Here is a 72,089-nt window from a genome sequence, read left to right as displayed (position 1 = left end):
TTTTCCCTATCAGAATGTGTTTTGGTCCCCTGGTTCTTCTTTTTGTAAAGATATCACTTTTGCCTCCTCCCATTAGAAAATAAGCTTTTAGTTTCCCGTCCATTATCTTCTCTTCCTAAGATGTGCATCTTTTCATGAAGTATTATATAAATGTGATCAGTATCCCATTCTAATCTTTAGAATCCATTTGGTAATTTATCCTGTCCAGTAAAGGTCAGTCAAATACAGCTCTTCCTCCTGGGCATGTGTTCATTCAAAGCACCTGTCAATATTGATGGAGGGAAAGGGTCTTTCAGAAGAATGAAACCGATTTTGAGAATCATTGAGGGTAATCAGTGGGACAGTGCGGTGGTTAGAAATGGCTTTTTATGCCTGAAGGAGATGAGAAAATCTTTCTGAGAGCTGTCAGATGATGGATAATTTGAAACCCCTTGAAATTATTTATTGGAAACAGCCACTAAAAACTCAGCCACAGTTTTCAGCGTGACAAGATGGGGTTGTTTCATATTTTAAACATTCAAAGGAAACCGCAGGAAAGCTGTCATTAAGAGATCAGTGAATCAAGCCAATGAGTGAGATAATTGTTCACTAAAGAAGAGGCAGTTGAATTTTTAATGCCTCTTCAGTGATAGAGGGATGAGAAGGGGATGTATTGTTGGTTTGTTCTTGAGTGAGCTGCCTGGTGAAAGCAAGGCTTGGATGATATAAACCAGAAGAAAAATAACTTTGGGTATTGGAAAATTTAAAACAAAACAAGCCTGGATTACTTTGGCATATGTTTGTGCCAAATACAGCTGTGATAATCTGTTGCTGTTTGTTTTTCTGTACCAATCAAAACGAAGAGCTATTTGGGGTGAGATTCCATTTAAGTAGCTGCCTTGGAGAAACAACCAGCATTGAGCACCCCTAATTGAAGGAGCTGTGGTAGTTTGAGTGGAACCAGGGCAACTCAGAATGGAAAAATAATAAAACAAAGCATCAGCAGCAAAACTACCAAGGAGAAGTAATAACAGGAGCAGACTCAGGGGCTGTCAATCCAATGCCACAAAATCTACTGTAAAAAAAATCTCCCATCCTTGTATCTGCTGAGGCATTTATGCAGCTGAGTTGAGGGGGCTTTGAGGGAGTTTTCAGGGTAGCAGTCCTATTTAGTTCAGAACCAATTGACAAATAGAGCAGGAATCAGATGGAGACAAAAAAATTAATTAATTTTATTTCAGGTAAGTCTCTTTGGAGAACATGCTTTTGATGATAGAAGGCTTGCTTATACTGTATCCCAGAAGGAAATTTACCCTCAGTTAGAGCTGGAGAATTGTAGGCCTGACTTCTAGGGGATGAACCATTACTGCAAAACTTACTGCAGGCAGCACAAGACCACAGCCCAAAAAGAGATGGGGAGGACTAGCCGAGCTCTGCTCATTTCTATAAAACTGTCAGCTAAGTTGCTGAATGAAGGACCTTAGAGTCCAGGAGTGTTCCTGTAATGGCAGAAATTTGAGGAGAGGAGGCACATATTCCTTAAAAGTAGTTCAGTCCACAGGTCAGGCTACATGATATGTCATTAAGTAAAATTATATGTTCTCCATTTTTATTCCATGAATTTTAGCACAGCCATCACACTGTATCTAGAAAATTGTGGATTGATTTCATATGTACTGGTTAGTTGGACAGAGAAATCCTTGAGGGTAAAAACAATTATCATGCAACATTGGTTCACATCATAGCACATTGCAGCTTGGGGTGTATGGTGGGTTCTCTGTAAGCTCTTAGCTGGGCAAGGGAAAAGGGGTTCAGACTCTGCTGGGGACAGCTTCAGATTAGGGGCATTGTTGGTTATGTAGAATTTGCACATAGTTGGCCAGGTAAACAAAGGGGCTGTGGAAATGCCCCTAACTGCATTTCTATTTGTAGCCAGAAATTTACCTAAGGGTCTCAGAGGAGATGTCTTGGAGAAAAAGACTGGGTCTGCAGGCATTTCATTTTGAGGTTCAAAAATAATAAAAATGTTTGATTGGGGCAGTCAACCTATTGGGAATGGTAGTCTTTGAGGGAAACTTAAGGAAACGGAAGTTTAGCCTGGTGCCCCAGGTTCAAGAGCAGGATTTTAGTCATGGGCAGGGAACACTGATGATGGGTTCAGCATGTAGTTAAGCCTCAAAGTCCAGTTTTGGGTGTGTCTTGTGAAAGAGGTCTGTGTGGGAAGTGATGCAAACTCATTTGGTCCCTCACTGAGCATAGTACTGAGCGAGAGCCTCTCCCATGTTTTGAAGAACCACTGGCTCTAGCTTATTCAGCAGAGACTTTCATGGCCTGGGGACAGTGAGTGGGAGAGTAGGGGCACTTCTCTGGACTTTCAGGGCATCAGCCCATGACCAAATGAGAGGAAACAGAATTCCTCTCCTCTTTTGGAGACAGCAAAATGCAGTAGTTACGAATACAGAGTCTGGAGCCAGGTTGCTGTGTTTGATTCCCACCTTCTCCATTTATTCTCAGTGGCAGGGTATGTGATCTTTCTTTGCAGTTTCTGCATATGTGAAAGGGAGATAATAAGAGCACCTCCTTTGTGGGATTTGTTGGGGAAACCAAATGAGTTAGTTGCGAAGCACCTAGAGCCTGGTGGCCACCTAGCACCAGAGTAGTGTTAGCTGTTACCACCATTCTATCCATATTGGCACTTTTGAGATATGTGTTTCCTGTCAGTGGAGCTTCCACTAAAGTCTGAGAAGCATTTATTTGGAGGGACTCTTGCAACAGATGAGGATTTGTGTTGGGAGGTCTTGCCTGCGCAGTCTTAGTGCCTGGAGCACGTGTCATGATTATTGCAGCAGGGTATAAAAGTCTGGTCTTCACCAAGGACAACCGTTTATCCCATTAACTACTGATTGGTATCATGGTCACTCAAAGGACTGGAACTCCTGGTCAAATCTTTACTTATCTCCTTTATAGACTAGAGTGATAAGAAAAGGAGTGTGCACCCAGAGGAGGAACAAATTTCCTTTGCATCTTCTCAGATTGATGTCAGTGTAAGCATAGGCTGGAAGCAGCATAACCCTGGTGTCAGGTTAAAGGGAGCAGATTAGGGGGATACAAAAGGGATCAGAGTGTGCAGAGAGTCTGGGAAGGCTGGTGGCAGTGGTCCACCTGTTTCCTAGATGGGGAGGGGATGAAGCATCTGACAGGTGAGTGGTGAAGGATAAGGACCTACTCTAAGGGCTCAGGGTTGCCAGACTGCTGAAAACTTCCTAGGATTTCCTCATAGCCTGCTGTTTATGTCCCACTTAATTCTGAAATGTTCCCAGGGATTATTTGGTAACCACTCACAAATTACCCCATTTTAACAGCCATAGAAAATGTTAATAGTGGTTCTCCTCTCTTTATAAGAAATCTGTAGTAAAAAGATGTCTATAATGTATGTACAGAAAAGTGCTCAATGCATAAGTGTACAGTGTGATGCATTCTTATATAGTGAAACCTCATGAAACTACAACACAGATTAAGAAACAGAGCACAACAGGCACCCCAGGAGGCTCCTCCATAGCTCTTCCCACTTACTCCCCCACCTACCAAAAGAAACCACTATTTTAATTCTACCCCCATAGATTAGTGCTGTTGTTTTTGCGCTTCATAAAAGTGGAATCACAAAATTTGTCTTCTCTGGTGTCCAGTTTCTTTGGTTCAGTCTCCCATTTACCTATGTGGTTGCATGTAGCAGTAGTTTGCTTATTTTCATTGCTGCCTTGTATTCCATTATGTGAAAAACCTACAGTTTATCGATTCTGCTGATGGTTACCAGTATGGGGATACTATGAAAAGGACTGCTCTATCCATCTTTGTGCATGTCTTTTGATGCAGATGTATTTGCTGAATCATAGGTCAGGCATAATTTCAGCCTTGGTTAGAAGCTACCAGTTTTCCAAAGTGCGTGTAATAATATATAGTCTCCCTCAGCTATACATTAGGGTTCCAGTTCTTTAACCTCCTGGCCATCATTGTCCTGCCAGTCTTTTTTGTTTTGTTAAAAATTTTAGCTAGTGTAACACTGGTGGCTCAGGTCCCAGTCTCCAGGTGACTTGTTATTAAGATGCAGGGAGTTAATGAGATACTATGGTTGCAGTTGTTGTTTTTATTGGAGAAATTTAGACACATTGGTCAAGTATGTAAAATGAAGTTGCCTAAGCACAACTAAAGATACATTCTCATGTAGCAGAGCTCTTAACCCAATTTGTTTCTTAGAGCACAAGTTACTTTATTAGTATAAATTAGGGTCCTTATCTAGGTGCTATGATGGATCAGAAAGATTTGGAGAGCTTTTGTGAAAAGAATTATGCTCTGATAATACCCTAGATCCACTGACCCAGAATCTCTGGTTATATATTTTTTTAACTTTAGTTGTTGTTACTGCTACTTACTGCGGCTAGTACTACATCTGCTAGTACTACTACTATGATCGATTGTTATTGTCTATGGTGGATTCCTAAGTAAATAATAGCACAGCTACCCTCCCTGTGAAATAGGGTCTTTCATTAGAAAATTTGGGGGCATAAACCTCTATTAAAAAAGAGGAGTAATGCCAAAATTTGGGAGAGTCTAAGCTGAAAATGGGGAGGAGGGGTGATGTGAGGTTGCGCTCTTAGAGATGGGAAAGCAGGTCACTTAAGGGTAAGATAAAGTAATGGCAGTCTGCAGCTGTTGTGATTTGGGTCTCTGGCCAGAGAACCATCCTATGAGGGGAAGGAGAAAGCTCCATATCTTCCTCTATCAGCGAGTGGTGCAGCCAGTAGTCAAAGAAAGGGAAACATCCTCTTGGAAATGTGTCCTGGAGAGGAAATTTGTTTTTTTGCAAAACATCTCAGTGCCTTCTCTACCGTACAGGCCTTTGGTTATGAAGCTTCTGCCAAGGCCTTGTGCCTTGGAAAGGCAACTTCACCTTTAAAAGGCGGCTTTGCTCTATGAAGGTCATACCTAGGTTGGGTTCAGCTACTCCAAGTTCTCTGCAATCCATTGATATTTTGACTTCTTCAGAGATCTGAAAACTAAAATAAACATTTTAGATTCACTAAGGGGTAAAGCAAATGGCCATGTTTGGGGAGATGTACATTGTTTTAAATTTGTATTTTCCTGTCCAGAAGATACAGTTTAGGAGTATGCTGTTCATACATTTCCTCTCTCCTGAGTAACTGAATCTTAGAACTCTGAAAGTGGTTCCACATGGAGGAAGAATTTTCCCTCTTTACTTTCTAATTACTTGATTATCATTACATGTTTTTGGCCAAAGAATAACTCTCTCCCATTTAGGGACCCATCTGCTTCTGCTAGAGTCCACTGCTCACAGTCCTCTAGTTAGAAAATGTGTTACAAATTGTAGAATATTAGGGTAGAACCTCCTCAATTTCTGATGCAGTCTGGGATGTGCCCAGAGACTATATTCAATCCATTTCAGTCAAACTAATCACTTATTATGTCAGAAGTTCTTTTCTACTGGATGGATTATGGCAAAGTCTGTATTTTCAAGGAATTTTACAATTTGTCCCAGGATAGAAGGTGAAAACCAATATGAGATTAATAAATTCAAGCCAGTTTGGGGATTAAAATGAAGAGAAGAGAGATTATATCAGGTTAGAAGGTCTACCTTCAGGGACATTGAATTTGATTTCTTGAAGGAGTAGGAATTAAGATTATTTTATGCTGAAGTCATTCAAAAAATCATAGAATATGAATGCCAGAAATAACCTTAGAAGGCATCCAACCCAGTGGTTTTCAAAATGTGTTTTGTAGCTATAACTCAAGTTTGCCTTGAAGGGTATGTGGAAGGTTGGAGGCTCCCCAAACCTGATAGCCTAACAATACAATTTGTGTGGGGACATTAAGTCAGGTGGTATCAGCTCAACCATCAGAAAGGCTAGCAACTGAGGTCACACTGGGTAGCCAACCATGTCTATCCAATTAAATCTGTGGACACCAAGTTTTAGGTGAGCTTTCCTGAACGATAATATGCAGTGAGTATTGTCACGTATCATAGCCAGCAGGAGTTGATGCTGTTCCATGTCTCCTGAGAGAAGACAACTGGAAGCTTCACATTTGGAACCCTCCTGAACTTTAATCCATGCGTCTCTTCCCTTGGCTTATTTTAATCTGTATCTCTCCACTGTCTAACAGCTTTCAGTGAAGCTGTCAAATCTGAGGGTGGTTTTGGGCATCCCTGAACTTGCAATTGGTGTCAAAAGTAAGAGTGGTGGTGCTGTGGGCTGTTTCCCACTGTTAAAAAGACATATATCTAGACATGTAGATCTAGCAACCCATTCATCTTGCAGACTTTGTGAGTAATGTGGAACCGGTGATTAATTTTAAAAGGGATGTGACATTTTCAAGGCTGTGCCTTGGAGAGAAGATCTGTCACTGATGCACATAACCAGTTATAAGGGAGTGTGTGGGGCATATCTGATGATTACCTAACGCTGAGTGAGGGCAGTGAATGGAGAGGAGGGTATTAATGTGACTGACATCTCGGATATAAGGTAAACTGGTTGGGTGTAGGCAGCTAGAGAAAGGAAGGGAGAGTGGAAAGTTACTCTGAGGTGATTGGAAAGCCTAGTCATAGACATGGAGGGCAAGAAACTCCTCTTCATGAGGGATAACAAGGTTAGTATTATTCAGTCTGAAGATAAGATGCCAAGAATACCAGTCAGCAGCTGGAAATAGAGACTCAAAGAGTCCATGCCAGAATCCATTAGGGAGACCAATCTCATTAAAAAATGACAAAAATCCACCCCAGTAGACAGACACTTTAAATTACTACAATATTTGCTTGAAAGATGTGTTTTAAATGCATTGATTTGTGCTATACCATGAAAGATGACTCACTGACTCAGAAATATTTAAAAGTCTCAAGTTGCTTTGTAAGAATGTTAGCATGGTTGGCTTTTTCTTATCTAGGTAAGATTAATCTTTATAAAGTGTATTGATCATGCCAATCCTCTGATCAATATCTTTAGTGGCTTCCTGTTTTCAGGTCTGCTAGAATCAGGGAATTTTCTTCTCTTTAGATCAGATTCTATTTCAGTTATTTTAATTGCAATGAGTGTAAATCTCAGGAAACCTAGCAACCAGACCCAGGTCCCATATTTCCATTCTTAATATCAAATGCAATGTGAATCAATATCAAGATTCCATGCACACCACACCTGGCTTTCCTTCTGAGGGCATGAACCTTCACTCATTGGAATGGTCCTAGGACTCCCCCCAACCCCCACCCCTCCACTCTTCCCAGCCAGGGATGCCCAATAAGGATATTGGGGTGAGAGGCTGTGCTGATGACAAAGGAGGTTTCCTTGTAGCCTGTGTGAGAATATCAAACACCACCAGAAAGGGTTGTTAGTTTCCTTGAGGCAAAAGAGAAAATTTACTGCAACTTCTGCCCAGGTGTCATTATAAACTTTGTTTTGGAAGTATACAATATGTGAAAACTCATTATAAACTTTGTTTTGGAAGTATACAATATGTGGAAAAAAAAAAAAAAAACAACATATATCAAAAAGAGGCCTTTTCAGAATCATTTATCCTCTCCCGCTGAAGATATGCCAATGTCTTACAGGAAAAGGCACAGACCTTGTATTTCCTGTGTGTTCTCACAAAATTCTCTGTTTACTTTAAGATAAAGCCCAGATTCTTTAGCCTGTTGTGAGAACCAAATAATATATTTTAAAATATATTTTTAAATGTTAACCAATGTGCCCCCACCACAACTCCCTTTCCGATCATTTGACTATCTGGGGCCTTTCCATGGCTTTAGGGCAAGGGTGTCTGAGGAAGGAATGAAGGCATCAGTGCTCAGCTTTGGTATGTCAAAACAGTTTCCTTAAGTAGTTATGAGAGTCAAGGTTTTTGATTTGTAAGAGCCAGACCTCTAAGTATCAAAAATGAGAGAGTGAAGGTCTCAGAGCATATGGTTTTATCATTAATAAAGATTTGAGAAGTTTTGATGAAATGCCACTCCGCCTTAATCCAGTTCTAGGAAACATGTTAAGATTAAGAGGCATTCATTTTGAGAAAAAGACAATTCTCTACTTATTTTGGGGCGTAGACACTAGTTTACTGTGCTGTTTCTTTCCATCAATGTATTTTTTCCAAAGTGTTATGCCCCTAATTAAGTAGGAGGGTATTCGCAATAAATGTCTTTATAATTAAATTAATTTAAATAATAAAATAATTATAATAATGTAATTGAATTAATTATAACTACATTGTTTTAAATTACACCAATAAATGAATGCATTTGATAAATCATATCATTGAAGTAGCTTACCTTTACCTAAAATATACTTAGCAGAGATTTCAACTTACGGATAACTTCTTAAAAAATGTTTTGTACATGTATTTTGAATTTAAGTCTTCTAGACAGGTTTTAGTAGGAACATTTATTTATAGTTAATTTACTTCTTTACCATTTATAAATTGTGCAGTTTATGTATCCTTTATCTGTTCTTTGTTAAAAAATAATGTTTATTATTGTCAAAGAGAAAATTTGGAAAATAAGAAAAATATGAAGAAGAAAAAAAGTTTTTAATTCTGCTACCCAGTGTCACTGATAGCAGTTCAGTATAGTTCCTTCCAGTTTGTTTTCAATTTGTGTGCATTTTAAAAAATTAGTCATATTTATGTGATTTTTTCATTTTTCTACTTTTTTTTACCTAAGCATAAATAGCGATCTTAAGTTAACCTTAAATAACCTTAAACTCTTTTCTGATATTCTTATAATACAGGAAGACATTTGAGAACATGATATCTGTGGCTGCATTATATTTCTGTATAGAAGAACATATTTTATATGCCACTTTCTGTTTGCCTGGACAGTGTATCCAACATATAGCTGTAATGTTAAATGGTAAACCAGGCTGTGATGAACATCTTTATATGTACATCATCCTTTTGCACATCCCTGATTATGAATATGAGGTAAATTACCTATGTTTGTGAATTAGTGTTAATGGATTGCTGACCAACTGCCCTCCAGAAAGTTTGTATCTGGTTACTTCACACAACACACTTATACACACACACACACACACACACACACCCCACCTGGATACTTCATACATATTTTACTCATTGCCAGTTGTTTGACAAAGATGGTATTTTTTTGGAAATATAGTTTTAAAATCCTAAAAAAAAAAGATTAAGAGGCATTAGAAAGAAATCCAGGAATCAGAGTCACAAAAGGGCCAGGCCTCATGAAGACTTTTCTTGATGTTGATTCTGAATTGTGGCAGAAATTCATGGACTCTATTCTCTCGTCTTCTGGTTGTGTGGTTGTGCTGCAGTTGTTATTAGGATAGAAGATGCACAAAACAATTAAAGAGACAAGATAAGGAAGTCACATTTATTGGTTAACAAATGGTCATCAAGAACTGTTGGGGATTGAATCATCTCCCACACAAAAGGCATGTTCAGGTCCCAACCCTTTGTCCTGTTGGTGTGAACCCATTTGTAGATAGGATCTTTGAACATATCCTAACTGAATGAGGGGGGCCTAAATCCAATATGGCTGAAGTCCTTATAAGCAAAGAAAATTGGACACAGAGAGGAAGCTAAAGGGAGCAGCCAGAAGTTAGAAGTTAACAGAACGTAGAAGAGAAAGGGGAAGATGCTACCGTGTGCATTGCTTTGTGATGGAAAAGCCAAGGACCAAGGGTTGCCAGATGCCAGCCTCAAAATGCAAAAGTTTTTGGCAAGAAAGCATTGCCTTGCTGATGCCTCAATTTTGGACTTCTAGCTTCAAAACCATGAGTCAATAAATTCCCATTAAGTCAACTCATTGTATGATATTTGTTTTAGCACCTGGGAAACTAAAACAAGAATTTTCCTGTAATGTCACATTTAACTAGAAGGAAAAACTAAAACATATGGAACTTTCTGTTATAGTAGGCATATGATCCCTCAGAATATAACCTAAATTTCCAAGCTTCCCTTGAAGCTGGCTGGGGCTATGTACCTAAGTTCTGGTCAATGAAAGTAATTGAAAGTGGAGAGTTCAACTCTTGGAAGAGTCCTTAAGGGAAAGGGGGCATGCTTTGTCTTAAGTTGACTGATTTTATCACCCCTTTTCCTCCTTGGACACCAAGATTCCCAATAAGGAGTAGAGTCCAATCAGAGATCTTGGGTCTGTTAGGGGTCAAGATAGGCACCTACCATTTCATTTTCGGGATTGCTGTACTTAAAAAAAAAAAAAAAAAAAAATCAAATACTAAAGAGGATTATAAAATAAAACTGTAGTAAATTTAAAATATTAACATTCACAACATTGTAACTTTTATCACTTAAAAATACAGGACAATAAGTTTGTTCCACTTAAAAGACTAGATTTTTATTTCATAATGCATTCTAGGAGGTGTGATAGAATACGAATTTAAAAGTGTAAAACAAGTATCTTCTTTTTCAACCTTGAAAGCATGTATCTTTGTTGAGATTGGTAACCTCATTTGGAAACAGTTTTAAAGTTTAAATTGGAGTCACTTATGAATTGGAGGTAAGCACTATATGCCTTTTTATTTCTTACCATTTATGGGCTCTGTTAATGTAACTTTAGACCTCATGGGGAACACTACCTTCCTTCATTGTCAACCTCCACAGTGTTGTACCTCTATCAGTTAGGAATGCTTTTGATCATAAATGACAGAGCAGCTACTAAAAGTGCTTAAGCAATAGGTTTTCTTCCCCAGGAACTCCCGCTAGAGTTGCATAGATTCCAACATTGGATCTGGGGTTTGGGGGGTCAGAACTCTGGATTAGGTCACTGTTGATAGAGACCCTTATGAGAAAGTTGAAACATTTCTAAATACTGTATTCAAAATCAGGGATTGCAGAGTAGCACAAGGAAGACTCTACTCTTTTTCATATGTTCATTTCCTTTTATTGGGGAGTGAAATCTTTAAGACCTTCTTAAAGAACGTCTTGTGATATTTGCCATAACTTAGTTTTGTATCCAATAATATTCTTGTGGTGAGAAGGGCCTTCTTTCCAAGACACATTGTCAAGGAATGGGTCTTCTGGAATGGCAGGTAAGGATCTCTGAAAAAAGCTTCTCTTCCATACAAGCAATGAGAAATTTGGTAAAAACTATTAAAATCAACTTTTTCTGAACTCTGAAAATTAACCATAAGCTTGATACTATCAAGGAGCATTTACTTAAGAAAAGTGGCTGAATCTTAGTAAGAACAGCAAGCTTAGTGGCATTTTAATTTGCCCTATGCCTATCCTCTTCCCAGATTTGTGGTGGCTTTGAAAATAGCAGACTTGCAATCATGGTTGTTGTAAAAACCAGCAGTCTAACAGTCACTGGAGGGGCAGACTGAGTTTGAAGCTTGTCAAAAGTCCCATTCCCAATTGTGACTATTTGACCTTTCTGTCAGCAACCTGGAAAAACCCCATTCAAAAGGCTTGTTTTTTGTTTGTTTGTTTTAATCCAGTTTAGCGCTTTCTCAGTGGGTAAAGTCCTATCATCCCAAGGGTGTTTACCAAAAACAATCTGGGGCAATTTCTTAACATCTCAACTGCTTGAGGTAGAGATGCCAGTTGGGGCAAGCAAAAGGCTAGCCAAAAAACTTTAAAGGAAAATCTAGGGAATTAGATTTCCATGGAAAGTTTTGGAAAGTTCCAACACGTCCCTGAGAATTGAGCTGGCCACATGCATGTGTAGGGCTGTGTGTGTTCCCATAAAAGATATAAGAAGGCCCTAATTGCTGACCACTGGCTGATCTTGAGACCCTGCTCAAGCAGGAAGTAAAGGCTAAAGCAATTGTAAACTGCCGTAGTGCTGAAGGTGTGCTCCAATACACACGCTGACCCTTTGGCAAAGGATGCAAGACTTATTTGTTCAAGACATTTAAGAAATCTCTGTCCAATCATTAACTTAACACTAAGTTAACTGAACAAAGATGTCTCATAATTAGTCCAAGAAAGTCATTATAAAAATTAACAGCATCAGAAGCCAGAATAAAAAATAGCAACAATAACAAATTCTAGGAAGGGAGACAATCTATTTTCAAGAATTTCTACATTATATTATTTAAGTTGTCCAGTTTTCAATAAAAACTATAATGCATGCAAAGGAAGATGAAGTTATAGCCCTTATATAGGCAATAAAAAAGCAATCACTAGAAACTGTCTCTGAGAAAGCCCAGGTGTTGAACTTATTATCCAAAGAGTTTAAATCAACTATTAAAAATATATTCAAAGAACTAATGAAACCAAGTCTTCAGGATTAAAGGAAAGCATGAGAATGTAATCTCACCAACTAGATAATATATCAATTGAGGTAAAAATTATTTAAAAATTAGAAATTATGATGTTGAAAAGTATAACTGAAATTAAAATTTCACCAGGGGCGCTCCTCAGGAGATTTGAGGTGGTAGAAGAAAGAATCCACATACCTGAAGATAGGTCAATTGAGATTATCTAGTCTGAGAAACAGAAAGAAAAAAAGATGATGACAATGAACTAAGAAGCCCATGGGTCACCGTCAAGTTTACTGACATATTCATAATAGGATTTCAAGGAGGAGAAAAGAAAAAGAAGGGACATACAGAATATTTGAAGAAATAATGGCCAAAAACTTCCCAAATTTAATGAAAAACAATATATATACACACTCCCTAAAACCCCAACAAACTCCAAGTAGAATAAACTCAAGACACATTATAATCAAAATGCCAAAAGGCTGAGGAAAAGAAAATCTTGAATGCAGCAAGAGAGAAGCAGTTTATCACAATCAAGGGAACCTCAGTAGCAGTCAGCAGTTGATTTCTCATCAGAAACCATGGAGACCAGACGGCAATCTTATGACATATTCAAAGTGCTGAAATAAAAGACTGTCCACTATGAATTTTGTATCTGGCAAAACTATCCTTTAAAACTGGAGGAGAAATTAGGACATTCACAGATAAAAACTCAGAGTTTGTCTCTAGCAGATAATGCCCTTCTGTAACTACTGAAGGGAATCCTTCAGGCTGAGAGGAAAGGACACTAGACAGAAGCCTGAATCCACTTGAAGAAATAAAGAGCACTGATAAAGGTATCTACTTTGGTAAATATTCAGGTAATATAAATGTATTTTTGGTTGTTAGTCTTTTATTCCACCAGATTTAAAAGACAACTGCATAAAGCAATATGTAGAGAACCGCATTGATAGGCTTATAATGTATACAGATTTAATTTGTATGACAATAAAAACACTAAGGAAGGGGCAGGTAAATACTATATTGAAGCAAAGTTTTTGTGCAATATTGAAATTAAGTTAGTGTTAATCAAACTAGATTGTTTTAAGTTATGCTGTTGATTGTAATTCCCAGGGTAACCATTAAAAAACAAATGTAAACAACAAGTACACACATGGTTGCCCTGGGGTTTACAATCAACTACATAACTTAAAATAATCTAGTTTAATTAATGCCAACTTTATTTCAATAATATTCAAAAGCTAGCTTGCTGCCAGTTCTGCTTCTGTCTCATTTTAGAATTGAGATGCCAATTCACATGACATCAAATTAACTGTTTTAAAGTGTACAGTTCAGTGTCATTCAGTACATTCACAACCTCTATCTAGTTCCCAAGCATTTTCATCACCTGAAAGAAACCCCCATACCCATTAAGCAGTCACTCCCTCATCTCCCCTCCCCCACCCTACCTAAAGTGAGGAGGGGGAAAAACTCACCAAAAACCCTGGTAACTTAATTAAATGACAAATTTAACCAAGTATTCTTCCCAACCTTCCCAATCCCCTGATTGCTTTTAATAGCATTTTGATTAGCTATGTGAATGAAATGTATTTGCACTGAAAGGATACTTTGCTGGTTCTATATAACCTTACATAAAAAATTTAAATTACGCCTTATCGCCATTGACGTGTAGCAGTGGCACCAGCTAGCTTCTCCATCTTGGAAATCACAGGCTGAGACCCCTGTAATCCTCTGAGGCACAGCACTGTGTATGTATATGTATATGTATATGTGTATATATATATATACATATATGTATATATATACACACACTCCCTAGAAAGAGGGGCTACAGGGAATTTTGCAGTTCATTTGGCCAGCTACCTATTTGCATTAGATTGCCTGACTGAATTCTAAATTCAGGGTAGTTCCTTCAAGGAGCTGGGTCTGTAGGTCACTGCTTATATTCACAGTTGGGCTCTGACCCTACGTATATAATTTCTTTTGTCATAGGTCTAAATATCAAATAAGTAAGCAGTTCAGCCACCATTCCTTGGGGTCTCTCTTGGGATTTCTCTGAATCAGGACAGGGTGTTTATCTTTCTGCTTTGGACAGTCTGGCCTTTGTGTGTCAGCAATTATTCAGAGGGTAGACTGTGGTGATGGAGTGGGGCTGCAGCAGGAGGCATCATTCAGAGATGCCAATAAATTGGCCTTATTTAATGGGAAGAGGGGTCGATGGAGATGTGATATTTCCCTTCCTGCAAATGCTGCCCAGGGTTCCCTTAAGAGAGAGGAAAAAATAACTCTCAAAGGGGCCTTCCCTTGTTTAGACTGAGATGATACTTAGAGATCACTATGAAGCAGGTAAAGTATCAAACACTGAGTCAGAAACAAGAACTAGATAGATCCCATCCTTTCTCTACTGTTGACTGGGTTCAACCCCTTAAGGAAATAGATTTTTCTTTCTGGGCTTATCTCTTCTTGTAAAATTAGGCACTTGGATTGGATATTTTCTAGGTTGCTTCTAACTCTAAGAGTCAGTTATCTCATCCCGGATTGCATGGTTCTATGTCATCTTTAAAACATCATAGAGAAATATACCTTAGATTTTTAAGATACAGCTACCTAAAATGATTGGAATATTTGATGGGTTTTACTTGCTTATTTATATAAGCTTTTATTTATTCATTAATCCATCCAGCCATTGACTAATTTTTAAAAAAAAAAATGTGTGACAGCCATCAAGGAAGATGGCTTCTCTTTAAGAGGAGAGATTTCACTGGGATTCATTAATTATGTAGCACTATTCCAATATGAATATCCTTGTACTTCGCTTTCAGAGTAATTAAACATTCTGTTTCCCCCCAATATCTTATATGAAATATCTTATAATGATGTAATTCTTTGTAAGGATAAGATGTAGAAGAGAATGGGAAACGTAGGAAAACACTGGGTGAGGAGTGGTAGTAAGAAATAGAATGGTAACTACAGGTATTTTTTAATGTCTCATCACTCTGTACATAATTCTGTAATGAGAGAATTATGTTAAATAAGAAAGAGATATAAGAAGTACATTATTGTCTATTTTCAAAAACGTTGCTCATATTGCTTACCGTGGTGTATGTGTGTGTGAGAGAGAAAGACTGAGACTGAGAGAGGAGAGAGAGAGAGACCATATGTGCAAGTGACATTTATTTCTTAGCTCTTCATCTGTTAAGGAGCTCTTCTGTTTAGAGATAAGGTTGATTTTGGAGGAGTCTGTGTGAGATTTTGCTTCTTAGATATGACTCCCTACATAAGGAGAATTAGGATAAAAATATTCATTCTATTAATGATCTTTAGCTGTCTATTCTAAGACAAACTCAGCAGATCTTCAAATTAGCTGTCATAATAAAAATATTTTACTTTGGAGACAATTAGCACCATCATGTCAAAACAGATTTCTCTTTGCAACTCTCCCACATGGATGTTTGGAGATAACAGAACAATAGCACAAGCCATATATTATAGAGCAATGCTCTGGAGTCTGGCTGGCTGATGTCCAGTGCCTTCCAGCCATGGGGATGGATAGCCAGAGAATGTGGTGGCCCTTTAAGAGTGACTTTCTTTGACAGGTGATGTTTATAGCAGTTCTGGATGTGATACTCAAGGAAGAAGCATCATTTATATTTTAATGTGTTGTGCAGGAGATGAAAGACAGATTGCGTGTGGACATCGATGCTGATGGGAGCTGTTCTTAGGACTCTGGACAGCCTCAGGATTTAGGGCCTGAATTCTTGGCAAAATGAACAATACGCTTGCAATTTAATAAGTTCAGAATCTCTGAATACACTATGTTTTCTCTTCTCTTACTAATGTAGAAAGTGCATGCCAAGCTTTTGACAGGGTAGAACTAGGGAGGAGAAAAACCCCAAACAACTCTAATAATTCCCTTGTGCCTGTCATGGCTGTTTAATGTTGTTGTTTTCTTAAATTTCATTTCCTGAAGTCAATAGTTGTACTTTAATTTATTGTAATGCGCCATAGGACCCAGGGTGCTCCATGGTAGAAGGGGTATTCATAAATTTGGGGTCACTTGTGAGAATGGCTTTCTTGTACAGCCTTATGCCTCTAACATTTCAATTTCAGTGAGAATATGAAAGAAAGTTGCAATGTTCCCCATCCCCTCAAAAACGAAAAGTTCCAATGTCTTTTTGTTGTTGTAATTAAAGGTGACAAGGTAAAATTATGAAAGAACTATTTTCAAATATCTTGCTGCACTTTTTACATTTTTTTCCTTCCTTTGTTTAAAACTCAAAGTAGATTATCCAAAGCTCGCTGTCCAGCCATCAGTGAAAAATTATTTATATCTTGATGTAATTTCTTATGGCATTTTAAACTTCATCATTTTAACAGTACCTTTAAATTATTTATTGGCAAAGAGGCAGTGTTTTCTTTAACTTCCTCTCAGAGGATCTGGAAACTCAACAAGTCATTATTTATGACCTTCTAATATGATCTCCTTCAAGATTCTGGCACACTAAAAGTAGAATTTGGCTGTTTTTACATGTGTATGATAAGATAGATAGCTAATAAAAGTATTGAGGTATTTTAAAGATAAAGTGACTTCTTAATGAGTGTTATGTAAGTTGTTTAGAGATGATGATTTGTTAGAAGCTTGATCTTCCCCTTATTTCATTAATGCTTTCAAAATGTCTCCTTAAAAAAGAAAAACAAAAACAAAAAATTCTCCAATTCTGAGTAAATATGACGGATCAAACACAAGCATTTATCTCTTTGCCCTCTGAGAATCTTACTAAAAGACAGTGAAAGGATAAAAAGTTTTGAAACCTCAAGGACAGAGAACATGAAAAGAGAAAAACATCAAAAAATTCAAGGCAGAGTAGTATATGGAGATGTGGTAAATGATGTAGAGGAACTTAGGTGAATCAAGCTCCACAGTGGGATAACTGTGGGGGGATAAATGTGATTGTCCACTCATCATACACCAACCTGAATTGGGAGGAATGCCTGAGATTGCAGCATGAAATCTGTAAGTAAAAACTGCTGACCTGAGCCAGGAGCCCTCTCCCCCCATGACCCCAACTGCAGCACCTGAGAGCCCCCTCCCCAATGGCAAACTGCGAAGACTAGCTGTGTTAGAGAGCAGCACTCTCTGAGCAAGTGAATATAGCTCAGCTGAACTCCAATTGGGGTTTTAATTAACAAGTGTGGAGTGCTCAATTCAAGCTATGAATCCCCAACAAGCAGACAGAGGCTTTTGGTGACAACTGAACTTGGAGAGCCAGAGGACCTCTCTGGAGGGAGGGGGAGCCCAGAGGACTGGGTGCTATCTCTGGCTGAGGCATGCAACTGAGGGTGGCAGTGGACTTGGCCCTGAAGGCAGGATTTCTGTCCCTTTTTTGGCAGTGGAGAAAGTCTCAGCCATTTTCAGTTCCAAGTGCTCTGACCCAGACAAGGATGGAGACAGCACAGGCAGAGAGACTATTTGAATGTAAATGTCCTCTCCCCAGGGGGTGTATTTTCCCTAAGAGGAGAAAGGTGGTAACAAGCACTACTACCTGCCTTCCATTCAGAACCAGACCCCAGAGTCTGGGGGAAAACAGCCACAGGCCACACCTCCTTACACAAGTCTGGAGCTACAGGCTGACAGATGCCACATGCTGGGCAGAAAAGCACAGTGACTTGAGGCATCACAGGGTGTATCAATCTAAGACATCCTCAGGGAAACTGGATACTATTGCCTCCTTCTGGACCTGAGCCCATTCTGGTCTGGGAAAACCTGATTGGGGTAACCAAGGAAACCAGTTGCCTAGACAACAGAAAACTACAACCTACACTAAGAAAAACCAAGTTATGGCCCAGTCAAAGGAAGAAATTTACACTTCAACTGAGATACAGGAATTGAAACAACTAATACTAAATCAATTCAAAACGTTTAGGGAAGATATGGCAAAAGAGTTGAAGTGTATAATGAAAGCACTGGGCAAACATAAGGTAGAAATTGAAAGTTTGAAAAAACAACTGGCAGAATCTATGGAAATGAAAGGCACAACACAAGAGATGAAAGACACAATGGAGACATACAATAGCAGATTTCAAGAGGCAGAAAAAAACAATCAGGAACTAGAGAACAAGAAACCTGAAAGTCTACACACAAAGGAAAAGATAGAGAAAAGAATGGAAAAATATGAGCAATGTCTCTGGGAACTGAATGACTACATGAAACACAGGAATGTATGTGTCATAAGTGTCCTAGAAGGAGAAGAAAAGGGAAAAGGGGCAGAAGCAATAATAGAGGAAATAGTCAATGAAAATTTCCCATCTCCTATGAAAGACATAAAATTACGGATCCAAGAAGTGCAGCGTACCCCAAACAGAAAAGATCTGAATAGGCCTACACCAAGACACTTAATAATCAGATTATCAAATGTCAACAATAAAGAGAGAATCCTGAAAGCAGCAAGAGAAAAGTGATCCATCATATACAAAGGAAGCTTGATAAGACTATGTGCAGATTTCTCAAGAGAAACCATGGAGGCAAGAAGGAAGTGGTGTGATATATTTAAGATACTGAAAGGGAAAAACCACCAATCAAGAATCCTATATCCAACAAAACTATCCTTCAAATATGAGGGATAGTTTAAAATATTCTCTGACAAACAGACAATGACAGAGTTTGTGAACAAGATACCTGCTCTACAGGAAACACTACAGGGAGCACTACAGACAGAAAGGAAAAGACAGGAGTGAGAGGTTTAGAACACAATTTTGGGAGATAGTAGCACAGCAATGTGGGTACACTGAACAAAGATGACTGTGAGTATGGTTGAAGGAGGAATGTTAGGAGCATGTGGGACACCGGAAGGAAAGAGGAAAGATAGAGACTGGGAATGTGTAACTCAGTGAAACCTCGGGTGCTCAACGACTGTGATAAAAGGTATAAATATGTTTTTACGTAAGGTAGAACAAATGAATGTCAACATTGCAAGGTGTGCAATTGGGGGGAAAATACAATCAATGCAAACTTCAGACTATAATTGACAGAAACATTGTATTATGTTTCCTTTAATGTAATGGAGGCAATATACCAAAGCTAAATGCATATGGAGGGGGACATGGGGGAAAGGTATGGGACTCTTGGCAACAGTGATGTTGTCTGACTTTATTTTACTTTAGTTTAATGCTGTCTTTCCTTTTGGTGCTTCCTAGCTGTTATGTTTTTTCTCTCTCTCTTTCTCTTTCTCTTTCTTTTTTCTTTCTGTTTTGTCTCTCTGCCTTCTTTGACTCTTCCTCCTTCTTTGTGGAAGAAATGGAGATGTCCTTATATAGATAGTGGTGATGGTGGTGAACACATAAATATGAGACTATACAGGGAACCAGCGATTGTATGGTGTGTGAACAAAACTGTTAAAAAAAATGGGTTGATGAAGAAAACTTGAGGACACTATATAAAGTGAAATAAGACAGACACATAAGGACAAATATTGCAGGGTCTCACTGATATGAACTAATTATAATATATAAACTCATAGACATGAAATATAAGTTACCAGGATATAGAATGAGGCTAAAGAATGGGGAGCAGTTGCTTATTATGAGCAGAATGTTCAACTAGGGTGAACTTAAATGTTTGGAAATGGACAGAGGTGATGGTAGCACGTTGTGAAAATAACTGACAGTGCTGAATGGTGTGTGAAGGTGGTGGAAACGGGAAGCTCAGAATCACGTATTTCACCAGAAGGAAAGTTGGAGGTTAAAAGATGGGAATGTATAAAACAGTGAATCTTGTGGTGGACAATGTCCACAATTAACAGTACAAATATGAGAAATCTCTCTCATGAACTAGAACAAATGTATGGCACTATAACAAGAAGTTAATAAGAAAGGGGCATATAGGAAAAAAATATACCTATTGCAAACTATATACTACAGTTAGTAGTATTTTAATGTTCTTTCATCAATAGTAACAAATGTACTATACCAATACTATGAATCAATAATAGAGGGGAGGAGGTATGGAAAGATTTGAATTTCCTTTTTTTGTCTCTATTTCTTTTCTGGAGTAATGAAAATGTTCTAAAAATTGAAAAAAAATTGTGGTGATGGATACACAACTATATGATGGCACCATGGGCAATTGATTGTACACTTTGGATCTCTGGATAATTGTATGGTATGTGAACAATCTCAATAAAAAAATACAGTAGCAGGAATGAAAAAAATCAATAGTAAAAAGTTTAAGTTGAGAATATCCCTTAGGAAGTAGGACAACATTAACAAGAATGCTAAAATAGTTAACAGCACTGAATTATATCTTTCAATGGGACTTAAAGGGGGAGTTTTACGTGGTATATGTGTTACTAGAATAAAAATTTAGAGACACATAGGACAGTACAACCCCACCTGTGAACCCCAATGTAAACTATGGACTATAGTTAATAGTATAGTTATAAAATATTTTTTAGTCAATTGTAATAAATGTACCACACTAATGCAAAATGTCAATAAGAGGGTGATAAATAGGAGCTCTGTATTTTATGCATGATTTTTCTGTAAACTTACAACTTCTCTAATAAAAAAATAAGAAAAATAGATCAAAAGGGAGAGGAAAGGTGAGAAAAGTATAGGCTCATTCTAATAGTTCTATTGTATGACTAATAGGATTCAGGAAGGGAGAAGAGGAAAAACTGAAGGGGGAAGCTATCAAAGAAAGAAATTTAAAATATTCTTCAGAGCTGAGAAACATGAGTTTTCAGATTTATGGTATCCACCAAGTACCTAGCAAAATTCTGTGCAAATATATGCATATCAAGGCACATCATAGTGTAGTTTGAGAACACAGATTATGCTAAGATCCTAAAATTCTCAAGACATTAAAAAACAGCTACAAATACAAAAACAACTCAACAAAAGCAACTGTGTATGAACAGTCAGAAATTAGAATGGCAGTGAACTTTTCTATCACAAGAATGGAGCCCAAATCAGGAAGAAAAGCATTCAAATGATTATCAGATTAGACTTCTGTACTCCCAAATCATTGAGTAAGTGAGAGGGTAGGAAAAAAAGAAAGAAATTTTTCAAACATACAACGTCTAAAAAAATTGTGTATGATAAATAAATGAAACCCAACCTATATCTAGTTAATTCTAGGGCAATGAATTTGGGTTTTGTTTCCTCAGGTGTAACCAAAGATTTATAAAGGTGGCTGGTGAATTAATTACAATGGAGTTCTTGCCTCCAATTCTAAAATTTGCCTTCTGCGGGTTCAAGAGAGGCCATGTGTAGGTTGGGGAGCATCACTTTGCACCCTTCTTAGAGGGATACTAACAACACTGAGGACTGAAGAATGTAGGCCCTCCAAACCTGAGAAGATGCCTAGATAGCCAGCTGAGTAAGAGTGCCCTGCGCTGGTCTATAATGTTAGAGCACTTAGTGAGCTTGCTCTCTATTGTCCTTTCTTTGTGTGCTGTCTATGGCACTGTTATGGTTTGACTCATGTCCCAACCCCCACCCCCCATCCCCCCGCCACACGTACACACAAAAAGACATGTTCAAGTCCTAACTCCCAGTCCTGTGGTTGTGAACCCATTTGTAAATAGGATCTTTGAAGATGTTATTGGCTAAGCAGAGGCTAAACTCAATCTCAGTGGGATTTAATCCAATATGTCTGGAATCCTTATAAGCAGAGGGAATTTGGACATAGGAGGAAGAGACAGATGGGGAGAGAGGACATGTAGTGGAGGCAGAGGCTGAGTTCCAGACTGCTGGCAGGCCACCACTGGAATGAGGCATACCTTCAGAGAAAGCATGTTCCTGCTGACATCTTGATTTTGGATTTCTAGCCTCCAAAATTGTGAGGAAACTAAATTCTTGTGTATTTTAAGGCAGTTAGTTTGTGGCAATTTGTTACAGCAGCCCTGGAAAACTAGGTCAGGCACCAAAGGCAAAAAGTCTTCCCAAGGTTTGTATATTCTGTGTATACACTATTTACAAAAACAAGACGCCTTTGTGTGCTATTTAAATGATGCTGCTTATTAAAGGCAACCCATGACTAGGAAAGAAAGCTAGTCAATGACAATAATACTTTACACTTGAATAATCCCTTGGATTTTGTAAAGTACTTCAACAAATTTTTCATTTGACTCTCAAAATTGCACTGTGAAGTAAAAAGTAATCTCTTACTCAAGAGTTAGAGGACAAAAAACACCAAAGCTGATCAGGAGTCAAGAAGGAACTAGGTCCTGGGACTCTAGAGTCTCCTGCTAGCGCTCGTTATGCTCTATCACAGGACTTCTGAAGAAGAAAAGGAAAATAATTAGGAACACACCTTTGAGGCGTCCATCCCTAATTTGGACATGTTCATAGTCTTAGCTCACATTGTGGTGGGTGTGGACCCATTGTAAATAAGATCTCTTCAAGGTGTTACTTTAGTTGAGGCATGGCCCACCTGAATCAGATTGGGCTTTAATCCAGATTACTGGAGTTATTTATAAGCAAAGTGAAAGATAGAGAAACCTCATGGAGCAGCCAGAAGTCAACAGATACTGGAGGAGAAGGGAGAAGATAACTGCCATGGGATGGAGAAGCCAAGGACCGAGGATCACTGGCAGCCAGCCCCAGAATGCAGCCATCTTTTGGGAGAAAGGATCACCTTGCTGATGCCTCGATTTTGGACTTCTCCTAGGTGCAAAACTGTGAACCAATGAATTTCTGTTGTTTATTGTTGCATGGTATTTGTTTTAGCTGCTGGGAAACTTCAACAGTTTTAACCAACTTTTGCTTTTGACCCTCACAACCTGACTGTAGGGTAAGTAGGGTCACCTCTTATCCAGTTAATTGACTAAGAAAATGCTAAAGCTACTTAGGAGTCAAGAAGGAACTAGGTCCTGGGAATCATTCCAGTGCTCTTTACACCCTGTTATGGGAATTCTAAAGAAGAAAAGAAAAATAATTAGGAACATACCTTTGAGGCTTCAGTTGCCTTCCTCTTTATTCATCTCCACCTCCTAATGAGCACTTCCTATGGGCTCCGCAGGTTGATTGTGCTTACTCGGCGGCTACTGTCATTTCAGAACTAGTGCACAGTACTTGTAATGGATATGTATTTCTTTTCATTTGTCCCTGCTTCCCCATGAAAAAGTTAACCTCCTCTACTTTTAAGAATCTTCTTCAAAACTTTTAGGCATTTCCCTTGAACTAAATACTTCACTGGTGTATATTCTGGCCCTGCCTAGCCTTAGAAAGCTGGGGCCTTATTAATTAAGTCAGTCACTTCCCCTCCCTGGGAATTATGTTCACTGTTTTATTTATTTATTTAAAAATAAGAGTTAACTAGCTATTCTCTAAGATTCTTTCAGCTCTAGTGCTTTCTATTTCATAATCCTGTTCATCTTCCAGGTTTGATGGCATTTCATTGCTTAGGTAAGGAAAATGGATTGATGGATTTGCAAAATGGTTGCCTAAAAAAAAGATAGTAAACAAAGGAGAGTGGGGAATAAAAGCTAGAATGTTTCTTTTTCACAAATAAAACATATATTGATAAAAGTCATACTTTTTTTTTAACATTTACTGTGTGCCAAGCAACATTCTAGGCACATTGTGTATGTTATCACTTTTCTTCATAACGTCTCTTTAACGTGGGTAGTAGTGTTTTATTTTCATTAACAAGTTTTCTTTTATATTTTTATATCAAAGCAGTCATATTTGCACATGACAAAAATAGACACACATTCACATACACATGCACCAACACAAAAGAAAAAGCAACTATCCAATATACATTTGAACAGATAATGAACATATAACGAACATTATAAAGTTGAAAAGTAAAATTGCCGCAACTACCTCTCTTCATCTCTGCAACCATTCATAAAAGCTAAATTAGTTAATGGTTTCCTCAATGTCCTTTCCAATACAGTGGGAGTGCATGACTAGAAGTAGAATTGTTGGGAAGAAGAATCACATTTTAATAGTGTTTACTGGCAACAAATTGTTCTCATAAAAGTTTGTACTACTTTACATTTCCACCAATATACAAGAATTATTTTCTGAGAATCCTTTCTCCCTGTGTGGTTTATGTCTCACAATCTAGCCAATACTTGGTATTATGAAATCTTTAAATCTTCACCAAGCTAATAGGTTAAAAAATGTATCTCATTTAAATAAAAAAAAATGATGGTGAACACATTTTTCTTGTATTTATTGGCCAATTGCATTTCTTTTTGTGAAATGCCTCCTCGTATACTTTCTTCTTTCTGCTGAGTTATCCATTTCTGTCTTCCTGATTTTGTGACAGCTCTTTATATATTTAAAATCTTAGTCCGTTTTCTGTCATGTGTTAGAAATATTTCTCAACTTTTTATGGCATTTTCCCTTAATCCTTTGATACTGTTCATGGCATCTGTTTGAATGATTTAAAAGATGTTCCTCTCACCAAAACTCTAAAAAATTTCGATGTTTATTTCTTATAATACTCTTTTTGTTACTATTTATATGTTTGCATCTTCTGATTTATTAAAGAAATTTTATGTACTTTCATATTAAGGAATGAGGTCAGGATCCAACTGCAGTTCTTCTAATCCCACCTCCTATTGGGAGATAGACAGTTGTTTTAACATCATGTATTTAAGTGACTTCTTCTCATTGATTTAAGAATTACCTTTATGATACAATACATTCCTGCATGTATTTTGGACAATTTCTGTACTATCTATTCTGTTCAGCTTATTTATTTTCCTAATCAGCACCAAATTCTTTTTATTTATTTTAGCTTTAAGGGGTTTTATTATTGGATAAAGTTAGTCCCACTCACTCATATTTTTTCCTTATGATTTTCTGACTTGCTTCACATACTTATTTTACCAAATGAACTTGGTCATTGCATTTTATATTTTTGCTGTACTGTAGAATTAATATTTTTAATCTCTCCTTTGTGTCTTTATGCATATGTAAAATTGGTTGATAAGGGTTTTTTTTGAGGGTGGATGGTGAGTTGTATTTGTCAGGTTTTGTATCAATCTGAAGCTACCTTCACAAAACGGATTTCAACCTTTTCCATGGTAGGTATAATTAATTCCTGTTTTAGTAATAATGAAATGGAAGCTTCAAGTGGTTAAGTAACTTGCCCAAGGTTACACGTCTCTTAAAGAAAAGATATGAGCTTTTCACCCACTGCCTATGGAAATATTTATCCCGCTTGGATAAGAAGACTGGATCATTTACTCCAGAATAAGATACTAGATGTTAGTAACTACCACTTAAACTTCTAAAATTTATATTATGTATAATTTTATAGTTTTTTGAATAATTATATTTATAAAATATCATCATGTTTTTCAAATAATGCTTATGATCATTACTTCATTTTGTCTTCAATTCTCCCTCTAATACAAGAAAGGAAACTAAAACCCAGAGAAATTTCATGATTGATCAAGGTCACACAGCACCTTGGTGATCAGACCAGAGCGAGAAACCAAGAATGATGACGATCCAAGCAAGTCCTCTTTCTTTGACACTACTTAGTCCTCCTAATAACAATTACCTATAGTCTCTCCTCACTCAGAGGAATAAGACAAGTTTTTCCACAGTAAGAGTCAACATATTTTGCCTAAAACTTCACCCTGCCAGAGAGGCTGCTTTGCTACATTAGAGCTTTTAAGCAAGGGTGAGATAATCACAATAATTATCTTTCATTAGCAGAATGATCTGGCACCAGATTCTTCCTCCAGTTCTCACAGCCTCCCTTCTGTGACAGAGAGCATCTAAAATGGGCTCCCAGAACACTGCAGTTGAAAATAATCAGATGTATAAAACTGAGCTGGAGGAGGGTGAATTAATCAAAGAGCCATGAGTGTTTAAGGGCCCCTGATCAGGAAATTATGATAATTTGGGTTAATATAGTTTCTTTTTTGTCTTTCCAATGGATTCAGTACAGAGCAGCCTCCTAATTAGCATGCTTGCATCATAGCATCAATAAGGCACAAAGCATTTCAATGTATCAATTCAATGTTTATCCATCTAATTAATTCCCCTTAAAAGGCAGTAAGTAAAGCTTATAAAATTATACAGATTGCTTTAATTCAAGGTTTAAAGCAAACTGGAGGAATCTCTATTTCTCTGGGGAATTCAAAAGGAATTCACAACCTATTGGCTGCATCTCTTCCCTCTTAATGCCCACATCCTATTAGAAACTGAAATTTAAAACACTTTCTAAATTTGGTGTTCTTTTCTCATCACCACTTCCATCAAACCACAATCATAATCAATGTCATCATCATTGTCGTCATCTCATCCTCTTTATCATTACTTTCTACTGTGTGTGTGTGGGGAAATGCTGTTCTGTGTTTTTTTTTGAGGATATTGGAAAGCAAGTCAGAACCCACGCTTGCCCAAGAGTGTTTACAAAAAAGAGGAAAGTGCATCATTAAACTGATAAAACTATTGTTAGTAAATGTAAATGATATATACACCCAAATGGCCAGCCTGAGCAGAACATGGTAAAGAAGTGCTAACAAGAGAAAGGGCTGCAGACTCACTGTATCGTATGCCTCAGGAGGGCAGGCATCATGTCTAGTTCATTTACCACTATATACCCAGCGCCAAATGCAAGATCTAGCACTTGGGGCTCTGTAATTATTAATTGAAATGAACATTAGCACAGAGTCAACTGGGGTGTCTAGTTTTAGCAGTTGCATTTAATGTGCATGTTCCCAAACTTTAGTACAAATTGGACTCACCTAAGGATCTTTAAAAAATACTGTTCCTGGTTCCTACTCTTGGACGTTCAGATTTAATTGATATTGGGTACAACCTTTGTCATCTGAATTTTTAAAAGTTCCTTGGGTGATTTTAATGCTCGACAACATTTGGGAATCACTGTATTAATACATTTAAAAGCAGTCTAACTTTGCACATAAGGCAGTCCTACTAGCTTCTGAGCTCATTAAGCAATCCATCAAGTCAGCAAATGTGCACTTAGCACCTGTTAGGTGAGAGGCATTCTGTTTGGTTGTGGGGAATAATGAGGACATGAGACCTGGCTTTTGGAGCTCTCTATTGATATAGGAGACAAAAGAATCATTTAATAATGTTGCAAGTTAAATAATATAAGGTGACAATGTAAGATATTGTGGAATATCATTGGTATATGACTTAAAGGTGAATAAAGAAATATCAAGAGGCTTATGGGAAGGATAAATCTTCCCTTCTGAGGTTGCCAGAGAAAGTTAACTTTCAAGCTGCATCTTCAAGAAGGTGTATGTGAGAAAAGATATTCTAGGATAGAAGACAACCTAAAGTAAAGGCACTCCAAAAAGCGATACAGTCTCTGAAATGAGAGAGTTTCAAAACATTGTTAGACATATTATTTAAGAGTTTCCTTATAGGTTCTTGAGGATCACCGAAAGGTTTCCAGGGCTGTGTAAATGCTGATAATAAACAATATGGTGTCTCTCAAAAGGTTTGAATACTTAGTTGAGGACTTACTTTCAGACACAGCCTCATACTAGTCAGGTGAGCCTTAATAGTGCAGTGAAAAAAGGAAGGGTTCAACAGAGTGAAGGATAGAGGCCAATTCTGTCCGAGTGAGGGGGGTGAACAAGTTGGGAATGGTTGAGATGAGGTCAGGGCCATGGGAACAGATTTTTTTGGTGGGAAATAAATGGGGGTAGAGTGGCTCCAATTGGAGTAGCTTAGTAACTTAGGCCATATGTTTGTGTCTCCTCCCTTTTCAGATGTCTGCTAAAATTTAAGCCCAAGGTCAATGTGGCTTACTTATTGCCTTTGTTGAAGTCTTGATGACTTGCTGTTTGTTTATTTATTTATTTTCACATTGTTATTCTAGAAACATACAACCTAAAACTTCCACTTTTAACCATATTCAAATATATAATTCAGTGCTGTTAGTTACATTCACAATGTTGTTTTTAAAATGTCTTTGTTTAGTATGTCAAAATTCTGTTCCTCTTTTTTGGTGTTTTCTGGATTTTTATCCTCTTCCTTAGAGTGGGCCATTATTTCCCATTTCTTTGTTTGTTCTGTACTGTGTTTTGCACACTGTACACTTCAATATTTTAAAATGTTAATCTGAGATCTATTCCTTGAAATGCCTGTTTCTTGAATTTATCATCAACTGGTGATATGACAGAGATTTTCTTCAGTGTCATAGCTGACCAAATCAAAAAACCTAAGCAAAAAACAACTTTCACCATCTTTGCAAATTGACTCTGTGTTGGCTGGTGCTCTCCCTCAGAGTTCAACCCTCTTGTCGGGAAGGTCAGCCCAGGAAAATGCAAAGAATGTTCAGGGGCCTCTTGTCTTTTCTGGGCTTGTGTCTTTTCCTGGGTTGTGGTTGCTAGTGGTCTTAGGAGTTCCCCTGATTACAGGAGTTTGCCCCCTCTGCTTCCCATGAAACAGACCTTCTTCCTCTCCTGGGTGTTTCACTGCAGGATTTAGAGCAGGTAATCCTTTGCCCCAGGTCACCTGTCTCAATCACTGCTTTCATTGTCTCAAGCTGCTTTTGCCTAGAGGGCAAATGCCACTGGAGAGAAGTTTCACAAGTAAATCTTTCCCAGGAGGAATAAGGCCAGAAGCTCACGAAGGGGGTGTCAGCAGCTCCCAAGTGCGCTAGGGTGGGGGTGATGGAAGGGCCAGTGAGGGCACCATGAACTTCTATGTGGCTCCCCAAAGCTGCCCTTTCTTGACTTGGCACCTGCCCAGCAAATGCAGCCCTTCAACTGTCCTCCGCGGTTCAGAGGAAGTGTACCACCCTTCAGTCTCCTCTGCCACCTTTATCCAGGTTGGGTTGGAACAATGGCCACCACCAGAATAGGGCCCCCATGATCTGAGGTAGCTGCTCAAAATCAGGGATCAGTGATCAGCCTATGTCCCCTAGATCTCAGTCATGTGGATTTTTATGTCCCTCTCTGGAACCAGCAGGCTGAGCCAGAGGCCAGACCCCATTCCTGCCTGCTGTGAGAATAGGGGATGGGGGTGGTAATTACCACTCTGAGAGAGCAATTTACTGGTATTTACTGTAATTTACCAGCCTCTTTCTCCTCCTCTTACCTGAATGCTGAACCTCCAGAGTTTTGAAATATTCAATCCAGGCAGTTCCTGCCTGTTTAATAGTTGTTCTGGTGGAGGGACTGATTTCTGGAGCTTCTTACTCTACCATCTTACCACAATTCCTCTAAAGGGCTATTGTTATTTAATATTAATTAGCTTGTCATTCACTGTGTTTCTTATTTAAATATCAAGCTGGTGAGGAAAAGAGAGGGAGCTTGCCTTAGTTCTCTCACCTGTCATGACGGTCAGCTGGACATTACTGGAACCCTGTTTCTTGTCCACTGCTTTTGACAATCTATTCTAGGTGAAAGAAAAAAAATGCTTTCCTAGGGAATAGAAAGGACTTTAATACCAGTGGTTTATAATCCCAGTTTAATAAAGAATGAATTGAAAAGAAATCACAAAAATGGGGGTGGGGCTATCTGTAGGGTCTGCTAATTTAGGCACTTGCCTTCAGGGGACCCTGAGAGAATTTAACAGATGGGAGAAAAGGGTGGATTAACTAATTAGTACCAAAAAAGACCCAGCCTTTTTTACATAAAAAGTTCAGTAAAAATCTTCCATGATTTTCCCTACAAATAAGAAGATGGTACTGCTTCTCTCTTTTACCTTACTCTTTGCTTAGGCAGCCCTTTAGAAAGGCTTTTCCCTTCAAATTCATGGGTTTAATTAGCATAGTAGATTGAAAGTGGGGAGAGGAGAAGATGATTGGAAAGGGTTGGAGATGATACAAAGTCCCAGCCCCTCAGTTCCTTCACAAGAGTTGGGCTGTAAGGTTGGGACTGGGGTGTTCACGTTACTGCAGTGTTGGTAACCTTTTTATGTAAAGGGCCAAGTAGTAAACATTTTAGGCCATGTGGGTCAGGCAGTCTCTGTCACATAGTTTCTTTGTTTTTGTTGTTTTTTTATAGCTCTTGAAAACCATTAAAAAAATAAAATTCTTGTAGGCTGTACAAAAACAGGCCATGTGTCTACATTAGGGGGTTATCCTCCACGTTGTTTTCTTTGCTGTAGGGAAAGGGCCTTCATTTGCAATGCTCCACGGGACTGAGTGAAGGAGAGAGCGAGAGCAGTTGTCAAGAGGTGAAGAACATCTTCCCTTTCACTCTCTGAACTGCGCATTCCCTTTCCTCTACTAAAGGAGAAATGAGAAGTTCCTTTGTGATTTTTGTTGGGGACACACTTGTAAGACTTTTATCATTAGTCTGTTTTTGGCTGACTTTCTGTGTTAAATGGAATTGAAGTCAATTCAGTATGTACTAAAAATAACTAATATTCATTGTGTGACTACAATGTGCCAGCCTTTGTTCTAAATCCTGTAAATGTATTAACTCATTTGGTTCTCCTCAACCCTCTATGGAGTAGATAATGCTATTTCTACTTGACAGATGAGGAAACTGCAGCTTCCACAGAAGCCTCAGAAATAGAGTGAATTACTTGTCAAGGTCATAACGTTTATGGATGGCAGTTCTTGGACTTGAATCCATGCATTCTGGCTCCATGTCCCACACTCTTAACCTCAATGCCATCTTATATTACCAACTACATGTTGAATGTTGACATGTAACAACCATTTTCCATATTTTCTTGGCACTTATGTCAATCAAGCAGGATAATACTGCAGTAACAAACCACCCTAAATTGTTTAATATGAGAAAGGTTTATTTCTACACTCATGCTATACATTTCACATGGTGGAAAAGTCGCTCTGCACATTCTTTCAGGATCCAGTCAGATGGGGTGTCCACTTTCTTGCATCTGCACCTTCTGGAACAAGTGGCCTCCTCAGTCTCTGCAGCAGGGCAAGGTAGAGCTTGGAGAGTCTCATGATTTTCTCCCTACCTCTGTCTGGAAGTGATACATGCCAATTGACACATTTATTGTGTTTTTTTTCCCCCCTTTTCCCACCTAACTGAATAGAGGCTGGTAAATGTGTATTAATTTCTCTGCTGTGGCACTTAATAATTTTCAATGCATCTACATATACAGTAACTTTAGACCTTTTTTAACCCTTTCGAGGTGCCAAAACAGATAGTCTTATCTCTATTTTACAGATGAGGAAGCTGAGGTTCAAAGAGGTTCAGTGAACTCCCAAAGAATGACTAAACAATGGAAAGAACAAAGAATTTGGTTTAAAACAGATTTTGGTTTAAAACTTGTCTCTGTTGCTAACTTGTGGCAAATTACTTAACTTTTCTGAACCTCACTTTCCTAATCTCCGTAATGGGAAGACTTATCCCTACCTTACTGATAAAGTGCTTTGCATTATGCTTGACCCATGGAATAGAATCAGTTAAATCCTAGCTCACTTTGGCATTTTTCTCAAGTTGTATGTCTTATTGGGACAGAACTAGGAGAGGAATTCAGGTCTCTAGATTTTAAGCTGAGGGTATCCCCCTCCATCATTCATTGTTTCATGTATAAAATATCATCTAAAGGAAGTATAGACACAGAGTCTACATAAGGCAGAGGTGAGACTTTCATGTATGAAACAATTTGAGAATAATATATGACTGTTCCTTGTGCAGAAAACCAAATATTGTGACTGCCATGGCAATTTAGAAAGAAGTGTATGTGGCTTGGGAAAATTAATGAACTTGCTTAGTCTGTCATAGATTCTTCTGCTATTTGTCCTCTAAAGTATGGTGTTATCCAGGGCCTCATCCTTTCTCCTTGACTCCTCCCACTCTGCATGCATTATCACCAAATGTCTACTGTTGTTTGATTTCTGTATGAAGATACATCCTAAATCAAAACTAAGAGCACACATCTTTTCGCTGAGATCCCAGTCCATATTCTGACATTTCTGCCTGACTGTCTCACAGATATACTGATGTTACCATCTCCTAACCAAGCCTCTTATCTTCAGTACAACTGCTCATTCTGTTGTATGATTAGTTTGGTAATTGGTATAACATCCCTCCAGAGGACAACCCAGAACTGTGGGTTCATGTTAGGTGTCTCCCTCTCACCTACTCAATCTGTCACCAAATTCTACCTCGTTAATATATTGCTCCCCACCCCCTCCTTTTTTTTTTGTTTCCCCTCCTCTGTTACCCATTTGGCTAAGCTACTCACTACTTTGAGCCTAGGGAACAGCATTTTTCTTCAAGCTAGTCTCCATGCTTTCATTCTGGCCACACTCTGATCCATTCTTGCAAAACAGCCAAAAGGAACTTTCTCAAATGCAAATCTGATTGTTTCCTTCCTTCATTTAAAGTCCTTCAATGGCTCTCCACAGTTTCGGGGATAAAAAATGAGCACTTTATCTTAGACACAAGGCTGTTGACGTCAGCTCGTTGACTGCCCCCTAACCTCATCTCTGGCAGGCTCACAATTTCAGCATTCACTCCAGCCAGGGCAACACACTTGCGGTTCCCTGAACCCAAAACACTATTTCATGCCTCAGTGCCTTCATATCAAATATTCCCTTTGCCTCAAATGTCCTTCCCCTGGTTGTCAATTCCTGATTGACCTTCAAGACTCATCCAAAGAAATAATTCATCCCTGGTTTGATTTAAAGAACCTCCTCTCTGCTCCTGTAAGGCCCACTTATGACCTGGACTGTAACTTTTGGCATATTTGTCTTTTTCTCCCTTTTACTGAAGTTTAGATGGACTCTACCTCCTGGTTCAGAGTAGAGAGGAACACTCTAATTTCTTTAGGGTTTTAGGAATACCAAGGGAAGAAAGGAGGATAAAAAGTATTTATTTCATTGGTTGTGTAGGCAGGCCTACTGGAGAAGTGGAGTGTCATTTATCATCATGTAGGTTATAATAACTCAGGTTGTTGGGTAGCTTCACCTGTGAATTAATAGTAATTTTCTAGACTGCCTTGCTTGTGACTCAGCAGCAGCCCCATCTTTGCTTCTTTTCCTTGCCTGCCTATTCTCCTTACTTTACTCACAACTCTAAATATATCATGGCTTGTCAAAGCTGCTGTTAGGGTGTGGCTTGTAATGTCTTGTGATTTCTGATGTCTTTCCAGTTTGGTTTCTTTTCTTTTACTTTTTTTCCCCCCATATATATCTGTATATCTTGCATTCAAACTCCCTTAGAAAGAGAATGTGATGGGGCTCACAAGTTACTATTCAGTACTGAGAATCCCTGTTTCATCTCAGATCACTGCAGAGAACACTCCAGCTCAATCAGTGATGGACAACGTGCTGACGTCCATGGGAACCTGTCCGTAAGGCATCCTTTAGTGTGAGCCTGCAGGCATGGCAGAACTCTGAGACATCTCAGAAGGGGAGATTTTGAGCTAATTAAGGATGCCATGTTCCAAATGATTAGAATTATGCCTGTGTGATCAGTAAATGAATAAATGAATTAAAGCTGATGAAAAATAGAACTTGACTGAAAGGGAGGAGGAGAAGGCATTGCTAGATGGTGGGGGGAGGGGACAACCATAAGACAAATCACGTGTCTTAATTCGTTATACAGAAGGATTTCAAAATCTTCAGTTTTACAGAGCCCTGTGTTAGTTGACAGAACTTGTTGATAGCTTCTGGACAGAAGCCTATAAAAGTCTTATCCTCCCTAATGCCATTAATTTAGAAAACTTGTCTCAATGACTGTAAAGCTGGTGATGTATGTTTGTGTGTGCATGTGAGAGAGAATTATGATATAACAACAGTAATATTAATCTAACAATTTCATTGTCATTATCCAGTTGTCATTATCTTCCAATTCCTGCTTGAGTAGCTTGAATCCCTTAGCTGTTCTATATATAGTACTAATCTGAGGAGAGAAAAGGGAGGCTCACTCACAGGAGTGCGTTGGAGGGCTGCTGCAGGGGTGAGGAGGCTGTGTGACCCAGCCATCACTAATGGGTCACCCACTTGGGGATGTCTAAGACTTTTAGGTCCCTTAAAACAGGTGAACATAGTTGCACAATTGAGCCAATTATCTGAGGCTAAAAATAACTTGTCTGCTTCAATTTTCCAGGCATTTTAGACAAAATATATTTATATTTTTCTAATGGATGAGGCTAATTAATAGGCAAAGGGAATTGCCCACAATATGGAGAAATAGTTGAGTTCTAACCTGAAAACTGCTGATCACTGTTTGTTGTTTTAGGATGTGCATCAGGATTCTTATCCATATCATCCAGATACCTGAAACCAATAGATATGTGGTAGGGATTCCCATCATTTCCTGAAACTCGGGCCCCACTGAGGTATTCGTAGAAGGAATATGGGAAGGTTGTGCTGATGGGAAGTCTCCTTGGAAAGGGGAGCCTTGCCACCACATGCCTGAGTTCTACCTGAGAGGGCTCTGAACTGCAAGAGTTGCAGATGGGATACTGAATTTCTCCCATTACAAGGGCTCAGGCATTATATATATAAAGGAAATATGTGTGATGGGAAAAAACAATCAGGGAAGTTGATTCATTACTGTTTAGCTGTGCAATCTTGAGAAAGTCACTTATTTGGTCTGGGCACTTTACCCTCACATGTAAAGAGAAGAGATCTGGATTGGAAGGTCTCCAAGAGAGACTTTCACCTCCAAATGCCACTATCTTACTTAAGTCAGCATAACAGTTCTTTCTTGGCTGATATGGAAAATAGTTCCATTCTCAGCATACACTTAATCAATGACTGTTTTCCCCCCCTTCATTTGCATTCATTGGAGTTTTGCTTTTCTAATAGGGTAAGGGTTGAGTTTTGGTGGAGAGAAGGAAGAAAACAAGGGTATGGGGAATAGAAAGGCTTTTGTCTCCCAGACCATGTCCCTTGAACTGGCTTTGATTCCCTATGGAATGAAGCACTAAAGAGGAAGGTCTTCCTATTTTTCAAGAGAGGTGCTGTGATGCTATTGGCCCGATCAAAGCAGGTGCAGAATGGGGCACATGGTTAGGACTAAGGTCCTGTTCCCTGGCTCCCATAGCATCGGGAGCTCCAAAGTCTGGGACTTTCAGGGCTTCCAGCTTCAACATTACTTATATGGGCATTTACGTACTTCCATCCTGGTCAGTGGCCATAGCTCATCATCTTAAGGGGCTTAGCAGGAAGCATCCAATCTGGACAAGTGGGAGCAATAGATGGAGTAGAAAATGAGACAAGGTATTGATAAAGAGGTACATGTAGGCATACCTTGGGGACTCCAGAAGCACTTTGGACTCTTTTTGTTGGGTGATGCTGTGCTCTCAAGAGGGTGTTGGTTCTTAAGCCAATGGACATTTGGGCCACAGAGTATCATATCATTTCTTTAATATATTTCCCGAACATGCAAGCCCAAATTTGGAAAACCTTGCATAATCCTTTAGTATGTGTCTCTTCCTTGGTTACTGTTTCAGTTTGCTAAAGCTGCCAGAATGCAATATACCAAAAATGGGTTGGCTTTTACAATGGGGATTTATTGACTTACAAATCTACAGTTCTAAGGCTGTGAAAACGTCCAAATTAAGGCATCAGCAAGACAGTGCCTTCTCTGAAGAAAGGCTGCTGGCATCTGGGGTTTCCTTGCTTTCAGCTTCTGCCTTCAGTGGCTCTCAGCTTCTCTTTGTGTGTCCTTGTCTCGCAGCTTCTCTGAGTCTCTGGGTTTCATCTCTTTGCTTCTCTATGTGTTTTATCCTCTCATAAAGGACTCCAATAAAAGGATTAAGACTCGTCTTGAATGGGGTGGGTCACATCTCAATTAAAGTAACCTAATCAAAAAGTCCCACCTACAACAAGTCTGTACCCATTGGAATGGATTAAAAGAACATGGTCTTTTCTGGGGTACATAACATCTTCAAACCACCACACTAAGGTTTCCCCAAATCCAAATTAAACATTTCCAATAATTGATCTTCAAACTATCATAATCTTTTTACATAACATAATTGTTCTTCTCTTAAATCAGATTTCATGTACTTTAACAATTAGTTCTTTTCACCCCCTTTAAATTATAACCAAAATTGATTCTTCAGATCAGTATTCCCATGGGCACCAGAATCTGGTTTCCTGGTAGAGTCTGAATGTTTATTGTTGCTTCTGATGTCTCCTAGGGCAGATATACCACTCTCATTTTCAGGGCCAAACTCTGGCTATATGTCAAAATCTATAGCAAAACACCAGATTCATTTTTCTCCAAACCCTGAATAAAAGGAGATTAATCACATTTGTCTCCCTTACTACCTTTTAGTGAGAGTGTATTTATTTTAAAAAGCCTCTTGTTGACTTAACTTTTGAAAGACTTAGAGCATAGCAGAAGATGATGGAAGGGTTTGAAAAGGCCTGTGAAAATGGTCTATTTAGGACTCTCCCCAGTCCGTGTTCAGTTCCCTTACTCAGGTGTTCATCAGCAGAGCCAACTGGGAAACTGAGGCAGTTATTTACAGCAGTGATTGTCGAGGTGTGGCTACTAGACCAGCTGCACCAGAAGCATCACCTGTGAACTTGTTAGAAATGCAAGTCCGTGGGCCCCATCCTAGTCCTGCTGCATCAGAAACACTGGGGTGGGGCCCTGCCCTCTGCTTTTTAATAAAGCCCAGTCCTGATTCTGATGCACGCTCCAGTTTGCAAACCACTGCTCTTGAGGATTCAATTGTGGAAGTTTATTTTAATGAAATTTCTGAGAAAAAATCATTTCCATGGATCTTTCTTCCCCTTTCCTAAACCTTACCCATGCAGAAAAGATTCAGAACATAGCCCACTTCCTCCTTATAGGCTCTTTCTCAGAAAGATTCCTTTCCCTAACTTAAAACACTTATTTCTATCACGCCAGTCCCTCATCTAATTAACTCCCTTCTAATGTTCAAGACAACTCAGATTTTGTACCATATAAATTCAGCAATTAGTTGTTGTACTCTTGTGGTGTATGTGATTTCTGTCCCTAGTTTTATTGGAACTCCACAGTGCTTACCAATAAGGGTTGAACACACAACAAGGCTTGACATATCAATGGTAATAGTTATTTTAAAGTGCTTTTAAATGTCAGGCACTAGGCTAACCAATTTGCATCCTTATCTACTTGGAGCTGAAAACACCCATTTTATAGACAAAGAAGCTATGGCAGAGAGAAGGTAAATAACTTTACCCAGGTCATCCAGGGAGAGAGTTGTATTACTAACATAGTCCCTATTCTGTACTGCCACTTAGAATTAGTGAACAAATACCTGTTGATTAAATTAGAACTGCTCACCTTGAATGATCTGATTGTTGTCACGCTTCCCTACTGTATAGCTGAGAATGAAAACAGTGCTTTGGCATATGGTAGCTATACTTGCCACCTACCTCAGCAGGGCATTTGCCTTAAATTGTCTCTAGTACAGATGCTGGCTTGGCAACAAGAGGTCCATAGTCTCTTGCCTGATGTTTTGGGAAACAAGGCACACAGTCAGATAACCAATGTGGAGATTTTAGTCTCTTGCAGGGAAAGCATTTATTTGATCCTTATGGGGCTTGAATTTATGACAGGGCTTCATTAATAATATTCATTAAATAAACCAGCTAATTTATGTCAATGTGGTCTGTTCCTGTATTGTATTGAGAGACGGTCACTCAATATCTTCTTGTTTTCAGCTTCTCATTACTCTCATGTAGGAACAGTGAACAGTTGTTGGATGTGTTAGAAATTAAATGGCTTTGGGATTGGGACATGAATTTGAACCAACATTTATGTATAAGGGCAACACATAGGCATGTGAAGAAAACTTGACTGAGGCATGACTTGTGTGGGTCAATGGACTGAGCTCCAGGAGACCCCATGATTCACTATGTCCAGTGCAAGAAGAATTCTCAAATCTCTTCTAAACAAGAAAATGCTGTCCCCTCTCTATCTGTCAGCTTCCACTTCTTTTCCCCAGTCTAGTGTGGTCCTGAAATAACTCTTCCAAATCCTGGATGGCAGGGCCCCATGGAATAATAGGGAATAAGGCTGAGTACTGTAGGAAACTCTGGAGTGGGAGTAGCTTCTAGGTCCTTTTCTATACTGTTGGGCTCTGTGACTAGGAAAAAATGATTAAAAACCTCCCTGGATCTTCCTTCCTCATCTGTCAAATGAGATTTCACCAGATATTGTCTAGGACTAAGATATCTGATTTGAGGGATAGGCCAAATTCTTAAGAATGCCATTAGAAGAAGCAAATCAAAGACTCCAATGTCACTATCAGGATTCATCATGACAAAGTGGATTTTTGTCTGATCTAAGGTAACCTTCTTTATCATTTGTAAGTAGAGCTGTTCTCTCTGTGTTTCTGTGATTACTTAGGCTGTCATAGTGGGTAAAGTTAGCAGGAGGGTTCCATTTATTTTATTTTTTGTTATTTAATTTTGGTTTCCAATTTTAATCTGTATACTTTTACTTAAATACGTAAATGTAATCATATTCAAACTTCATTAATTGTCATTTTTTTTCAGGTTTGTTTCCTTGATTTCTTCTTCCCAACCCCAAGCCGAAACATCAACATTTCCCCCTCATTTTTTAGTAATCCACATAACCATCTTATGTGTGTCTTCTCATATTTTCCCTCTGCTTATATGAGGAGCGTATATGCACACCATATACATAAACACCCATATTGGGCTTTTTTTTCTTTTTATGAGCCATTGTTTGGATTTTAAAAATATGAGGAACATTTTTCTATGTCTTACTTTTCTGACTAAACAATATGTCATCAAGATCTTTTATCTAGTGGGTTAATTCATTCTTTTAAATGGCTACATATTATTCCATGGTGTGACTATACTATACATTATTTAGTCATTCCTTTACTGATGGACAAATAATTGGCTTTCAGTTTCTGGACATTCCTAACAATTTTGCAGAAGGCTTCCAGGAAGAATTAGGAAGTGCTGAGTTAAAGACTTTATTAAATTTTATAGCTATTTAATTATATTGTTTTCTATGGGAGCCATAGCACTTTCGGTTCTATCAATAAATTACGCTAACAACTTTGTCTCACATCTCTAGCAACATTAGGTGCTATAGCACCTTTTAGTTTTTATGAGTCTGATGTAAAATGATAATTCATTGTTACTAAAAGGAACATTTACCTAAATGTTCATGAATATATGCATCTTTTCATCTATTTGGCCATTTTGACTTTTGTTCAAAAATTGTCTGGTTGTTCCTCTTGGCTTATATGTCTTTTTCCTTGGCAATTTATAAGTACCCTTGGTATGTTAAGAAAACTATCCCTCTGTCTTACATCTGTGTTGCATTCTCCCCAACTTCCAGATACATAATATTAACTTTATTTATGGTATATTTCTTGATGTAAATTTTATTTTTAATTTTTGAAAAATTTTTCAGCTTTTCTAATTTTCAGTTTCCAAGTGTCCAGTCTTCATTAGAAAAACTTGCCCAAACCCCATAAAGTATCATAGTGTCCTACATTTTGTTTGAAGGTGTTTATTAAATATTTAGATTTTCATATATAAGCCTTTAATACATAAAAAATTTTAAAGATGAGATGGGGCTTGTTTTTGTTTTCTTCCAGATGGTTGCCTAGCTGGGCCAGCAGCATTTGTGCTACAGTGGATCCTTTGCTCACTGACTTGAATTACTGGTTTTGCCACATATTAACATTTCTGAACATACCAGGATCTAATGCTGGATTTTCTGTTCTGGTCATGTGTCTAATTGTTTAATTCTTTATCTGGAAAGACAAATCCCCTTTCATGCTGCTGCTTTCCCATAGCTTTCCTTGTCTCTTTTCAGGCATTTATCCTTTCATATTAATATTTTCTAATTGAAATTGAATTAATTGCATACTAATATGGGGAGAAATAATGTTTCTATTATATGGAATCTTCCATATAAAAGCCATTGTATTCTTGTCATTCTTATTTTAATAATATTCTTGCACTTTTATATTTTAGTAATATTCTTTAATTTTATTCATATAGATTCTATGCCTTTCTTTTTAAACTCTGTTCCTAAGTATATATTAGTTTTGTTCAGATTGAAAATAATTTTTTCCATTTCTATTTATGGTTACTTACTGCTAAAATAGGAAAAAAATATTGTTTTTTTTATATATATATGTATGTGTGTGTGTGTCCTACATCCATCCATCTTATCAAATTCTCTTCTTAGTTCAATGAGGTTTTTTCTCCCCCCACTAGCATCTCACGGATTTTCTAGCTATAAAATCATAATATCAGCTACAGATTGTATCTTTTCTTTTTCAATGTTTTTATAAGTTAATTTTCTTACCTTATGGCATTTACTGAAGCTAAGTCAATTTTAGATAATGGTGATCATGGATTTCTCTTTCTAATTCTTGATTTTTAGTTGTAATTGTTTTTGTGCCTAGGATATTTGGGTTTGCTTGTGATAAGTGAACTTAATTAAATATAACTAGTTCCTTTTAAATTATATTAGACTTAATATCTGTATTAGGAATGCCTGCTGAATTTTAAAAAAAATGTTTTTTCATCATCCATAGGTAGAATAATTTATTTTTTCAATTTTTATTTTTTGATGAAGTACATTATGTTAATGAATTTCCTGATATTGATACACTTATGCATCCCTGGAATAAATTCAGGTGCTTCATCATGTATGATATTTCATGTATTTTGTTTTATAAAGTTGTATTCAGAATTTTTATTTCTATATTGATAAGTGAGATGGTTCCATAGTTTTCCCTTTTTTTATACTGTCTTTTTCAACTTTAGATAAAAAAGTTATGCTGGTTTCCAAAATGAAGTAGAAGTGACTTTTGCAACCCTGCCTGCTGGCTGCGCTGTGCCGAGCAGGCAGCCAGGTGTCCGGCTGTGAGGCCAAGGCCACTGTAGGGTGGGTGGGCGCATATGCATTTCAGAGACATTTTCCTCCCAGTGCCCTTCTGGGTTTCCCTTCCTGCTTTGGCTCTTGTTGCCTGAACCATGTCCACAAGAGTGGCCCACACACTCCAGACTCTCACTACCACTCAGAGAAGCCTGTCTTTCACTGCCAGAAATGTGGGGAATCAGGCAAAGGTGAAGTGCTTCAGGTTCAGACCAGACATTTCCACATCAAATGCTTCACCTGCAAAGTGTGTGGCTGTGACCCGGCCCAAGGGGCCTTCTTCATAAAGAATGGGGAGTATCTCGGCACCCTGGACCACCAGCAAATGAATGGGACATGTTGCCATGGCTGTGGGACGTTGGTGGAAGGAGAGGTAAATACCACTCTGGGCAAGAACTGCCATCCCAACTGCTTTGCTTTGTATCATCTGCAAGCGCCCGTTTTCACCTCATAACTGAGTCATGTTATGAGGGACTGCCTTTGTCAACTGTGTGTATAGCTGTTGTCTTCCAGCCCTAAGGAAGCCTCCTGCTCCAGCAATTGTGCTGGTTGCAGAAGAGATATCAAGAATGGGCAGGTGCTGCTTGTGTTGGATAAGCAGTGGCACTTGGGGTGCTTTAAATGCAAGTTCTGCAGGAAGGTCGTCACCAGGGAGTACATTAGCAAGGATGGTACTCCTTATTGCAGGAAGGATTACCAGGGGCTCTTTGGGGGTGAAATGTGAAGTGTGTCAATAGTTTATCACTGGAAAAGTCCTGGAGGCAGGTGACAGACTTTACCACCATAGCTGTGCATGATGCAGCAGATGCAACCAGATGTTCACAGAAGGAGAAGAAATGTGTCTTCAAGGTTCTACTCTTCTGGCATCCCAACTGTAAGCAACCTACTAAGAGGAAAAACTGCGTCCAACCAGGACTTTCTTCCAAAGTACTAATTCTAGACCAGCCTCCAGTATCGGTTCACTGTGTCATACTTTCTATGCACAAGTAGACAGCGAAATCCTGGATTACAAGGATTTAGCAGCCACTCCCAAGGTGAAGGCAATTTATGGTATTCAGTCTCCAGATCTTATTACCTATAATCCTTTCTACACTTTGGGCTATGATGACAAACAGGGGAGGCAAAGTCTCGGAGACTCTCCAAGGATTTTATCTCTTACTCCAACAGCAGAAGCGTGCCAGAATGTTCGGGATCAGATGATCCACCGATCCACCAGCCAGGGCTCCATCAACTCCCTTGTATACAGCCACCACAGGTAAACTCCAACCTCTTCTCATTCTTCCCAGCACTTTCACAGGCCTGATCAAGGGATCAGCATTTATTGAAAACCACCCATCTACAGTCAGCATGGTGCCTTGGTGGCTGAGAGCAAGTGTGCAGAAGGTATCAACTTTTCCAAGTTCCCAGCAGCCCAGGCTCCAGACCCCAGCAAGATACCAATGATTGAGATGGACCACTGGCCTGGATCCCCATCATTTGTCACCACAGGAACTGATATCAGACACAGATCTAGTGGCAGAGAGGAAGATGATGAAGGAATTCTGGACATCGGCAGCTTCACAAAGAGCAATTTATGAATCTCAACTCAGTTCTGGGGCAGTTGATACTGAAAGAAGAGGGGGAGAAGGAGAGCCGGGAAAGTTCACCCCTGTCAGCCAGTCGCTCTTCATTCTCCTATCCACTCAGTTGCACATGCTCCACCATCTAAAACCTCATGTCTTCCAGGCTATGGAAGAAACGGGCTTCACTGGCCTGTTTCTACAGACTTTGCTCAGTGTACCTGCTATGCGGAAGTCAGTGATGGAGTGTGAGGCTACCAGATACCCCCAGATGGTCACATGCCTGGACAGAAGAGTGTCTATACCTAACATATTGGAAACAAAGAGATTTCGCTATGAAATGCTCATGGTGACCAACAGAGAGCTCAACAGAATCCTAAGAGGAGTGGACAGAACCAGGTTGGAGCACCATTTAGCCCCTGAAGTGTTTTGGGAAATCTTCAGAATTTTGAATGACACAAAGGAAAAAGCAAAATTCTTCTAAGTCCCACACATTGACAATTACAGAAAGGAATGACAGTGGTGACACATAGAATGTTGTACTAAAGTCCAGACTTGATTGGAGAATTTGAAAACTATCATCCCTCAGTATCAACAAAAATGGAAAATCTGATTAAAAGCTTATGAGCAAACTATTGGCCAACCAACAGCAACATTTGCCAAGAAGCAAAGGGGTAGAGGTTTCTGTGTTCTCAAACTCTGCAGTAGTGTTCACATGTGACCTTTTTATGATACCTTTTGCCTACAACAGGAGCTCCTTTCTTCTTCTGTTTTTCTCTAACTGTTGTTCAACAACAGTGCTTAGTATAAGGATAAGAGACAGCAAGTGCCCTTAGGATGCCGCATGGAAAAAAAATTCTGTTAATTCTAAAGTACAAATATATTTATTCTGTAGCACTGTGGCTAAAAAGAAGAGTCTGAGGAACATATGCACGGGGCAGCAGCCATTTTGCACCAGCCTTTCCTTACTGGCCTCCGGAATCTTTGCCCTTGCTCTAGGGGGAATGGAAATCGGCTTCAGTAGGGCCAGCAGGCAGCTCTGTTTGAGTGGGCTGACCACTAGCAAAAATACTCTTTACCAAGCTCCTTGTTCTCTACTGTTAGCTAGGACTTGGTTGGCAGATGATTTAGCGATTGTTAAAATTGTTTAAAAAGAGGAAGAGAAGGAAAAGGAATGAAAGGAAACCTTAATTCTTTTTTCTGCTTAGGATAATGTGTTTAATTCTTCCTCTCATCTAAGGACAAGGGTTGTCTTGGTCCCCACCTTTGCCAAGAAAGGAAAGGAAAAGGTTGTCTCCAGCTTGGCCAGGTTGGGTGCTGTAAGGTGATTCTCACAACCATTTTTTTTGCCCAGATACCAAAGCACTCTAGGCAAAACAAAACAAAAACAACCCACAAAAAACCCCCCAAAAACAAAAATACTGTGTCCTACCAGTACAACTTCTACAACTTGGTGCCCTCTGAATCTGGCATCCCATAAAAAACATCAAGCCCTGTGCTGATTTTGTTTTTTAAGGTCATTTCAGTAATAGTTTAAGGAAAGGCATGTTTTCCTTTTTTAAATCTCTGTAACTCCAAAGTAAGTTGCCTCAAACAGATTTAATTTGGCCTTTTCTCTTCTTGCCTAGCACTGTTGACTTCATGGCTTACCTAAGGTAGTTTTGGGAGGCTGCCTGAGCTTTTTAGTCTCACTTCCGCTTGAGTGTTTGTCCCACGGTGCTGCAGCTTCTCAGGGATATTTGCACTGGTGTACATAACTCAAAGATCAGGAGTGAGGTCAAACTGGCCATCACAGCGTCACCTTCGTCACGGAAGGGTGTTGGTGCTTAGAATCTGGCGTACTTTATGCACCGTTTAGCCCATGTCAGCATCAGAGTGTGAAGACACAGACATGGGATCAGGCTGTGTGTGGAGATGGGAGCCTCTCACCAGAGTCCTCAGGCTCTTCAATGTGAGATTTAAAACTGAGCCTTGGATTTCACCAAAACTTGTACGTAAGACAATGTGATTCCTCAAAGCCTCTTGCTATGACTCAAATGGGTACAAGTCAGATGAGGGATGGTCTCCAATTCCACACACGGGGTTAAGTCACATTTATTCTCATGCTCTGGGGCTCTGCTTAGGAATTTAAGCTCCATTTTAAGCCAATTCACCTACACAGACCACTGATAATAAAAGCTCAGAAATTTCTCACTAGCTGTCTGACACTGACAGTAAAAAGGAAGTAGAATATTTCCTTAACCTGGGCTGCAGTCTGATATCCTGCAACACACTTTCATGAACTGGATACTGTAGTGTACATTGTAGTTGCTTTACAAAAGTCTCCTTATCTCTTACAGAAGGAACCTACATTTGCTTGTCCTTTCTATGCATTGAATGAGAACAGTTCTCACAAATGTATGTGTGTGTGTGGTGTGAGTGTGTTGGTCCTGATATATTTATCAAATGACTATGAAAGGGTGGGGCTGAGGAGCTGAGAGGAGATCTTGGTTGGTCTGGAGCCAGCCTGCAGATTACAGTTTTACCCCTTCACATATCACTTGTCTCTTGCTTATTTGGTATGTTCTGTCCCATCTTCTCTCTGACCTCTCCTGCATTGGCAGCCTTGGCCCAAAGTCCTGGTGTCCCGGTCCTTGCTTGACTCTGACAAGACAAGGGATCCATCCTACTCTTCAAGCTCCTTGAGTGTGTGTGAGGTGGGGTAGTGGTATATTCACAGTATTTCCCTACCTCAATCAATAACAAAGATGGATTGGTGGGTTCCACACTTGGCTGGCAGAGAAAATTTTTTTTAATTATGAAGTTAATAAAGGACCCTGATGATTTTCATCAGTTAATGGGTTGACCAAAGCACACACTTGCAGATCAGATGCCAGTATAATAAAAAATAAAGGCATTGGGAAAACATGGGCACAATCTGGTGGTTTTGCTAAAATTCCTACCTAGTGGTCTAAGTAAGGAGAACATGGTCCTGTTATAGAATGGGGCCATTAGACTGATAAAAGGGATGACTCTCCTTATGTTACAGCAACCCAGAGCTAAGGAGCCTGCAGTGATAATTAAAGAACTATGCCCTAAATTTGGTCCTACTAATGAAACTTTAATTTTTCTGTTTCTTTTGAACTCACATCTGCATCCAACTCACGGGTGTGGGATGGGAAGCTTGCTTTCATATCAAGTATATTAGCTAATTTACCCCATGCAAAAATGCGTCGTGAGCCCCTGAGTGACGTATGTGTTTTTTGACCCATAGAAGAGAAAACAATTGTCCACAAAACTGATGTTCTATTTGGTTTTTATGTACAGACCTGTCCAGTAATAAACATGTGTGATTTCTGTGAGTTGGTGATAATTTGGCCTCAAGTTCTCACGGTTCTTTAAAAAAAAAAAAATGAATTAGAGAGCCTTCTGTTTTTTTTCCCATTATTTAGAATAGTTTAAATTTTTATTTTCTAAAGGTTAGATAGATATCTAGTAACCTTTCTAATCTTCTCTGTGGTTATCGGTATATTCTCAGTAATTTATATTTGGCTAAGAAATAATTCATTTTCTCTAGGACCCCCAAATTTGCTGCCCCAGAATTACAGATAGAATTCTTTTCTTGTCTCCTGTATTTCTGCTTGTAACCTTATTATCATGGTTAGACTTCTTGATTTTTGCTTCTTTTGTCATGATCAGGACTGCAAAAGTCTTTTTCTAATGTGCTCGTCTTTTCTAAAATGAGGTTTGGAAGTATTTATTCTTTTCACTAATTATTTGTTTTCTCTTGCTGAAATTTTAGCTTTTACCTTATTTCCCTGTTTTTGGAGTCAATCTCTCTCTCTCTTTCTCCCCAAATTTCTTAAGATAAGGACTTAGTTCTAGTTTAGTTTTTCTTCTTTAATTGTGAAGATTTTAAAGGCTGTACATTTTCTTCTAAATACTGTTTTCAGTTTGTCCTTAAGTTTTGGTATAATGTATTTTCTTTTTATTTGTTTTATAGATAAATTGTAATTTCCATTTTAATTTTCTATTGTACCCAGAGCTATATATTATATGTTGCGTATTGTGAGTATGTGTGTGTGTGTGTGTGTGTTTTATAATTTTGAAGCAGCTAATATTTTTTGGGCACTTGAATTGTTTTGCTAATTTTATTGCCTTATGATCAGAGGATATAGCCTATGAAGTATCTATTAGTATTTTTAAAATTTCCTTAAAATATTTGTGATCAAATATTTGATTATAAGGACACAAAAATATGGTCTCTATTTAAAAAATTTAAGGCTTTTTGTATGATTTAGTTCCTCTTTATTTTTACTTTTGCTTATGTTTTTTATTTTTGTTCTACTACAATTGACCATTTTGGAGGGGGTGTACTTAAGTTTCCCACTATAATTATATGCTTTATCAAATTCTTCCTGAATTAATAGATTTTGGTTTATGTAGTTAGCTGATATGTTATTTGTGTTACACAATTTAAATTTAGGACATTTTTAAGTTGTTGCTTTTTATCACTCAAGTCTCTTTATCTTGTTTAGTGTTTTTAATCTTTGAACTAAATTGTTTGCTATTAATTTTGCCTCTTCTGTTTTCATTGTATTTTCCCTGGACTGGAATCCCTTTGCCCATTCCTTTACATCAAACTTCTTTATCACTTTATTTTATGAGTGTTTTCTATAAATAGTCTATAGTTAGGGTCTGCTTTTAATCTAATCTGACAGTTTCTGTCTTTTAATGGGATAATTGAGTGTATCTCCATTTAATCTTATAACTTTTATGTATTATGTTTTATTTTGTTCTCTCTTTATTACAGAGTTATTGCATTCCCTCTTTTACTTTTTCTATTTCTTCCATGTTGCTATTTTTTCTGTTTTTTTTTCCTTTGCTAGTTTGGGAGTACTTTTCCATCCATTAAGAAGTACACACCTTTTACTGCTCTTTTAATAAGATACGTTTGACTCTATTATAATTTGTAAACAGTGTACCAACCATTTCCTCCATCAATGTGTACGCTCTTTCTCCGCCCTCCCCCCCGCCAAATATTCTGTGTATCCACTAACCCCCTGCCACAGGATAAGATATTTAGAATATTTTTATTCCTTTTCTGCCTTCCCCTCATTTCTTCTCCTCCCACCCCAGGAGAACTTGGGAGCACTTTCACCTCTCCTCTCTCCACCTTCCCCATTTCCAGCTGCCAAACTGTTCCTGGATTAGATCATCTCTTATAGTGTTGGTTCTCAAGTGTTTTTAAAAATTTATTTTTAAGCACTTCTATTACATAGTCCCAGAGACTCTTTCCTCATGCATTATAGGATAACTGTTGACACATCTTAGTCAACATTGGCCTTGATTGATGGGAAGACTAGATATAGACGCCACTTGAGTAATTAAGACAATTTCTTATGTAAAAAGTAGAGAAAGAAGCCAAAACAATTATTATTTGTAATGGAAATCTCAGAAATATTTTCCAGAAGAGACAGAACTTTTTCTGGATCTCTAATTTTCTGACCAGGATGCAACTGGGTCACTTTAAATCAGGGTTTCTCAAGTTGGCACTGGTAACATTTTGTACCAGATAATTATTTGTCATAAGGGAGCTATTTTGTCCGGTACAGGATGCTTTGCAGGCCATCCTTGTTCTCTACACAGTAGATGCCAATAACATCCCTCCCCCATGTTGTGGCAATCAAAAATATTTCCAGACATTGTCAAATGTCCCTTAGTGGGAAAAAACACCCCCAGCTGAGATCTGATCCTTATGATATTTTAGAGTTCAATTTAGATATTTTAGAGTTCACACCAGGTCTGACAGTTCTGCCTATAGAATGTTGTAGTTATGTGCTAGAGGCAACTTTATCCGGGTCAGATGGCACCTGGAGTGACCAACCATCTGATTTGCCCAGATTCCTGGGATACCAGAAAGTCCTGGGAAAACTGGTGCACCTTCTTAATCCTGTTGTTTTTCAATATAGAATTGATGAAGAGGACAGTAGAGTAAGGTGCACACAGCCACAAAAACAGTACTCATTTTTCACCCTCAGCTTCCCCATCCTGGTCTAGGAATCTTCCTGATCTCATAGTTTTGAAACCATATTAAACATCTTTTGACAGTTATCTCTGGGAGCCATACTAACATGCTCCTAGAGAGCTATAAGGCCCATCTTATACTCCTTTAGATGTAGTCATAGCTGTGGGTTACCATATTTATTCCTCACCATTATTTCCCAATCTTGAAATCCTTGTTCTATTTGTTGTTTCATTAGTTTTTTTAAAAATTTTTCCCTAAGTACTTTCCTCAGGTGAGACATTTGCATAAAATACCTTCTGAGTTCTTGCTTATCTTTGAATATATTTATTTTACCCTCATAGTCAAATGGTAACTTAGTTAAGTGTGGAATTCTTGGGTTTCAATTCTTTTCTCTCATGAGTCCTTTTCTCATAGGATCTTCAGGCTGGGTTGCTTATGAGGCAAATTGATGCCAGTTTGATTTCTTTTGATTTGTGCTTCTAAATTTTTTCTCTTGTCTTTGTTTTATTTTTTAAGCACGTATTATTCTTCCATGCTTATTATTTCTTTATTGTTATTACCAAAGATTTAATCTTGTGATGGTGGAGAGACAGAGTATTAGGGGATGAAAAGAATTGCCTTGTACTTTCGTTAGCCTAAGATTGAGTATCCATATAAAAAAAAAAAAACACATCTTTTGTTTAGTTTTAAAGAATTCTCTATTTGTTCACTTAAAAGTCCATTTGGTGTTTTTCTGGGAGCTCTTTAGTCTCCAAGCAGCATTTTGGCTGCTTCCTAAGTCCCTCCTTAGGGGAGGTAGATATGAGGGGATAGGAAGGTAGGACCAATGGGGGTGTGTGGTATCTTCATGTCACCCAGACTCTGACAATTCTGAAGAATCTGAGATGCCCTGATTGGGATCCCTAGACTTTCAGAGTCAAGATGTCACCTGGAGGGTGTTTTAAAACAAATGTGACATTTGGAAGGATTGTCTAGACAATTCAGATCCTGAGTCTAGTGTCTAAGCCACTTTGGTAGACACACCCTAAATGCAGAGGGGATTCTTCCTCTCTGAGAGCTGAGCTCTTCTTGCTTTCTATCAAAGGAATTTTTAAAAGCATTTTTGATAACTCACCTTCCAAGGAAACTAGAAAGGGTGAGACAGAAATCAGGGAAATACCATTTGAAACCTCTATTTCCTCACTGCTGGAAATAGAAGGGAAAACAGGCCAATTACGATACTTCCAAAATGCTGGGAGCCATCAAGAATGTATGGATGGCTTCTTTACAATGTTCTCAGGTCCCCTAATTTTAGGTGCTTGACTTTGAAGGTGAACCCATCCCATAAGTTCCCACTCTTATGCTACCTTCACTGTGTAGCACTTTAGCAGGAAATGATTTCTCCCTGCTGACAAAACCCTGACAAAATTTAGGTCTCTCAAATGGCACTCATGATGCTTTGGGTCTTGAGTTATTTTTGTTCACAGCTTCATTTTTCCTTCTAGGAGGTAGCCGTTATGGGCAGTGTCTGTATTCCCTTCAGCCTCTAGCTCAGTGTCTGAAGCTCAATAGTGACAAAGAGATGGGAAGATGACTGAAAGAAAGAAACCTGATGTCTCCTATCTGATAATTTTTTGTGGGACCAACTCTCTTCATCTATTTGACTAATGTTAGTTTTAGGTCTACATTCCATTCCATTGCTATGTGCCTTCAAGCCATCCATTGTTTTTCTTCTGCTAATTTAGTTTGGTGCTTATTTAAATCCAGATCAGTAAGATCTTGCATTAAATAAGCCTCCAGGGTGTCAATAAACATCAGGTAGCTATAAAATATCTTCTAAGTGTTCATTTGCATTCTGAAAGTCTTCCAATTTCCCTTTTTCCTTTCTCTTATGGTTCCTACCCCTGCGTCTTCTTTACCACCCCTCGGCCATCCTCTCTTGCCCACCTCCATAACAAATGCATACTCTACTATTTTTTTTTTAATGGATGAATACTTCATTTCTCCCCATTTCTGTTGTGAATTTCTTCAGATTTTGTTTTGGTTAAGATTAAAGGTACTTCTTCCTTTGGTAAATAAAACATCTTAATAGGATATGGATTTTAACGTGGGCACAGAGACTAGGAGAGAATAGGGATTTTATAACATTCCACTATATCACAGGCCTTTGAATATACATCTGTGAATTACAACAGAAAACATTGTCTGGACTATTGGTCTTTAGCCTCTTCTTATTTTCAAGATATTTCCAAAAATCCTTTATTCTGATCCAGATTTAAAAGTAAATAAAAAACATTTTTTTCAAGTTCCAATGATTTCCACCAAGAATAGTCCCTTAGCCATGGGACTTAGTTTCTGAGCTTACATTATGCTTGCATCTACATATTGACAAGGTTCTCCATAAACTCTTAGAAAAGAAGGGCAACCAAATGCATGGCGGGGGTGGGGGTGGGGTGTTGGGAGAATTATGGTCTGTGTACAACAGGACATTGGCTACTAGTTATGTTTATATTCCCTGTTGCTTAGTGCATTTCTTTTGTTTGCAAGAAAGAGAAATCAGCCCAAACTAGATAAGACACAGAAAGAACTTACTGGCTTTGCTGTATCTTTTGGAAGGACAAAAGTCTAATCCTGCCTCAGCATATCTGCATACAGTGTTTGGATACCACCAGCTCTTCTTTCTTCTCTGCTTCTCTCTGTATTTTGGCGTCATTGATCCAGCTTGCCTTCCTTCGTAAGGAAGCTCTCATGCCCTACATCTTTAAACTTTGCCTCCAGTGACACACTGAAATGAATTTATTTCCAAATTTTAATAACTCCTAAAAATACCTCTGGTTGACTCATCTCAGGTGAGATACTAGACCTGGCTCCATCTGGTCATCCCAGGACAGTGCTAGTAAGTCCAGTGCTGCCCATGTGCTTGAACCCCCTGGTTAATATAGGGAAGGGATCATTTCCCAGAAGATTGGAGTTGCTTCCCTGAGAAGACTTAATATTAGAAGTCTATTTTTCCTGTGAAAGACAAAGAACAGGCTTTCAAGAAAAGAAACTTTGAGAAAGAATTTGTAAGGTGTGAGAACTTCTCCTTGCTGCTTGGTGAGGAGGGAGTTCCCCCAAGGCTGAGAATTCTATGGGCTTTTCTCTGAAGGTTAATTTACTATGTCTCTTCTGTTGAACTCCAAAACTGCAATGCCAGGTGTAAAGTGGGAAATCAGTAAACCCTTGAAGACTTGACTTAGAGATGTCAGCATTTGAACTCCAGAGTTCCACGCATAATCATGTAAAGAGGCTTCAACTTTTGTGGAGTATGATTTTTAGTTTCTAATGTCTGTTGAGTCATCTTGTGTATAAGATGCATTATGGGAGGAGATGGGAAGAAAGGATGAGGGATGTCGGGCTCAGTTTCTACAGGGCTTTGTATGTTTAACTGAAAAGAGAGTATGACTTGGTCAGGATAAGTCTGACCCTCCCAGTGTATTTAACTAGGTGCATCCCCAAAGGTCTATAAATAGTCAGCTTTGCTATCATACAGATTTAAATTAATGTTTTTTGGTCCAAGAAGGCAAATGAGCATTTGCCAATAGTAGCAATACTTGGTGTGTTTTGTTTGGAATGATGCTGGGAACATGTCCATACAAGGTGTGAAGGAGGGTATCCCAGCTTGTCTGAATCACTGGAAACCATGCCAAGGGAACTAGCACTAGAGAAAGCTCCATGGATTCTGTTGTAGAAAGAAGCAAATCCTTCATTGAATATTAGGTTATCATGCTCCAAAGCTTGCAATGTCTTGCCATTTAAAATATCTTAGTAGCACTGAACTGAATTAATTCTTACGGGGAAACCGAGACTCTTGATCATAGACTCTTAGCATCAGAAAGACCTTTATGTTCATCTAGTTTAATGGTTTTCAAAATTTTGTGTGTATCCCAGGAATCTGAGGAACTCATTGAAAATGAAAATCCTTGGGTACATCCCAGACATTCTGGTGCAGGAGATTGGTGGGGGAGGTGAGTGAGAAATCTGTATTTTTGACACACAAGCCATGTAATTTGGAGACAGCCTGCCACCAGTATGTCTGGCTCAAACTTCCTCCCAAAGGGTTGCCTTTTCTGCCACTGGGCATGTACAGTTCTAGGCTGAGTGACCACTTGGCAGGGAATTTGTGGAGAGGATTCAAGGGCAAGAAGTAAAGCTTGAACTACATGAATTTCCTTGAGTTTTGATACTCTTGTGTTTTGATCTTTTCTATAGCATCAATGACTGGTGAATACCCAGCCTCTCTTGAAATATTTCTAGTGAAACAATGCTCCCCACATTACACAATTGTCTATTTTATTAGATTACTCAAGTTATTAGTTACTTATTAAATCAAAGTTGTCTCCACATTGCCTTGGTCCTAATTTTCATTCCATAAGAGAAATCTACTAACTTTTTTCATGTCCCCTAAGGGTTTCGTTTTTCAATTATTTGGTTATTCCTTGTAGGATATGCTTTCCATGTTTCTGATCTGCAGGTTCATCCTCTGGACTTGTTCTAATTATTCAAATATGCATTTAAATAAGCCCAGTAAGCTAGATATAGTCTGACTCGGCAGAAAACTCGGGGCTGGGTTTGAGGGATGGTGTGTGTTGAGAGTGGGGGAGGGAATGGGGACAGATTAAAGCCATTACCATGGACACTGTTCTTCTTTTGACTCTTTATAATATGGCATTTGACTTAAGGAAAAAAGGTCACATTTTTGGCTCCCATGTGGTCAGTGGTAAATAAAAATCCCTAGATCATTTTTTCTGTGAACTACTGTCAAGAATTTCTCTCTCATTTGACTTGAGTATTTGTTTTTCCAAACCTAAACGAAGTAATGGAAATGGAAATCATGAACTTATTTTGGCCAGTAGGGCATCTTTTCCCTCATTCTTTCCTTCCCCAGCAATAATTGTCTTGGTTGTGACCTGGACACAAAATACTTGCTAGTCCCTGACAAGGTAGGGAACATTTAGGTCATTTATCCTCCAATACCCATCTTTCCTATATCAGATCATTAAAGGTCTTTTTATATACTCATTTTATGGTAGTTTAAATGAAACTTGTATTTTCCTCCTGTATTATTTAGGGTTCTCTAGGGAAAAAGAACCAACAAGAGATATCTGTAAATATAAGATTTTATAAAAGTATCTCAGGCAACTATGTGGATGCACGAGTCCAAATTCCATAGGGTAGGATGCAGGAGTCCAAATTCCATAGGGCAGGCAGCAAACTGGCAACTCTGATGAAGGTGTTTGATGAACTCCTCAGGAGACGCTGGCTAGCTGAAGAAGAAGTGAAGGTTCTCTCTCTTCTCCCTTAAAAATCTTCAACTGATTGAATTAAATCCAGCTGATTGAATTACCTCATTGTGGAAGACACGCCCTTCATTGATGAAATCAGCCACAGATACAGTGAATTGACTGAAGATTCGATAAACCAGCCTTCTGGTTTATTAACCAGCCACAAATGTCCTTGTAGTAATAGTTAGGCCAGTGTTTGCTTGACCAGACACCTGGGCACCATCGCCTGTCCAAGTTGACACATAAACCTAACCATCACCCTCCTCATCACTAAGCTTCAAGGGCCCTGCTTTGTATTTGGTGTGGAGTGCAAATGCCATTCCAAACAGGGCAGATGACTTGCAATTAAATAACAATTTATGGAAAGGTGCGCATGAGATTAATATAAATATTTGTTGCTATGTATTTTTTGTTTACCCTACTCAAACTGTTTGTTTCAAATGAACCTATGATTATTTTAAATTAGTAGGTCTACCAAAAGAATTGAAAGCTAAGACTTAAACAGATATTTGTACACCAGTGTTCTTAGCAGCATTATTCATAATTGCCGAAACATGGAAGCAACAGAAGTGGCCATCACCTGATGAATAGATGAACAAAATGTGGTACATATACATTGTTTTAGTTTTCTAGGCTGGTCAAGCAAATACTATGAAATGGGTTGGACTGAACTTTGGGAATTTATTAGCTCATGGTTCTGAGGCCAAGACAGAAGTCCAAATCAAGCATCATCAAGGTGATGCTTTCTCCAGGAAGACGGGGGTGTTCTGGGGCTGGCCGCCAGCAATCCTTGGTCCTTAGCTTGTCATATGGCGAGGCATATGGTGGCATTTCCTGGTCTCTCCATTCTCTTCTGGGTTCCACTGATGTTCTCCTTCTGGCTGCTTCTTCTGTGGCTTGCTTTCTGTCTGAATTTATTCTGCTTGTAAGGGACTCCAGTATAATTGAGGTGGGTCATACCTTAACTGAAGTAACCTAATCAAAAGGTCCTACTTTCAATGGGTTCACACCCACAAGAATGGATTAAGTGTAAGACCATGTTTTTCTGGGGTACATACAGCTCCAATTCACTACATATACAATGGAATATTATTCAGCAGTAAAAAAGGAATGAAGTTCTAATAAATGTAACGTGTACGAACCATGAAGACATCATGTTGAGTGAAATAAGGTAGACAGAGAAGGACAAATATTGTATGCTCTCACTGATAGGAAATAATGAGAATGAGCAAATTGGTAGAGCCAGAAACTAGAACATGGGTTACCAGGAGCCAGGGTGGGAGTAGGGAATGGGGAGTTAATGCTTAAATTGTACAGGGTCTCTATTTGGGGTGATGTAAAAGTTTTGGTAATGGATGGTGGTGATGGTAGCACAGCATTAGGAATGTCATTAACAGCAATAAATTATATATTTGAATGTGGTTAAAGGGAGAAATTTTAGGTGGCATATATGTAACTAGAATAAAAAACTTTTAAATCCATAGGACTATACAATTCAAACAGTGAATGCTAAAGTAAACCATGGACTATAGTTTATAGTACAATTATGAAAATAATGTTTCATCTATTGCAACAGACTTACCACAGTAATGCAAGGTGTTAAGGGTACTCTGTTTTTTATATGTGATTTTTCTGTATACCTACAACTTCTCTAATAAAATAGTAGGTCCATGTAACACACTTGGAGATTATAGCATACTCTTCTATTTGTGTCTATATAAAAATCATTTATATATAGTTTATATATGTGATATATAACAAATGTGTGTCTATCCATCCATCCCTCTCACTCTCTTCCTCTGTCATGTGTACATATGTGTATGCATGTACATACGTATGTATATAAATTTGACTTATGTTAATTAAACCTACTTTAGTTTAGAGGGAGAATACAGTCAAGGATATTGGTGTCTTTATTAATTTCAGGTGTGATTAGTACTAGAGCTCCACTCTAAATTAAACATCTAAAGAAGGTTGCATAACAGATTTAGTCTTTTTAAAATGCAGGTCCATCTAAGATATAAGAGCAAGACTAAGTAAGGGAGAAAATATGTCTTTTCTTCAAACTTAGCATCCTGATCACTGAATTCCCTTCTGATAGGCTAATAGCTCTCCTCCCTCATCCCGATTTAGAATGCCATATACCTCAAATATGTATTTTTTTCCACTCTAAGAATAAAAGCATTAGGGAACCAAAGACTCATTTTCGGTTTTGGGATATTCTTCTAAATATTTGGTGGGGAGAGGGCATTTTGGCAATACAAATGCCTTCCTGAATTTTTCACAGTACCACTATGAACTTTTTGTAAGGAAAAAATGCCTTCTTTTTTCTATTAACTATTCAGTGGGAAAATACTAATGTGAAGAAAATTGAAATTCTGGTGCAAACTCATTAAATGATGGTTTAGGTTATATTAGAAATATAATTCTCTTCAGGTCAGTTAACGGAGTTAAAAATGGAAACCTAAAATGAAGGTAAAAAATTGTATTGGGTATGACAATGCGTGCCTCCATTCTTAGACAGTGTGGGGTGGTGTACAGGTGAAGGCTTGGGAGCCAGGACAGACTTGAGTGTGAATCTAACGCACAGAGCTGAGTGGCCATCATTTGACAATATTCCTTGGGAGTCAGTTTTTTCGTCCGAATCCAATTGTCTCTGGACCTTCCACCAAGCAAAGGCTCTGGCAAAATATTTCAAAGTTCAGATTAAATCTCGGGGACTCTGGAGCAGGCTTGGGCTTCCCCAGGGCAGTAGACTTCCTGCCCTGCCCAGGACAGGTGCTCACTGGTGGTGCAGAAGCCTCTGCTGCCTCCGTGGAAACTCGTGGGCTCTGGCTGGCTGTTCTGTACCATTTGGGGCCTGGAACACGTTCTCCAAAAAATGCTAAGATGCTTCATTGAGCAGCCTTCTTGTTCTGGGATAATTGATTTCTTTCATTTCTTTATCAATCCAGGTAAGACATTCTTTAGGGCTATTTATTATTTCAAAGAGGTATTTGTTCTGCTTATTTTCTTATCCATTGTTTGCTTGTAAGTGCCTGTGTTGAGGTGCAGTGATTCCACAGTACTGCTAATTGTTTGCTTCAGGCTCACCTTTCTCCTGCTGCCCTGGTGGCTGGCCCCTGATTGGGTTCTCTTATCCACAGCAACCCCTCCATCCAAGCACCTGGGGCCACATTCTGCACCTGGGTCTAGGCTTCCTTTCATTTTTTGAACAAGTACCTAAAGAGACCTGAAGCAGAACCACTCAGCTTCAGACTGAGGGTGTGAGCTCAAGGGTGCCTGGAGTTAAGGTAATTGGCCAAGGATGCAGTCATTCATTCATTCAGACCCCACCCTACTCCGTACTCCCTCCGTGAGGGACGCTGTGTTCTCAAACTTAAAAATTTATTGGTGGCCCAGTGACCTCCCTATCCCTCTTTTAAGGCCCCCATTTAAGCCCTTTCTACCTAAAAAAGGATTCAGACCCTCCTCTCCTTGTCTTCCTCAGGGTCCCTGAGTGTGATCAAGTTAGCCTAAGGATCCCAAACTGTGGTCCGCAGGCTGAAAAATTCATTGAAATACAACCAAGTTCATTCCTTTAGCCATTGTCTTTGACTACTTTTGTACTACAATGGCTGAGTGGAGTTGTTGCAATGGAGACTGTGTGGCCCATAGAGCTGAGAAAATTTACCATCTGGCTCTTTAAGAAAATGTGTGCTGACCTCTGAGCTAATGTCATGAAAAAATGTCTAAGATAAAGTGTCATTGATGATTATGGCTCCTGGAGTTAATCATCACTGATAAAATATTTTCACCTTAGGACCCTTGCTGTTTAAATCCGAAGATGTGACTTCAGCAAAGAAAAGAAACAAAGGAATAAATGTGTGGGGAGCAGCAGGGCCATCCAGGGCACCCCCCGTAATTACTGGGAGGTAGCTGCCTGCTGCCTTACTGCACAGTCTTGAAAGATATATGTTAGGGGTTCTCTAAGGGTGCCCCCGGGACCATTGGTATCTCCTGTGAACTTAATAAAAGTGCAAATTCTCAGACCCTACCCATGACCTATTGAATCAGAAACTGTAGGGGTGGGGAAGCAGCAATCTGCTTTTACAAGCCATCTGGGCAATTCTGAAGGACTCCAACATTAGGGAACAACAGGTGTAGGTAGAAGGGTTTTATAAGCTTAAGGTGTTAGAAAAATATAAGGTTTAAGTTAATTTTATTGTATGTTGAACCAGTCTTGATGCCGTAGAAGGAAGAAGGAGGATGGAAATTATTGGGCTAGGCTTCTTATCCCCTTATGGTATCCAAGGAGAGACGTGCCATGATTGCTGTAACGGGAAGCACAGAGCCAGGTTCCTGGGTTCCAACTCTATCCCAGGCTTGCATTGTAGCCTGGGGAAATTTTATTTCATGTAGCCTTAATGTACTCATTTGGTGGACTAGAGAGTCTCAATTACCATGCCCACCGCACCCAGAGGGTGTCTATCAGAATTATTGTGGAGGTGGGGAGGGTGAGTTTTGGAAAAACATTAACAAATTCAGTATTCCTATTGGTTTTCTAAAACAAATTGCTGAAATTATCACTTGACAAAATCTTCCTGGGGATATGCAAACCATTTGCTCTAAAAGCATGTAGAGAGAAGGAATTTAAAAATAAAAATTTAGGAAGCACTGCAGTGGACTGCGACCTCCTGGAGGAATTCTCCAGGCTCTGCCAGGAGACTCTCCATAGCCCAGTGCCGGGCACAGGACCTCGAGCATAGAATGTGCTCACAGTGTATTCACAGAATGAGAGAATGATAATCTGTCAAGAGACATTATCATACTGATGCTGGAAAGAGATTCCGAAGCATAGGAGGTCTATTTTTAAAACTATTTTAACACATGTCAAGGTTATTCACTATTATGATGGACTTTAATAAATGGGCATGCTACATTGCTGACAGGGTCTTTGACTCTTGCCTGTAATCCATTACCTTGTAAACAAGTCTCTTTTTCCCTTTTATTACATTGCAGCCACCAAATCATGGTAACCTTTGAAATGCGTGTCACTTCTGCAATTTGATAGGCAGCTGATCTTTGTTAAGTAAGGCCTCCTGCCAGTGCTCTCTGGTCCATATGTACTCACAGTGCAGCAGGGAAAGACGGTGTGGGTGAGCAGGGTCATGCGGTGCCAGCTTCTAGCCTAGGCCTGTCCTGGCCACTCGTAGCACAGAACCAAAGCAGAGGTAGTAAAAAACTACATTATTCCTTCTGAGCTGTGGTTGTGGGTGAGAACTTGAAGGAGAATCATAAAGAGGCTTAAAGGAGGGAGAAGGAGAGGAAGAGGGAGAGGATCTTAAGCTCTGCTGGATACCAGAAACTTTGGAAATAGTCCAAGTCAGTTTGGGGTAGATTGAGCTGCTACTAAAATAATTTCAGTGAAAATCTAGAACTGCAGAAAACAGATATAAGTAAAAATGAATCCAAATAAGGCATCCATCTTATTTCCCACCAACCTCTCTTCTGATGATAAATCACCCTCATCTCAGAAATTGCAGCTGCCCCTTGATGAAGAGAACCTTATTCTTTGACTGTGAAATTTACCACTAGGGTCCCATCCATTGTGTTAAAGGGGAAGGGCCTTTTCTGTGATTGGCATAGAGTAGCCAAGGGCAGGGCAGGGACATCTTGTGGGGCCCCATGTGATGGCAGCAGTGGGGAGCCTCCAAGAGAACAGCTGGGTTCCTGTGAGAAGTTACGACACTGGCACGGCCACAGCAGAGGTGGACACATGGGGCATGAAGAGACTGGAGACTGTGCTGAGCGCAAGGGGACCGACACTGCCGCCTGCTTACCTAACAGCTCTTAGACCCTTCTGCCTTGTCCACAAAGTCTTATTTTGACTAGACAGCAATGCACTCAGGAAAGGTGGCCTTCCCAGTGCCCTCCTGGGTCCCCAGGTGATGCACCATGATCAACTTAAGCTAATCGTGGTTTTCCTGCTCTGTCCTTGCAATTGGTTTAGTATGTGAGCTAATTCTGGCCATTGAGACCTACGCAGAAATTTGCTAGAGGCACCTAGGCAATTTCTTTTTTTTTTTTTTAAAGGAAGCGGGGATTTGTTGATGCATGATAAAAGGTGTCCCCTCTCTTGTTCCAGAATTATTAGACGTGTGGCAGCCATTTTGTGACTGTATTGGTTTCCTGGGGCTGCTGTAACAAATTAAACTTGGTGGCTTAAAACAATAGAAATTTATTCTGTCATGGTTCTGGAGGCCAGAAGCAAAAAATCAGTGTTACTGGGCCAAAATCACAGTGTCAGCAGAGCCCTGCTCCCTCTAAAGGCTTTAAGGCTTTAGTGGAGGAAACTTGCCTCTTCCAGCTTCCTGTAGCTGCTGGCCTGACTGGGTCACTGGCCATGTCATTTCAGTCTTTAAGGAGAGCATTTTCAAATCTGTGCTCCATCTTTACAGCCCTTCTCCCCTGTGTTGTCAAATCTCCCTTTGCCTTGCTTTTATGAGGATACAAATGATTGCATTTAGGGCCCACTTGGATAATCAAGGATAATCTTCCCATCTCAAGATCCTTAATTAAATCATCTGTAAAGACAAAGAAGCCCCCCAGCTTTTCAATTTTTTTTTTTTTTTTGCATATAAAGTAATAGTCACAGGTTCCAGGGATTAGGACTTGGCTATATTTTGGGAGCCATTTTCAGCCTACCATGAAGAGAAAATCCAGAAGAGTGACTCCAAAGTTGATCTGGAAACTTAATATCACTGAACTTCTGAGTTAAGTAACCTGGGAGATACCTATCTTTAGATTTCCTTTTACGTGAGATAACTTATTCTTGTGTTTTTTAAGCCGTGGTTGGTCTTGTTACTTGGATGTAAAATACTCAGCTGGAAATAACATTAGAAATAACCTCTTGGAAAATTCTTAATCCTGGCAACGTGGAATATGACTCCTGGGAAGGAATGTAGACCCGGCGTCGTGGGATGGAGAACATCTTCTTGACCAAAAGGGGGATGTGAAAGGAAATGAAATAAGCTTCAGTGGAGAGAGATTCCAAAAGGAGCTGAGAGGTCACTCTGGTGGGCACTCTTATGCACAATATAGACAACCCTTTTTAGGTTCTAATGAATTGGGGTAGCTGGTGGTAGATACATGAAACTATCAAACTACAACCCAGAACCCATGAATCTCGAAGACAATTGTGTAAAGGCGTAGCTTATGAGGGGTGACAATGGGATTGGGAAGGCCATGAGGAACACACTCCACTTTGTCTAGTTTATGGATGGATGAGTAGAAAAATAGGGGAAGGAAACAAACAAACAAACAAAGGCACCCAGTGTTCTTTTTTACTTTAATTGCTCTTTTTCACTTTAATTATTATTCTTGTTACTTTTGAGTGTGTACTAATGACGGTGTCAGGGATTGGTTTAGGTGATGAATGTACAACTATGTAATGATACTGTGAACAATCGAATGTACGATTTGTTTTGTATGACTGCGTGGTATGTGAATATATCTCAATAAAATGAAGATTTAAAATAAAATAAAAAAAAATATCTGGAGTGTAGGAAAGGGAGAGGGTTACATTTTGAAGCTTGCTGATTTTTAGCACATAAACTGGTAAGGGCTGAGCAGGGTTTCTCAATCCTGGCACAACCAAAAATGTCTCCGGACATTCCCAAATATCTTCTGGAGCGGGGGTTGCAAAATTCCTCCTATCTCAGAGCCACTAGGCTGATGGTATCATACTGGAGGTATTAAACAGAAAAATGACTTTATTTTGTAGTAAGGTGCATGAGTTGAAGACATTCAGGTTGTATCTGGCTGGAGAATACAACTTCTGATCCTTCTGCCCCCTGTTGAAGTGCTAAAGTAGATTTATGTGGAGAATATGCCTGGACCATAAACGCCACAAGGACAGCCACCCACAGGTATAAATAAATTGAATGTTTTCAGGTATTCTCAGTTAGAAGTAACTGCATGTCTTGCTATGTAGAACATATTCATTCAGATGTTTTATTACTTCAGCCAGAGTTGATTGTGCCTAACACACCTGGAAGACAGGGAAAGTACCCAAGAACTGTTGTATTTTTACCATCCTTTTCTTTTTTTCTTTTTTTTTTTTTTTCCCAGACTTTCACTCCATAGCCTTGCCAACTCCCATGGCCAGGTATTCCACTCTTCTGATTGTGGAATAATTTTCAAGCTAAGTTTTTACACCTGCTATGCTTGTTTTGCTTATGGTAAGTAAAACTTGTGCTTGCTTTGATTATGATAAAATGTGTGTGAACTTGACCATCTGCAAGTACTTCACCAAATCCCATCTGTACACGTCCGTTCAATATCCCCATTTTTGCAATTTTGCTCATGTTTGCTTTGAACTGTCCTTCTGTGTAACTGAATTCCATTCATCTTTGTGCCTATGGTCACCATAATATATTTTCTTGATAATCCTAGCCAAATACTAAGCTCATGATGACTCACAGTATTCACTTCTTGGTATTTAACATTTGATTGGAGATTTGGGATTGATCGATACCTGTATTTTTCCCTAATTTTTTCAAGTGTCTAAGCCTTGTTTCCTAAGATCATCAGCTCCTTGAAGGAAGGACTGCCTGTCTTTGCTATAATAATCCTTAACCCCCAACCCAAGCAACCCATGTTTATAAAAGACCTGGGCATACAGAAGTTATTCCATAGGCAAAGTACTTGTTGCACTGATTTGAATAAAATAATATTGTACAGGGCAGCAGCCTGGACTTTCACTGCTGGAAAAGGCTGCCTTCCCAGTGTGGTGACTGGGGGCCCTGCTGGAAATAAACTGGATTGAGTAGTTTTACTCCAACTAGAGACACGCTCAGTTTGTACTGTGGAAAAAGAAATTGACAAATGGATATTATATGGTACATGAGAAATAAATCTAATAGCTTTGAAAGGCTTGGTTTGCTGAGCCTTGTGCACAGTTTATTAAAATCATCTGTGTCAGTGACTATACCAGAGGCAGCAGTTGCTAAAAGTAGCTCAGGATTTCAATGTATGGTGAATTGAGCTCAGAAGCTCAGGAGAGTTTCCTTCAAAAGAAGGAGGGTTTTTATCTCACAAAGAAGCTTTGTTACATTAGAGAAGGGCACCTTTCTGTAAAGAAAAACTGTTTTTTCTGAAACTGAGGATCATTGCTTCTCTGTGAGCTTTTAGCAGAATTAAAATGAATTTCCCTATTTCATTAACTCTAAGACACATTTAACAAATTTTTAACATCTGAGAACTCAGGATTCATCTTGTAATCATACAAGATGAATGGTACTGGGCTATAGTGGACATTTTTGGACATGGACATGAAAATTTACAGAATGCATATTGGGGGCCTGGAAGAAAATCCTAGAGACAATAGTACAGCATTCTTTTTAAAAAGCTCCATCGTCATTAGAGATGAACTAAGGCATGATACTAAGCGGGGAAAGGCAGGTATCATGGAGGAGTCATAAAGTGATTGACAAGTGTCAGGCATGAATATGAAGCAGTGATAGGATGAACTTATTTTTCCTTTTTATGGATTCACAGAGTGATAATATGGGAACAGTCTAAGTCTAAGAGTTTTTGAAAGAGCCTCTTCTGTAGCTTAGTATTTCTCTTTTAAATGATAAGAAAACATTGAGCTCATATATATTTTTTGGCAGAATTTCTTGGTGATGCATCCAGTAATGGTACATCAAACATACAATGTTTCCTTAGCTTCAGTGAAATCAGCATCAAGGGGATTTTTTTTTTTTTTTATTAGGGAAGTTGTGTGTTTACAGAAATTTGCATAAAAATAGAGGGTTCCCATATACCACCCTGTTACTAAGAGCCTGTATTAGTGTGGTATATTTGTTACACATGAGGAAAGCACATTTTTATAATCGTACTAGTAATAAGAACTAGAAACATGGTTTAATTTAGGGTGCACTATTTGTGTTGTGCAGTTCCATGGATTTTTTTTTTTAAATTTAATTCTAATGACTTATATACAAAATAAAATTTCCCCTTTTAACCTCATTCAAATATATATGCAGTGCTATAAATTAGGTTCACAATGTTGTCCTACCATTACCACCATCCATTACCAAAACTTTGCCATCATCCCAAGTACAAGCTCTATACATTTTAACCTTAATTCCCTATTCACTATCCCTCCACTCCCCCTTGTAACCTACATTCTAGATTCTGATTCTATGGGTTTGCTTATTATAATTAGTTCATATTAGTGAGATCATACAATATTTGTCCTTTTGTGTCTGGCTTATTTCACTCAACATGATATCTTCAGGGTTCATCCATGTTGTCTCGTGTCAGATTCATTCCTTTTTATGGGTGAGTAATAGTCTATCGGGTGTGTAAACCACATTTTGTTTATCCATTCATTGGTTGATGCGCACTTGGGTTGCTTCCATCTTTTGACAATTGTGAATAATGCCGCTATAAATGTCATTGTGTAAATACCTGTTTGAACACCGACTTTAAATTCTTTTGGGTATATGCGTAGAAGTGGAATCTCTGGGCCGTATAGTAATTCTATACTTAAATTCCTAAAGAACTGCCAAAATGTCCCACAAGCAGTGACTGAATGTTCTCATTTCTCCATATCCTCTCCAACATTTGTAATTTTCTGTTTGATTAATACTAGTGGGTGTGAAATGGTATCTCATTGTGGTTTTGATTTTCATTTCCCTAATGGTTAATGATGTTAAGCATCTTTTCCTCAGATCGTTGGCCATTTGTATATATTCTTTGGAGAAATGTCTATTCAAGTCTTTTGCCCATTTTTAAAATACGTTGTCTTTTTGTTGTCAAGATGTAAGATTTGTTTGTATATTCTGGATAGAAAACCCTTGTCAGATATGTGGTTTCCAAATTTTTTCTCTCATTGTCTAGGTTGTTTTATTTTCAGAGAAAGTTGTTTGATATGCAAAAATTTTTAATTTTGATGAGGTGCCATTTATCTATTTGTTCTTTTGTTCCTGGTGCTTTGGGTATAAAGTATAAGAAATCACCGCTTAACACAAGGTACCAAAGAAGTTTCCCTTTGTTTTCTTCTAGGATTCTTATCTTCTGGCTTTTACATTTAGATACATGAATTGATTTTTGTATGTGGTATGAGGTAGGGGTCCACTTGCATTCTGTTGCATGTGAACATCCAGTTGTACCATCACCAGTTGTTGAAGAGACTATTCTTTCCCAATTGAGTGGACTTGGCACCTTGTCAAATATTAGTTGGCCATTAACATGAGGGTTGATTTCTGAACTCTCAATTCTATTCCATCAGTCTATATGTCTGTCCTTGTGCCAGTGCTATGCTGTTTTGATTACTAGGGATTTGTAATAAGATTTAAAATCAGGAAGTGTGAGTTTTCCAATATTCAAGATGATTTTGGCTATTCAGCACCCCTTACCCTTCAATATAAATTTAATTATTGGCTTTTCCATTTCTGCACTAAAGGCTGTTGGAATTTTGATTGGTATTGCATTGAATCTGTAAATGGCTTTGGGTAGAATTGACATCTTAACAATATTTAGTCTTCCAATTCAGGAGCACAAAATGTCCTTCCATTTATTTAGGTCTTCTCTGATTTTTTTAACAGAGTTTTGCAGTTTTCTGTGTACAGGTCCTTTACATCCTTTGTTATATTTATTCCTAGATATTTGATTATTTTAGTTGCTACTGTAAATGGACTTTTATCTTGAATTCTTCTTCCAAATGTTCATGACTATATCCTACCACATTGCTGAATTCATTCATTAGCTTTAGGAGTTCCATTGTGGATTTTTGTTAACTGAAGTAGCCTAGTCAAAAGGTCCTACTTAAAATGGGTCCACACTCACAGGAATGGATTAAAGTTCAGAACATGCCTTCATAGGGTGCATATGTCTTCAAACCAACACAAGTTACATGGGTTTTTTTTTTTTTTTTTTACCTTTTTATTTTGTTACCATATTCTCCTTCATTTTAAAAAAATTAATTTTATTGAGCTTGTTCACATACCATACAATTATCCAAAGAGACCAAAGTGTACAATCAGTTGTCCATGGTACTATCATACAGCTGTGCTCCATCACAATTAATGCTTTTTTCAATTTTTAGAATATTCTCATTACTCCAGAAAAGAAATAAAAACAAAAAAAAAGAAACTCAAATCCTCCCATACCCCTAACCACCCCACCTCCATTATTGACTCACAGTTTTGGTATAGTACATTTGTTACTATTGATGAAAGAATGTTAAAATATTATTAACTGTAGTATATAGTTTGCAATGGGTTTATTTTCCCCCTATATACCCCTCTATTATTAACTTCTAGTTATAGTGTCATGCATTTGTTCTAGTTCATGAAAAAGATTTCTAATATTTGTACAGTTAATCACAGACATTGTCCACCACAAGATTCACTGTTTTACACATTCCCATCTTTTAACCTCCAACTTTCCTTCTGGTGACATATGTGACTCTAAGCTTCCCCTTTCCACCATATTCACATGCCATTCAGCATTGTTAATTATTCTTACAATAACATGCTACGGTCACCTCTGTCCACTTCCAAACACATAAGTTCAACCTAGTTGAACATTCTGCTCGTAATAAGCAACTACTCCCCATGCTTTAGCCTCATTCTATATCCTGGTAACTTATATTTCATGTCTATGGGTTTACATATTACAATTAGTTCATATCAGTGACCATGCAATATTTGTCCTTATGTGTCTGACTTACGTCACCCGGTATGGTGACCTCAAGGTTTAATCAACTCAATTTTTTTTGTTAAGATGGTTTTGTTCACCCACCATACTTTTCATCCTAAGTAAACAGTTAATGGTTTCCTGTATAGTCACATATTTCTGTATTCACCACCATCACCACTATCTATATAAGGACATCTCCATTTCGTCCACAAAGGAGGAAGAGTTAAAGAAGGTAGAGAGACAAAAGAAAAAGAAAAGGAAAGAAAGAAAAAGAATGTAACAGCTGAAAAGCAACAAAAGGAAAGATAAAAATAAATTAAAGTAGAATAAAAAAGTCAGACAATGTCACCAATGCCAAGAGTCCCATACACTTCCCTTATGTCCCCCTCTTATATGCATTTAGCTTTTGTATCTTGCCTTTGTTACATTCAAGGAAGCATAATACAGTGTTTCTGTTAACTATAGTCTGTAGTTTGCATTGATTGTATTTTTCCCCAATACCACCCTATTTTTAACACCTTGCAAGGCTGACAATCATTTGTTCTCCCTCATGTAAAAACATATTTGTATCTTTTATCACAATCGTTGAACACCCTAGGTTTCATGGAGTTATACAGTCCCAGTCTTTATCTTTCCTCTTTCCTTCTGGTGTCCCACATGCTCCTAACATTCCTCTTTCAACCATACTCACAGTTATCTTTGTTCAGTGTACTTACATTGCTGTGCTACTATCTCCCAAAATTGTTTTCCAAACCTCTCACTTCTGTCTTCCTTTCTGTCTATAGTGCTTCCTTTAGTGTTTCCTGTAGAGCAGGTATCTTGTTCACAAACTCTGTCATTGTCTGTTAGTCAGAGAAAATTACAAACTCTCCCTCATATTTGAAGGACAGTTTTGCTGGATATAGGATTCTTGGTTGGTGGTTTTTCTCTTTCAGTCTCTTAATATATCACACCACTTCCTTCTTGCCTCCATGGTTTCTACTGAGAAATCTGCACATAGTCTTATCAAGCTTCCTTTATATGTGATGGGTTGCTTTTCTCTTGCTGGTTTCAGGATTCTCCCTTTGTGTTTGATGTTTGATAATCTGATTATTAAGTGTCTTGGCATAGGACTATTCAGATCTATTGTGTTTGGGGTATGCTGTACTTATTGGATCTGTAATTTTATGTCTTTCATAAAAGATGGGAAATTTTCATTGATCATTTCCTCTAATATTGCCTCTGGCCCTTTTCCCTTCTCCTCTTCCTCTGGGATAACCATGACATGTATATTCATGTGCTTCATATTGTCATTCAGTTCCCTGAGATGTTGCTCGTATTTTTCCATTCTTTTCCCTATCTGTTCTTTTGTGTGTAGGATTTTAGGTGTCTTGTTCTCCAGTTCCTGAGTGTTTTCTTCTGCCTCTTGAGATCTGCTGTTGTATGTCTCCACTGTGTTTTTTTTTAAATATTTATTTTATTGAGATATATTCACATACCACGCAGTCATACAAAACAAATCGTACATTTGATTGTTCACAGTACCATTACATAGTTGTACATTCATCACCAAAATCAATCCCCGACACCCTCATTACCACACACACAAAAATAACCAGAATAATAATTAAAGTGAAAAAAAGCAACTAAAGTAAAAAAGAACACTGGGTGCCCTTGTCTGTCTGTTTGTTTCTTTGTTTCCTTCCTCCACCTTTCCACTCATCCATCCACAACCTAGACAAAGGGGAGTGTGATCCACATGGCCCCCCCAATCCCACTGTCCTCCCTCATAAGCCACATTTTTATACAATTGTCTTCGAAATTCATGGGTTCTGGGTTGTAGTTTAATAGTTTCAGGTATCCACCACCAGCTATCCCAATTCATTAGAACCTAAAAAGGGTTGTCTATATTGTGTGTAAGAGTGCCCTCCAGAGTGACCTCTCGGCTCCTTTTGGAATGTCTCTGCCTCTGAAGCTTATTTCATTTCCTTTCACATCCCCCTTTTGGTCAAGAAGATGTTCTCCGTCCCACGATGCCGGGTCTACATTCCTCCCCGGGAGTCATATTCCATGTTGCCAGGGAGATTCACTCCCCTGGGTGTCTGATCCCATGTAGGGGAGAGGGCAGTGATTTCACTTTTCAAGTTGGCTTCGCTAGAGAGAGAGGGCCACATCTGAGCAACAAAGAGGCATTCGGGAGGAGGCTCTTAGGCACAATTATAGGGAGGCCTAGCCTCTCCTTTGCAGCAACAGTCTTTCCAAGGGCAAATCCTGTGGTAGAGGGCTCAATTCATCAGACCACCAGTCCCCTATGTCTGTGGGCATGTTAGCAACCACTGAGGTTGGGCAGGCCAATACCCCTGCATTATCCACCAGCTCCTCAAGGGGGGTTCTGCATGTTTTTTCCTTTTTTTTTTTTTTTTTTTAAACTTTTTTTTTTCTAAATCAACTGTATGAAAAATAAAAAAAAGTTAAAAAAATTAAAACAACATACAATAAAAGAACATTTCAAAGAGACCTTAACAAGGGAGTAAGAAAAAGACAACTAACGTAAGATAACTACTTTACTTTCAACATGTTCCTACTCTACCCCAAGAAAGTAACCTAATATAGCAACATTTCTGTGAACTTGTTCCTACTATACCCATCAGAAACTAACATACCATAGTCATTCCTGGGCATTCACAGAATGTTAAATTTACCCATGACAGTTTATCTGTTCTTATTGCATTATTGTTCCCCCTTCCTTAATTGCTCTCTATCACTAGTTCCCCTACATTTTACATTATAAACCATTTGTTTCACATTTTTCAAAGTTCACATTAGTGGTAGTATATAATATTTCTCTTTTTGTGCCTGGCTTATTTCCCTCAGCATGATGTCTTCAAGGTTCATCCAAGTTGTCACATGTTTCACGACATTGTTCCTTCTTACTGCCGTGTAGTATTCCATCGTGTGTATATGCTACATTTTATTTATCCACTCATCTGTTGAAGGACATTTGGGTTGTTTCCATCTCTTGGCAATTGTGAATAATGCTGCTATGAACATTGGTGTGCAGATATCTGTTCGTGTCACTGCATTCCGATCTTCTGGGTATATACCGAGAAGTGCAATCGCTGTATCTAAGGGTAACTCTATATCTAGTTTTCTAAGAAACTGCCAGACTGACTTCCAGAGTGGCTGAACCAGTATACAGTCCCACCAACAATGAATAAGACTTCCAATTTCTCCACATCCCCTCCAGCATTTGTAGTTTCCTGTTTGTTTAATGGTAGCCATTCTAATTGGTGTGAGATGATATCTCATTGTGGTCTTAATTTGCATCTCTCTAATAGCTAGTGAAGCTGAACATTTTTTCTTGCCCATTTGTATTTCCTCTCCAGAGAACTGTCTTTTCATATCTTTTGCCCATTTTATAATTGGGCTGTCTGAACTATCATCGAGTTGTAGGATTTCTTTATATATGCAAGATATCAGTCTTTTGTCAGATATGTGGTTTCCAAAAATTTTTTCCCATTGAGTTGGCTGCCTCTTTACCTTTTTGAGAAATTCCTTTCGGGTACAGATACTTCTAAGCTTGAGGAGTTCCCATTTATCTATTTTTTCTTTTGTTGCTTGTGCTTTGGGTGTAAAGTCTAGGAAGTGGCCGCCTAACACAAAGCCTTGAAGATGTTTTCCTACATTATCTTCTAGGAGTTTTATGGTACTTTCTTTTATATTAGATCTTTCATCCATTTTGAGTTAATTTTTGTGTAGGGTGTGAGGTAAGGGTCCTCATTCATTCTTTTGGATATGGATATCCAACTCTCCCAGCCTCATTTGTTGAAAAGACCATTATGACCCAGTTCAGTGACTTTGAGGGCCTTATCAAAGATCAGTTGGCCATAGATCTGGGGGTCTATCTCTGAATTCTCAGTTTGATTCCATTGATCTATATGTCTGTCTTTGTGCCAGTACCATGCTGTTTGGACAACTGTGGCTTTATAATAAGCGTCAAAGTCAGGGAGTGTAAGTCCTCCCACTTCGTTTTTCTTTTTTAGAGTGTCTTTAGCAATTCGAGGCATCTTCCCTTCCCAAATAAATTTGATAACTAGCTTTTCCAAGTCTGCAAAGTAGGTTGTTGGAATTTTGATTGGGATTGCATTAAATCTATAGATGAGTTTGGGTAGAATTGACATCTTAATGACATTTAGCCTTCCTATCCATGAACATGGAATATTTTTCCATCTTTTAAGGTCCCCTTCTATTTAGTAGAAGTAGAAATTTCTCTTTAGTAGAGTTATGTAGTTTTCTTTGTATAGGTTTTTTACATCTTTGGTTAAGTTTATTTCTAGGTACTTGATTTTTTTAGTTGCTATTGAAAATGGTATCTTTTTCTTGAGTGTCTCTTCAGTTTGTTCATTTCTAGCATATAGAAACATCACTGACTTATGTGCATTAAGCTTGTGTCGTGCTACTTTGCTAAATTTATTAGCTCTAGTAGCTGTATCGTCAATTTCTCAGGGTTTTCCAGATATGAGATCATATCGTCTGCAAACAATGACAGTTTTACTTCTTCCTTTCCAATTTGGATGCCTTTTATTTCTTTGTCTTGCTGGATTGCCCTGGCTAGCACTTCCAGCACAATGTTGAAATACAGTGGTGATAGTGGGCATCCTTGTCTTGTTCGTGATCTTAGAGGGAAGGCTTTCAGTCTCTTACCATTGAGTACTGTGCTGGCTGTGGGTTTTTCATGTATGCTCTTTATCATATTGAGGAAGTTTCCTTCAATTCCTACCTTTTGAAGTGTTTTTATCAAAAAGGGATGTTGGATTTTGTCTAATGCTTTTGAGCATCTATTGAGATGATCATTTGATTTTTCCCTTTCGAATTGTTAATGTGTTGTAATATATTGATTGATTTTATTATGTTGAACCATCCTTGCATGCCTGGAATGAACCCCACTTGGTCATGGTGTATGATTTTTTTAATGTGTCTTTGGATTTGATTTGCAAGTATTTTGTTGAGGATTTTTGCATCTATATTCATTAGAGGGATTGGCTGGTAGGTTTCCTTTTTTGTAGCATCTTTGCCTGGTTTTGGAATCAGATTGATGTTAGCTTCATAAAATGAGTTAGGTAGTGTTCCATTTTCTTCAATGTTTTGAAAGAGTTTCAGTAAGATTGGTGTCAGTTCTTTCTGGAAAGTTTGGTAGAATTCCCCTGTGAAGCCATCTGGCCCTAGGCATTTATTTGTGGGAATCTTTTTGATGACTGATTGGATCTCTTTGCTTGTGATGGGTTGGTTGAGGTCTTCTATTTCTTCTCTGGTCAGTCTACGTTGTTCATATGTTTCCAGGAAATTGTTCATTTCCTCTACATTATCCAGTTTGTTGCCATACAGTTGTTCATAGTATCCTCTTATAATTTTTTTAATTTCCTCGGGATCTGCAGTAATGTCACCTTTCTCATTCATTATTTTGTTTATATGGTTCTTCTCTCTTTTTGATTTTGTCAGTCTAGCTAGGGGCTTGTCAATCTTGTTGATCTCAAAAAACCAACTTTTGG

The 72,089-nt window shown here is 38.6% G+C and overlaps 1 pseudogene; it reads left to right on the top strand.

Annotated features, from left to right (window-relative positions):
• Positions 1-41,814: 41,814 nt before the first annotated feature.
• LOC119511254 lies at positions 41,815-43,042 on the top strand (annotated as a pseudogene).
• Positions 43,043-72,089: the final 29,047 nt, after the last annotated feature.

The sequence above is a fragment of the Choloepus didactylus genome, chromosome 16 (assembly GCF_015220235.1).
Source record: "Choloepus didactylus isolate mChoDid1 chromosome 16, mChoDid1.pri, whole genome shotgun sequence".
Taxonomy (NCBI): Eukaryota; Metazoa; Chordata; class Mammalia; order Pilosa; family Megalonychidae; genus Choloepus; species Choloepus didactylus.
Note: the sequence above shows the minus strand (reverse complement) of the source record. Positions and strands in the feature narration are given on the sequence as shown.